Raw genomic sequence first — 60,948 nt, forward strand, 5'->3', positions numbered from 1 at the left:
TTTGTGGAACTAATAATAACAGCAAGTCTTTAAAATTACCCTCACTGCCTGACAACACTGCTTCCTTCCTGTCCCTATACAAATTGGCAAAAAAAGAGAACGATTAGTGGTTACTGGAACAGCTCTTTTGTGGACCTTGATAGTAACAGCTAATGATGATGATGATGATGATGATGATGAAAGACTAATCTGGCTGTCCCTGTAGCATACACCGTCCTTTCCCTTTCTCTAAACTAACAAAAGACACTCAGGCTGCTGCAAGAATCAGCAGCACAGCAAACCTATCAACACCTAACACCTATACCAGTCCTGAAAAGAACTTTTGTGTACCAAATAGCTAGTGGTTTATCTCTCCCTACTCCACACAGGAACCTGTCCCTATCGTAACAGAAGAAAGAATGTAAAATGGCCACCGGATCGGGTGTATTTATAGGTTAGGGGGAATGTACAAGTGTCCATGTGCTGTCATGTCTCAATTGGCTGTCCTGTATCACATGATAAACGTGTCACCAAAGGTTAAAGTTCTTGTATACATTAAACACGTAAGTCCGCCGCGGCGAACGACGGAAAAAGGCGTTCGAACGTGCGGACCGCGAATGTCGGAAATTCGCCGCGAAACGACCGCCGGGCGAAACGTTCGTCCATCACTAGTCAGGAGCACCAGGACCATGCAATCAGCACAGCATACTGGACCGGAACCCGAACCACGTGACTTCCGCATCTTAAATACCCTCTCTCAGAGGGCACAGCGGGAGGGCCACTGAGCTGACTCAGAAAAAGAGTAACTTAAGCGCCTGACCAGACCATAGTTCCCCGCCTACAGCGCCCCCCTGTGGCCAGGTTGAACATCTCATGGCCCAGTCAGACAGACACAGAAGTCAAATTTAGGCAAATAGACCCAAACCAAACTGTAGTTTGGGTAAAGTTTTAACTTGCTCTTCAGGAGCCCGCCGATACATTTACATTCCTTCTGACAGCAATATAGGTGATCAGAATTTTTTTTTTAAAAGGACAGTGTAAAATTTAAAAAAATTAAATAAAAAAAATTGTAAAGTGCCCCATCCCTCCATGCTCGCACACAGAAGCGAACACATACGTAAGTCGCGACCGCAAAAGTAAACAGTGTTCAAACCAGTGTTCAAACCACACATGTAAGACATCGATGCGAATGTTAGAGTGACAGCAATAATTCTAGCACAAGACCTTCTCTGTAACTCTAAACTGGTAACCTGTAGAAATGTTTTAAATGTCGCCAATGGAGATTTTTAAGTACCATAGTTTGTCACTATTCCACGAGTGTGCACAATTGTAAAGCATAACATGGGGGTGGCTGTGTAATATGCAGGGCAGCTGGGTAGAGGGGGCTGTGTGATGTGCAGGGGGGGCTGTGTAATATAAAGGGGTCCAGATTATTATCTTCATTTATAACCAGGTGAATGTGGCCCACTGGCCCTCCATGCATTTGCATACATTGAATCCAGCCCTTAAATGGAAAAAGGTTGCCGACCCTTGCTTTATACTGACTTCAAAATAAGAAATGCAGTAATTAGGAGGCTGAATGAAAGCTTTTTTGCAATATATAACACTTTTGGTATGAAATGGCCTAATAGACTTTTACAAAAGTATACAAAACAATATGAACAGCAGAGGAGGAAAGAGGGACAGAGTGATTTGGAACCAAAAAAAAAAAGGGACAGTCCTGTATGAGGGGCAATTGTTCTTAGAAATGTTTGGTCTATGACTGAGCGACCATCTGACTGAGAACAAACTTCTTGATCCCCTGCTCTCCTTAAACTCGCAAACAATCTACTAACCACTATAACTAGTGGACACTATCCTGTACTCCTACTCCTGGACCTCTCTGCTGCCTTTGACACAGCAGACCACCCCCTCCTCGAAAAAAACCTCTACTCCTTGGGTCTTCGCGGCTGTACTCTTCACTGGTTCTCATCCTACCTATTCCACCACACCTTCAGTGTCCCTTATGCCGCGTACACACGACCAGACTTTTATGAACGAACGGACTTGGCCACAAACGACCAGACTAAGTCCGTTTGAAAGTCCATTCGTTTTGAACGTGATGACATAAACGGGACTAAATAAGGAAGTTCAATAGCCAGTAACCAATAGCTGCCCTGGCGTCGTATTTGGTCCGTCAGACTAGCACACAGACGAACGGTTTTCCCGATTTTTAGTCCATCGGACTTGAGTCCGTCAGATAGATTAGCGACAAACGACTGACCAACCTCACACCATGCTGTCTCTTACGTAACAATGCCACTCTCAGCCGCTCCCAGCACAAAGATTTTTCAGCTTGCAGGACCACAATCTAGGTGGCAGCAGCCTAAAAGTTATTGTCACTAGCTTAATTACACAATTAACCCTTTAACTGCCACCACCCCCATTTTAAAAGACCGAGCTGGGGGAGACTCGTAATTTTAGCAATACCAATTATGATTTTAGAATAAGCGTCTGCAACACACACTGCTTCCACAGACAAGTCTGCTCAGAGGCCTTACTCTGCAACAGTAGCACTCTTCAAGAGGCAGGTTAGTTTATAGTTTACATTAAGAGCTTTAGAGACAAGGTTAACACTTTTCAACATAAGGGTTTATTATGAAAAGGTCAACGTTGATGCAAATAAAATATTTACAAAAAAAAGATGTTTCAAAGAGATGACAATATAGAGCCACAAAGAAATAAGGTAGAATAGGGAAGAAGAATACTTGCAATTAATTTTGAGGGTTGATCAGAGTTCGATCGATGAGCTGTGTAATCGGTTCTCAAACTTGGCAGATGGGCCTGCTTGGATGGTAAAAGGAGAACTGACCATTTTCTTGGTTTCTCCTCTTTTCAGTCAGATCAAAGGGGTGTTGACAGTGACCAGTGACCAATTGTCTGGTCATCCTGTTTAGGGGTTGGTTGCTGGGAGTTGTCTACACTCATAACCATGTCCCAGGTACACTTTGTGATACATATTAATATCTCTGCATCTATAGTGTTTACAGAGTGCAAATATCCATATTATTGTTCAGCGTGAGATTTCCTTCCAAACAGATATAAACATGCCATGTCTCCAATGTCTAGTTTACCTAGGAGGAATAAGGGGTACCAGTGGTTTCCCATATGACCTGACATAGGGGTGTCTGGACTTGAAATGTTACAAATTATCTGAAGAAACTAAATATGTCAATATTATGGCTGTGCTATTATTACTTGAAAGTTATGAAACATACTGAAATTTCATAGTTATTCCACTGTTTAAGCTTTATATGCCTAAGGTAATTACGACCGGTATCTGCTGGTTCTCTGAATTGAGAGGGTGACAGTTTTAGAATAGGCCTGGACATCCTGCCAGGGCAGCATTAGCTGTTTTTATAGACCTAGCCTGGTTCTGCCTTCTCTTTTGAGATAACAGCTCCTTTGAAGGATAAACCTAAGAATTCCTGAACATCTGGGAGGAGGGAGCGTGTTCAGATTTTTCTGTAATGTTAAACTGTTAGCCAAGCTGTCATGGCTGCCCTAAGGTTCTCAAACAACATGGCCACTAGCTGCAGCTTGTTGTGTGTCCAGTACGTGATATTGTTACACCTACCCCCTTAGGTGGTTGCATGGGAGGGACCTACAATTTCCCTTCTGATGCGACCGACTCCTGCGGGCTTCATTGAATAATGGACAGGGCACTTGAGGCAGAACAGCGGGGGGGAAGAAGAGGACTTTCTTACCTCTCAAGGCCCCCTTTATCCAGATAGCATTCCTGCAGGCCCGCCAAACACACAGGGAGAAGAGGAGGAGGACTGTGTCAGCATGGCTGTAGAGGATAACACTCAGCAGCAGTCTTCAAGGGATGGTTTTCAGTCCCCAGAAACCCAAGGAGTTTCTTATTGGAGTTTTTATAGCAATAACTTGCATATAAGCCTTTAAAATTAGCACTTTTGATTTTTCACATTCGTGTTCCATAGACTTTAACGATGTTTGCGTGTTTGAACACATTTTTTGCATGTTCTGTTGCGAGTTGTTGAGCCCATCCCTACTCTCCTGCAGGCAAAGGACCCTGATGCTCTTTGCTCAGCACCCTATATACCCCTCTCAGCCCCCTGCTGGTCTCTCTCCTGGTCAGGAATTGGCTGAGACTTATATAGGGTCAGTCCAGACTCTTCTCTCTCCACCCAGTATGTTCCAGTGCCTTCTGAAAAGACAGGGGAGACAGGCAAGCCTTCAGATGCAGAGCCTAGAAATTACTAAATTTACCAACTAAACCTATACTTATGCCGCGTACACACGATCGGAATTCTCGTCGGAAAAAGCTCTGATGGTTTTCCTGTTAGAATTCCGACGGAATTCCGCTCAAACTGTCTTGCCTACACATGGTCACACCAAATTCCAACAAGAACGCAGTTACGTACACCACATATGATGGGACTATAAAAGGGAAGTTCAGCACCACGTTCGGCATCCTTTGGGCTCCTTCTGCTGATGTTGTGTTTATCACATGTTAGTAGAAATTTGGTTAGAGAAGATGCATGCTTTGCAGACTTCAAATTGTTCCTGCTCTTCAGTTTGTGCTTGTTGGTGCGTATCTGCTTATCAGTGCGTTTAGTCAGTTTGCATTCGTTTGTCATTGTGTGCTATTTTATATAGTACTCTTTGATTGTCAGTGCTTATTGTCTGCTTGTTGCTGATTTGCAGTTCGTTCTTTCAGGCCTCATCAGTGCTTTCTGTTAGTCCGTTCTGACCAGCCGACCGTTTTGAAGCGATGTTACGTGTACGTACTCGTTGTAGAGTTCGTGCTGTTCGGGGGCTTGGTGTTGGGGTTCTTCCTGGGACACAAGCCCAGTCCATGAACAGGGCGAGGAGGAGTTCATGGACCAAGAATTGCTTGCTCCAGCATGACCAATTCTCTCATATGCCTTTGCTGCGTGAGATGAGGGAGAATAATCCTGATGATTTCAGGAATTATCTCAGGGTGACAGACCTCATTTTTCACCGTCTGTTGGCTTTGCTGACCCCTTATATCAGCAGGCAGGATACCTGCATGAGGCAAGCCATCACTCCGGAGCAGAGGCTAGTTGCCACGTTGCGGCACTTGGCGACAGGGAGAAGCCTGCAGGGCCTCAAGTTCTCCACCGGCATCTCCCTCCAGGCTCTGGGGATCATTATTCCAGAGACCTGTTCTGCCATCATCCAGGTCCTGCAGAAGGACTATATTAGGGTAAGTTTTCTCCTTTAACATCACATTCTATGTATTTAATGTTTGCTAATGTATTGTATTTCTTTCATCATTCCATAATTATCATAATTGTAATAAGCTGTGAATTTCCTCTTTGTCCTCATACATGTTGGATTTTTGAATGCTCCTTTTTGTCCTTCATGCATATTTGCCTTCACTAACCTCCTCAGCATGCTTTCCTGGGCCCATATACTCCTAGTCTAGTCAATTAAAAATGTATTTTGTCAGCTCCATTGTAGTGCTTTACCCTAAAGACTCCCTAAAATGTGTACAAATATTGTTGTGCTTAAATTCATGCAGAGTTCCAGAGGCTTTTTTTGAGGGGCCCAAAATCATTTGGAACCCTCCCTCCACCCAACCGCTAAGTCAGCTGATACCAATCCTCTATCTGCTGACTTTGCCAAACCCATACACACTATACCTACCTCTTTTGTGGTCATATTTATGGATAAATTCACCAAAGCATGTAGTGCACGGGCCTGCCTCAATACTTTCAAATGCTACTGTTTAAATTTTTCTTCTCCTATTATCTTGATAGGTAATTTCAGAATGTAAAAATGTGCTTCCATTTATTATTATTTTTTTATGCCACTTCTTATTACCTGTCCAGTGGGCTGCCAATAGTGTAATTAAGGAGGGCCCGGCCAAAGTAACACACATGACCTTGTTACTCCATTACTTAGGGGAGAGGGTTACCTGTCCAGAACATACCTCCCCCTTACAATATTTCCAAGTGGCCATCAGGGGGGCGAGGAATCTGATAAGTGGACCTTATATTTTAGCCTTTAAATACTCTTTAGAAGAAATATTATAAGGATGTTGGCCAACAATGTTTGTGTATAATTTGATTGCCATGTTTCTGTGCAAAATTACTAATTTGATTTTTCTTTCTTGACTCCACAGTTTCCTTCAATGCCATAGGAATAGCAGACTGTGGCCTCTCATTTTGCCGAGCGGTGGGATTTTCCTAACTGCGGAGGGGCAATCGATGGGAAGCACGTCCACATCGTCTCACCACCCCATTCGAGGTCATACTATTTTAACTATAAGGGGTTTCATAGTATCGTGTTGATGGCGGTGGTGTCGTCTGTATGTGGATGAGGGGAGGAATGGCTGGATGTCGGATGGAGGAGTATTTGCTTGGACCGAGTTCTACCGATGTCTCGAGAGTGGTGGCTTGCGATTGCCACCCCAGGAGGAGAATGTCGAAGGACTGACGTTTGTCTTTGTCGCAGATGAGGCATTTGGTCTGGGTAAATATGTCATGAGGCCATTCCCCCAGAGGACCCGCATCCCGGAGAAGAGGGTTTTTAATTTTCAGCTGGCCAGAGCCAGAAGAGTTGTTGAGAATGCATTTGGGATCCTGGCCAGCCGTTTCCGCCTGTTTCAAACGGCCATAAATATGGCGGAATACAAACTTTGTTTTTTTTTGTTGCAACTATTTTGTTGTAACCATTGTGTTATTTTGTTGCATCCTGCACAACTTTTTGAAAAGAAATAGCCCAAATTATATGGTCTCAGTTGGGATTGAGGCTGGACTTCAGAAGGACTGGGAGGCATGCCTGAGAGGACTGGGATGGAGCAGTCTGGGGTGGATGCAAAGCCAGTCGGGAAAACTGTGGTGACATGGGCAGGAGAAAGGGGCAGCTGCAGCCAGGAGGGCTGGCAGGGCCTGAAGAGGTGGTACTGGGAGTAGTAGTCACAGATAGGACAGCTAGCACCATAGACTTCTATTTTTGCTACACCAATCAGGCCCGCGGTCCCTGCCTGTAAAGGACATTCTGCTAAGATCCAGCTGAGTCTGGAATAGATCCAGAACCTGTGCTAGCTGGTCCTGGGAGTAACTGTCTTCAAGCAAGTTGTGCTGGAGGTAGAAGAAGAAAGAAAGTGTATACTGGATATATATAGTTCAAGTCCCTAAAGAGTTCTACTGATCCTATCCAAGTTCAATTCCCCTAATAAAAAAACCAAAAAAAAGTCAAACAAAGCTGCAAGGGCTGCTTCTTGTCTCTGAAGTGAGTGGAAATTTGTGTGCCTGGCTGTGCAGGGTGGGAGATGACCATATACGCCAGCAGCCCCTACGGGGCTACCGCTAAACTGATATCACATTGGAATACCAAATACAGAAGCATTATGATGCAGTGACTTTATTTATAAATGTGCAGACACAACAACTCCTTTAGTCAAATGTGGCCATTACAGATATTTTGATCTGGCTGCTGCACTTAAAGAGGAAGTAAACCCTCCTGCTAAAAATAAAATAAAGACACACCCTGCAAGATAAAGGTATAATGAGCATACTAGCTCATTATGAATTACTTACCCGAGAACGAATTCCCAGCAGCCATCCTCGTCTTCCCTTCAGGCTGCCAACATGTCGCCGGAGCTTGCTTCCAGGTATTACGGCCCCGGCGCAGTGAATGGCTGGAGCTGCAATGACATCACTCCCACGCATGTGTGCTGGAACGGCACAGTACAACTGAAGCAACGGCACATAGTGCCATTGCTTCAGTTGGCTTAAGTGCGCATGGGCTGCATGACGTTGGCACATGCAAATACAGGGATATCTCCTAAACCGTGCAGGTTTAGGAGATATTCAGTGCAGCTACAGGCACACCTTATTATAGGCCTGCCTGTAGTTTAAAGTGATTATAAAGGGTTTACAGCCACTTTAAGGTCTTGTTGACTTGTGCTGCTAGGGGGTAAAACTGAGCCATAGTTTAAACCCTTGGCCCCCTCCTCCCTGACTGCCAACCCTCACAGACTTACAGCTGCCCAATGCTATACACACAAATGTTAAACAGTATGTCTGACTTGGCAGGCATTACCATCGTCAAATATGACCAATGCGGCCATACTGCAACTGCCCATTAATTAACTGCCTGCAATGTTTGCAATTGGGGCACGGTGGGGCGGCATTTACAGGGTTAAATTAGGCAGTGAGAAGGTGACATGTTGCCTTCTTGCTGTCTGTCAAATGGCTCTGAAAAGCGGTCCACCCCAGATCGCATTTTAGAGGAGTGGTAAGGGCTGCCACACATGTGAACAAGCTTAATGGAGACTGAGACATGTACAATATAATGTGGGCAAAAAAAATACATTTTACAGTCATAATTGAGGGGTAACCGTGATAATAGTGGATAGAGAAATAAACATTATAACAGTGTCTGTGGAGGTAAGGAGGATAGTAACAAAAATCTAGTCACAAAGTAGGAAGACATGCAATATACGATATATGTTATAGACAAATGAATGCTCCATGTACTGTGGGGATTTTTTGTTTATTGAAATAAACTCATAAAGATTATTTACAACAGTCTGATCACATGCACGCACACATTATTCACGCCAGTTAATGTTATTTTTTCTTTTTTTTTTTCTTTCTGATACCGAGAAACAAACCACACCCAGATATAGATGAGATTATGATACAAAGAATTCAAGACGACAAATCCATGGTTAGTATTTATCACATGGATATCACATGTGCAGACATGTGCATTTATTTATAGTTGTGTGCTTGGGTAGACATTCAGCTACTTCATTCAGCATTAGCGTGCCATAATTATGCAATGAAGTAGTGTCTGATAATGTGCACGGCACGTGAATCCCTGACCTCATATAATTAAAAAATAATACTGAAAGACTGTTGATACATCTATTTGTAAAACTGGTCAAATTTCAATCCATGTATGGCCAGATTTAGCTCATCAGCAGTAAACTATGACTATGATTGTTTCTGGGTTATCCCATTAACCAATTCAGCCCCAGAAGATTTGGCTGCTCAATGACCAGAGCATTTTTTTTGCGATACGGCACTGCGTCGCTTTATATGACAATCGCGCGATCGTGCAACGCTGTACCCAAACAAAATTGGCGTCCTTTTTTCCCACAAATAGAGCTTTCTTTTGGTGGTATTTGACTATCTCTGTGGTTTTCATTTTTTGTGCTATAAACAAAAGAAGCAACAATTTTGAAAAAAACACAATATTTTGTACTTTTTGCTTTAATAAATATCTCCAATTTTTTTTTAAAAAAAAGCTAATTTTTTTCTCAATTTTTTTTGGTAATAAAAATCGCAAATAAGCTTATATTGATTAGTTTAGGCAAAAGTTATAGCTTCTACAAAATAGGGGATAGATTTATGACATTTTTATTATTATTTTTTTTTTACTAGTAATGATGGCAATGATGCGATTTTTATTGGGAATGCAACATTATAGCGGACACATCGGACACTTGTGACACGTTTTTGAGACGACTGACAATTATACAGTGATCAGTGCTATAAAAATGCGCTGATTACTGTATAAATGTCATTGGCAGGGAAGGGGTTAACACTAGGGGGCGATCATGGGGTTAACCGTGTTCCCTGTGTGTGCTCTAACTGTAGGGGAAGGGGACTGACTATAGGAGATGATAGATCATGATTCCTAGCTATTAGGAACTCACGATCTGTCTCTTATTACAGAACAGAACAGGGATTTGTGTGTTTACACACACACGTCCCTGTTCTGCCTCTCTTGCCTGCGATCGCTCATCGCGACCATTGGCCACGAGCATCGGCACCCCCCGCAGTGCAGTGGGCGCGCGCCTGCTATCCTGCTTAAAGGAGCCGAAATATAGCTACGACAGCTCGCAGGATCGTGCTGACCTGCCGCCGTATAATGACGGCAGCTGGTCGACAACCTGTTAAAAGTTATTTTTTTAAAGAAAATCTATTTAACCACTTCCTTCATATGACGTCCTCCCAAAACGTGCTTCACGCACGCCCTACAGGCCGCACTGCACGCTGCTGGTACCATGTGATCTGCTGTAATTGGACAATTGTAAACAATGAATGGCTTTGATTCATGCCATTCATTGTGTACAATTGTGTTACTAGCTGTGATCACATGGTACAGACAGCACCAATCACCCCTAATCACAAAAATAAACACTGAATGAATCAGTTTCATTCAGTAAAAATAGTTGATAATACCAGTGAAATTCACTGGTTTAAAGAGGTGAGTTTACTTCCTCTTTCATTCCCTGCAAAGGCAAAGCATAATGGACTACTATGCATCGCATAGTAGCCCATTATGTGTCACTTACCTGACACAGGAGCCAGCAAAGTCGCCGCTGTCCCCTGTAGTCCGCCGCATTCATCTTGTTGGTGGTGTCTCGCAGCTCCGCCGCTGTCATTCGTCGAAGCCGCGATGACGCCACTCCCGCGCATGCGCACGGGAGCCGACACGCGCGGCAGCTCCGTCGCTCAGAATGCCGCGCTCAGTGCGCCTGCGTGCCTGTTTTCGGGCAAATATCTCCTGAACCATATAGGTTTAAGAGATATTGCTTGGACCTACAGGTAAGCCTTAATCTAGGCTTACCTGTAGGTCAAAGTGGTTTGTAAGGGTTTACAACCACTTTAACCACTTTCAGACCGGACCAATTTGCTGGTCAAAGACCAGACCACTTTTTGCGATTCGGCACTGCGTCGTTTAAACTGACAATTGCGCTGTCGTGCGACGTGGCTCCCAAACAAAATTGACGTCCTTTTTTCCCCACAAATAGAGCTTTCTTTTGGTGGTATTTGATCACCCCTGCGGTTTTTATTTTTTGCGCTATTAACAAAAATAGAGCGATAATTTTGAAAAAAACGCATTATTTTTTACTTTTTGTTATAATAAATATCCCCCAAAAATATATAAAAAAACATTTTTTTCCCTCAGTTTAGGCCGATACGTATTCTTCTACATATTTTTGGTAAAAAAATCGCAATAAGCGATTATTGATTGGTTTGCGCAAAAGTTATAGCGTTTACAAAATAGGGATAGTTTTATAGCATTTTTATTAATAATTTTTTATTATTTATTTTTTTACTAGTAATGGCGGCGATCTGCGATTTTTATTGTGACTGCGACAATGTGGGGGACCCATCAGAAATTTTTGACACATTTTTGGGACCAATGTCATTTATACAGTAATCACTGCTATATAAATGCAGCGATTCCTGTGTAAATGACACTGGCAGTGAAAGGGTTAACCAGTGGGTGGCAGTGAAGGGGTTAAGTGTTCCTAGGGGTGTGTTACTAACTGTGGGGGGGTTGGGCTTTCATTTAGTGTACACTGATCTCTGCTCCAATCACATGGAGCAGAGATCAGCGTCACTAGTTGCTAGGCAGAATGGAAAAATTTTGTTTACACAGCATTTCCTCCATTCGGCCGCTCCGTGAGATGATCGCGGGGATGCCCGCGGCGATCGAGTCCGCGGGTCCCGCGACCGGACTCACGGGGGTCCCGACCAGCGCGGGAGCGTGCCGCCGGTGGCGCGCTCCCGATGGCAGGGCGGCATCGAATATTGGACCTACCTGTACGCCAATATGCCTGCTTGTGCCATTCTGTCGACGTACATCGTCGTGCGCTGGTCGGGAAGTGGTTAAGCAATCATAGTAGCAATCATAGTGTGGTAAAAGAAAATCCTTAACACTTCCCCAGAGTAGTACAATTTTAATTTGGTAACACTCTGTTGCTCTTGTAACAGTGCATTACATTTTTTTTTTTTTTTTTACATACTGTCACCAGTGTCTCTGTTAACCACCACACCACTTATATGTGTACTCCACTGGTAAGAGTAAAGAAAAAAAATTACAGCTTCAAATAACTCCCCATGCCTCTTACTAAATATGTTCCAAAAATAGTCATTTGGGGGATATTTCTACAGTTCTGGCATTTTTAGGCCTCAAGATATGATATAGGCCAGTGATGGCGAATCTATGGCACTTAGTGCCACAGCTGGCATGCAGAGCCCTCTCTATGGGCATGCAAGCTTACGGAGCCAACGCCGCCAGGATGGGGGGAATCTCCCAGCCAGACAGTCACTTGCACTGGTGGTGCAGGCAGAGGAGCCGGCTCCCTTCCTTGCATCAGTGCCAGTGGCGTCGGCAGGGGGGGTGCTGACAGGGGATATAGCCCTGAGTGGGCCTTCAAAAAGCCCCAGGTCTCGTATTGCTCATTCAGAATCATTAGCCCCAAGTCCCATGGCCTGAGGTTGGCCGGGAACTCTGAGCCAGTGGTGTAGCATGGGGGGTGGGCAGCCAGTCATCTTGCCCCAGGAGCGACATTTAGGGGGGTGTAAAATTATTCCTCTGCCATCCTGAGGGTCTGTACTGCAGCTTGTTGCCTCCCCTGGACCCCTACACCTCTGATGCGGCATTCGGGCATTGCTCTCTGTGGCACCCTATTTCAACTCCCCCTATCCCAGGACTACTTTGGTCCAGCCTGTCCCATTGGCACAGCGACCTGTGGAACAGCGGAGGGGGAGGGGTGGTGCTCGGAGCAGATCATAACCATGGGAGAGGTGCAGTGGCTGCTAGCTGACGTCCCGGCAGTGGAGATACCAAGGAGTGGCTGAATGGTGAGGCCATAGAGAGGTATGGAGGATAATGGGTCCTTCGATATACATTGTACTGTGTGTGGGGGGGTGGTTAGGTAGGTCAGTGTATGGGTCAGGTAGGTCAGAGTAGGGGTCAGGTAGGTCAGTGTATGGGTCAGGTAGGTCAGTGTATGATTCAGGTAGGTCAGGTAGGTCAGTGTAGGGGTCAGGTAGGTCAGTGTATGGGTCAGGTAGGTCAGTGTATGTGTCAGGCAGGTCAGTGTAGGGGTCAAGTAGGTCAGTGTAGGGGTCAGGTAGGTCAGTGTATGGGTAAGGTAGGTCAGTGTATGTGTCAGAGGGGGGCAGTGTATGTGTCAGGTAGGTCAGTGTATGGGTCAGGTAGGTCAGTGTAGGGGTCAGGTAGGTCAGTGTATGGGTCAGGTAGGTCAGTGTAGAGGTCGGTAGGTCAGTGTAGGGGTCAGGTAGGTCAGTGTCTGTCGCACACAGTGTATGTTGCTCGGGAACATTCTGAGCGTAACGCACTCCTGAACCCTGCATTTTGAGCAAATCTGGCAGAATCGTAAGTTTTTGGTCCCTAAGGCCCCTTTCACACGGACGACTGTTCTGCCGCTGTTAAAAGCTAAAAGATAGGCACTGATGAGGCTGCACTGATGGCCACTGATGAGGTGGCACTGATGGCTACTGATAAGCACCACTGATGGCCACTGATGCAGAGGCACTGATGAGGCTCCACTGATAAGGCAGTACTGATGGCCACTAAAAGATGGCATTGATGAGCACTGATATGCTGCACTGTTGGACACTGATATGCTGGGGGGAGTGTACGAGCGGTGTGACCAGAAGGAGCGTCCCGCCCTGCTGTCATTCTGCTATAGGCTGGGCGGAAACTGGTTAAAAAGGTGAACATATACTTTAAAATGACAACACTCTACTGTAATATATTTATAGAGGAGCAACATTGTCACCCTAGGCTGCTTGCTCTTGATTTAAAATGCCAACTCCTCTCTCGCCTTTGAATGGTGGACCAATAAGGGCCTACTATGTATAGCCGACCTTTGCGACAGTAAGGGTATGCTATCCGAACGCTCTATGATGGAAAAATATCAAATGCCGCCAGCGGAATGCTATAGATATACTCAAATACATCATTATGTTCAATCTCTAGCTCGTAAGAGTGACTTAGCAATATTGACCCCAATGGAATACTTATACAATCATTATGATAAACTCTCGGGCCATAAATCGGCTATATATACAATATTGATGAACCTATAGATGAAACTGAACTATATGCTCCAATGGCAAAAGGATCTTCAGGAAACCCTTGACCTGGAGAATTGGCATGCAATATCGGAGACGGCATCTCGATCACTCATCAATACCTTAATAACAGAGAGAACTATAAGGTGTTATTGCGATGGGATATGGCACCGGTCAAACTGGCCATCTTTGTTCATGGAGCTACCTCCAAGTTTTTTTAGAGGATCTGGTCAGGTTGGAACCACCTACCACATATGGTGGACGTGCCCTGAGGTTAGAAGATTCTGGATCAGGGTCTGCAATTTTATATATAATCTTACCCAGATGAATTTGACTAAATCAGCTAAACATGCACTGTTGGGGACAGGGTGGTGGAAGCCTCTGATTCCCAAAGGTGGCTACTTACTTTTATATTCATATCAGCAAAAATAACTATAGCCAGAAATTGGAGATCCGCTGCCCTGCCATTTGGTCAGCTTAAAGGCAAATTGTCATGGCTAATGCTGAACGAAAGGTTGACGGCACTAGTCCAGGATGAGATGAAGTTGTTTCATAAATTCTGGGATCCATGGCTTGATTAACTTACCAAGGATCAGTGGGATCACAGGACACTTGCTACATAGGTACTTACTCGTGCAATGGGTTTTTGGGCACGGGGCCACAGCTCCTCCATAACCCCCCTCCCCAATCCTCCCCTCTTAACCTTATTTCACCCCTCTATTTTTTCTGTCGTTCCCCTACAGTTCTCATGTTTTAGTGTTTATTACAATATTACAGTGTCAGTTGTTTAAAGGGCTCACATGTTTTGGACCATAGATAATTTGGCCCTCCGGGGGTCCGCCCATGCGGGGGGGGTTGCCCCCCCAATGGCTCTTCCCGGTGGGTGGGGCACCAGATGGGCCAGAAACATATAAAAACTAGTAGGCCCCTGTCATGGGCGACTTTTACATTGCCTTTGGCTATCTGGCGCACATCTTAAGGGCTCATTGGGCAATGTTGATAAGGCAGGTGTGCTCTATGTTATGCTAATTGATCAATGTATGACTCCCTAATGGTTTTGAATGCTGTACAAAAATATTCTGAGATTCATTTGTATTGTTTTGAAAATCTTTAATAAACATTATTGAAAGATAAAATGCCAACTCCTTGTCAAATTGATTTGGACTGTAGACATATCCCCCCCTCTTCTCATCTCCATTATATAGAAAAGAGGGGTTGTGTATTTCACAGAAGATAGCTTGGAAAACTTAAAACATTGAGATGTTAGTTCAATACAGAAAAAGCTACAAGGATACAGATTTTCACCCAGGATCAACAGATTTTCCCTGTACTTGCAGAAAATGTGCTTAGCCTGAAAAAAAAGGAAGAAAACTAATGGAGCCACCACACCTAGGGAGACCTGCCATATTTTTTTGTTCTTAGGTTTGGATATACATAGAATGAACAGGTTTCATGTAACCCAACCCTGAAGCAGTTTTCTTCTTTTTCCAACCAGTAGACTATGTCTCTCTGGGCCTAAAGCCTCGTACACACGATCAGATTTTCAGATGACCGAACCTAAGTTTTTTGTTGCATGCTAGTCTCATGTCGAAACTGAAGAGATTACTCACCATACGAAAATTCTCGTACGACAGAATTCAACTTCAGATGTGACGTCATGTATTGAATGCTACTACTACTACTGCGTAGTCTTGCTCTTACGATATTTTTTGGACGAAAGCCATACTAATTAACCCCCCTGGCGGTATTCCCGAGTCTGGCTCGGGGTGGAATTTTCATACCAAAAGCGGTATCCCCGAGCCAGACTCGGGACTGCATCGCTGGATCCAGGAGGAGGTTTACTTACCTTCTCCCTCGGATCCAGCGTTGTCTCCCCGCTGTACGAGTGAGCCGTGTCTCGCTCGATGCATCACATCGCCGATCTCCGTGCCCTGCGAGCGTTGCGACGCACGGGGATGGAGATCAGCGCCAAATTCAAAAAGTGAAACAGACAGTATACATACAGTATAATGTAATCTTACAGATTACATTGCTGTATGTAAATATTTCACATCCCCGTTGTCCCTAGTGGTCTGCCCAGTGTCCTGCATGCAGTTTTATGTAATAAAAACTGTTCTTTATGCCTGGAAACTGGAGATTGTCCATAGCAACCAAACTGTCATTTTACATCAAAAATGATTTCAGACCAGCTAGAAAACAGCGATAATAAATTGGAATCACTCGCAGAATTGAGCGATAGCGATTTGTGGGGAGATCCGTCATCAAATACTGAAAAGTAATGACAGTGACAATTCTGCAACTGAGCAAATTTCAGTGTTTTTGATTTGATTACATTATTGAATAATTTTTATTATTGTTATATTATTATTTGGTACAATTATTTATAATTATTTATTATATTATAATTTATGATTTCATTTTTCAAACTTTATTATACCCGGGATGTCTGCTAGACTCTGGTTTGGACAGATTTAAGTGAGTTATTCCTAAGAATTGCAGGACTACAATATAAAACGCCAAATTTTCATGCAAAATAATGGTACCGCTTTCAGCACCTAAAATCCGAAATAATCGTACCGCCAGGGAGGTTAAATGAAAAATCGGACGTTGAGTTCATGTACGACAAAAATATTATAGTCTGCACATCCAGCTTTTGTTGTAGGAAAAATTGGAATCGGCTGTGGAAAGCACCGTACTAACGATCTGAAAATCGGCAGATCGTTTATCGGATGAAATTTTACTTCCGATTTTTGTATTGTGTCGTATCTCTTAGATGACTGCACAATATACTCTCTACCACAAGGTTAACAGATTGATTGGATCAGGTGGAAGTCACAGGGAATTGGAGCTGAATTTATTATTTACTTGTATGATGGATTTTTTGTACTTTAATTATTGGTGGACATTTTCACATGTTTTTTTTAGATTTGATTGGCTATTGCACTTTATTGTTTTATTTCCAGATAGCTTTATTAATTTATGTATATTTCATGAAAATTTGATTTATACTATCATTTGCACATTTGATATTGGCACTTAAGCATTTTGGTATTTTATATAATAAGTGTATTTTATTATTTGTATTTATTATTATTGTTCACATGATAACAATTTAATTTGTGTCATTAGGAAGACTGTCCCCTACCAACACTGGTTGTCAGTGGTATAACATATTTGGCACCCAGGACAGATTTTTAACGCTCCCTAACCTCCATCCCACACTTTCCTCTATATTTAAATTATTTTCATTAATAAAAATGGCATTAAATGAATACAATTCATGCATAAAATTTCCTGTATAAAAAAAAAACATGAGGTTAAAAAAACAAAAAGTGTAATAGTGGCACACAAAGTGCAGTGCAGGAAAACATAGAGACAATAACTATTAGTGCGCTAAAAACTAGAATGATCAAAAACATTAAATTAAACACAATACTGTGTCTCCACTTCATATGGATTTACAGGGTATACCCTTTTCTCATATCCATGAAAAAAGTGCTCTCGTGCATAATTACGTGCAAAAACATACAAATATAAAGTGAAATTATGACCGCTTGTATACACTATCAACAAAAATCACTCCGAGGGCACACTTAATAAAAAATAATAACAAGTAAAATAATCACGTAAACTAGAAAAATTATAAAATAAAATCTAAAAAAAATCATAAAGAAATCACATATTGTATAGTGCATGGGCTTCATACAATCACTGATAAGGTGCTCTCGTATATAATTACCAAAATGATCCCAATAATAAAGTGCAAAAAATTGCAAGAAATTCACCTATTGTATGGTGTATGGGCTTTATACAATTAATGCTAAGGTGCTCTGGTGCATCAATGTGCTGAAATGTCTCAATTGGCTGTCCTGTACCCCATAAAGGATGTGTTATGGGTCAAAGTTCTAAACAATGTAAACAAATATGTCTGCCGCGAACAGCGCCAGGAGTCCGCCGGTTTGGTGAATCACGAACGAGCAAAGTTCGCCGCGAACCGGCCGCCGGGCGAACCGCAAGGCCATCTCTACACGTGATGTCAGTACCTTAAGTACCCTCTCCCAGAATGCACAGCAAGATGACACTCCCACTGGGCTGGTTCCGAGAAAGAATGGCACTCAATACGCCTAGCTAAACTGCGTTCTCACACTCGCCAGTGATGACAGTGCCACCTGTGGCCAAGCAGAACACAGTGCAATCCAGCTTGACTGGTACTGAAACCATAATTTGGTCTAATTGACCCTAAAACCCAACTGTGGTTTCAGGAACTTTAAATAGAAAAAAACACATAGCACATGCTCTTCAGGAGCTGGTGGCTACATAACTTTGCACACCTAGACTTTGCAATATTTGCCCACTCTTCTTTGCAGAACTGCTTCAGTTCAGTTAAAGTGAATGTAAACCTGAAATTTTTTTATTTTTATTTTTTCATGTCATACAGTAAAGTATAAGATTTCCTATCATTTGAGCCAAGTCTTGCCACAACGAGTTAATCCAGCTCTGAGCAATGCTCTTTTATTGTTCAGTGAGATAAATCTTGACAGAGAAAAACATCGTCAAATCCTCCCCCTTGCTGTGAGTGACAGGTGATTTACATATCTCATGCACTAGCTGAAGAGACATACATTATTTTTTAATTCCCTCCCACTCCTTTCTTCTGCTGCTCGCAAGGATTGGCTGTTCCACACCTCAGCATGATTTGGCATGCTGAAGTCATGTGGGGACTTTTCCGTTTGGCTGGATGTTAGTGATCATAGCAGAAGTTCAGTGTAAGAAATATACAGGAGAAAATGCATATTGATAAGGGGAGTGTAGAGGTGGGTGGGGATACTACTGACATCACGACTCCACCCACTGAGCCCTGGAAAACAGACCCACCCAAAAAATCTGCAGTTTTTCGGGTCTCATAGCAGACTGTGGGCAGACATTTGACAGATAAGTATACATGCATGCGGCATATCTATCCTTCTAGATAACCAATATTGCAGTAATTTAGAAAAGATGAGAGTGGGTTTACGTACACTTTAAATTTGATGGTGACCGTTTATGGACAGCAGATTCAAGTCATTCCACAGATTTTCAGTGGGGTTTAAATCTGGGCTCTGACTAAGCCATGTAAGGACATTCACCTATTTCTCCTTCAACCACTGTGTGGTCATTTTTGCTGTGTGCTTTGGGTCATTGTCGGAATGATGGAAGGTAAACCTTCTTCCCATTGACAATTTTCTGGCAGAGGGCAACAGATTTTCCTCACGAATTTCATGGTACTTTGCCCCATTCATTTTTCCTTCTATCCTGGGAAGTGCTGCAGTCCCCGTTGTAGAGAAACACCCCCATAACAGGATAGGATATTACCGCCTCCATGCTTTACTATGGGAATGGTGTTATTTGGATGCTGTTATATTTTTTCACTTGGAAGTTATAAGTTGCACTGAGTAAAAACAGCTGGATAAATCAAAAACTGTGTCTGTCTTTATTTCAGGCTGCAAAGAAACAAAATAGGATTAATTTAAAAGGTGTGATTCTTTTCTATACCCACTGTACATGGACTAAAAAAAGTCAATTGTATACACTACACAAACAGCAGTTAACAGTTAACCAATTGTGACAAGTGCAGACAAAAATTGGGCTAGTGTGAAAATATGTGGGCAGAAAACAGGTAGTTCTGGTAACATGCGGGCAACAAACATGTAGATGTGACAATAAACTGGCAGTAAATGGGCAATTGTCATAATACACTTTCAAAAACGGGAAAGACTGACAATATAAGGACATCAGGCAATTTTAGAAATACTGTTTATTGCCAAAAATTCCTCCTCCCTCTCCCTGAAGAAAAATATTCCATCTACACATATCTTTGAGGCACATTAAGGAGATATGTAAAGAACTCTGACTTGATGTCTTTCTCATAAGTCAGGATTTTTATTTTAAGCAGGTAGCCTACATTAAATATATGTCATGACTCATTAAAATCAAATAATTCACGTGAGCAGGAATAGGCATAGGGAGAAGGCATATGGAGAAGAAGAATCTAAGTCAGTAGCCCTTCCATATATATTTCATTGTGCTGACTCAGCTTAACTGCCGCATTAGAACCTACGTGTTCATTTTGAATTTGTGTCACTCACTGCCTTGGCTCTGTGAAAAACATCTTACATGTGTTACAGACTGTATGAGAACTGCCATGTCCCTCTTTATATCTGTGGACTGCAGTTGGGGTGGATTAATGCTTCCAATGTTGCATAGTAAAAATAGAGGCCAAGGTACTAGAACAGGGTGGAAGCCTGGTGTGTTGTTGCATTTCAACTGTAATGTATCACCCCATCTAGGCCTAACAGAGTATGTGCCTGGTAGCACCCTGTAAGTGGAGGTACCCAGGGAGGATCACAGCTTCCCTCTGTTATGCCACTGCAGACAACTAAAAAGATCATATGGTATCGGCAGTTACTTATATCTAGGAGATAAGAGAGGGGGCTCCACTGGTCCCAAATAACTGCTTCTGGTGAGTGACAATGTCCCCCTCAACTATGCAGGCACCATCAATTCTGCCCCTACCTAAAGCAGTAGTAAACTGGATTAAAAAAATTATTTTAAAATGGACTCCTGCAGGTTTATGCCATAATGTGCTAGTATGCACGGTGCACCACATATTCATGGCAGACTTACCTGTCAAATGATCCCTTCCGGCACTACTCTCTCACCTTTTTAGCAGGTCCTGGCTGCTTCCATCTTTGCTGGGTCTTCTTCTGGGTTTGTGCTCTCCAGCCTCTTGAATGACCGGGTCTCAATGATGTTACTTCCACATATGTGCGTGGAAGTCATTTCACCACAGCACACAGTGGGTGTCGTAAATTTTATCTGAGCTGCGCATGCATGGCTCAGATTACTGCTGATGGGCTGGTTGAAGCATTTATAATAGAAGAGACAACTGGGTTTTTTTACTGTTAAAAAAGCCCTGCTTTAAAGCAGAGCTCCACCCAAAAGGGAAAGCTTTTCTTGTCTGCCTCCCCCCATCCACTGCCACATTTGGCACCTTTGGGGGGGAGGGGCCACTTCTGGCTGAGTTCGTCATGCCCCCCTCCTCCTTCTCCACAGCTGGACTAATCACAAAGCTCAGGACGCTTTGCACATACACAGTAAGGAACTGGCTGTGAAGCCACAAGGCTTCACTGCTGGTTTCCCTTAGCCGAGATGGTGGCGGCAGCACCTGAGAGCTGATCGAAAAATCAGCTCGGGTGAGGACACCGCTGGATTCATGGACAGGTAAGTGCACCAATATTAAAAGTCAGCAGCTAGAGTATTTGTAGCTGCTGACTTTTATTTTTTTCTGAGGGAGCCTAGAGCTCCTCTTTAAGGAACTCCTGGCAATTTCTGGAAAAAACAGAGGATGTGGATATTATCTTATTGAATATTCATATATCATATTGGTGCTTTCTCGCCGTAGAGATGGTATTGGAAGCTATGGGAGGCTATTACTTGACGCAGGGAGGAGATGTAAATGGAAAATAGGAGAGGTCCAAGAACAGAACCTCGGGGACCCTGACAGAGAAAGGAAGAAGAAAGGATAATGTAGAATTTTAAGTAACGTTAAAGGTGTGGTTGGAAAAGTAGGATGGGAACCAGCAAAGAGTACAATCACGGAGACTAAACGCTTGAAGTTTTTTGAGGAGGAGAGAGTGGTACATCGATCGTCTCAAAGGCAGCAGTGAGGTCCAAAAGTAGGAGTACAGAATAGTGTTCCATTGAATTTAGCTGTTAGCAGATCGTTTGTGAGTTTAAAGTGGAAGTAAACCCATCGATTTAAACAGTTTCAAAAAATGGCATGCCAGGAATGCTAACTGCACATTGGCTGTGCTCTCAACCAAACTGTCAAACCAACCAATGGCTGGTGTCATAACGGATCACATGTGCAGCACTGTGGCAACTGAAGATTAAACAGAGGCAAAGATGGCAGCTTCTGTGGATGAAAAAGATAGGGGAGTTTACTTCCACTTTAAGAGAGCAGTTTCAATGGAGGGTTGACTGAAGGGGATCAAGAAGGTTATTCTCAGTGAAAAGGTTGCTCAGTTGATTATAGACTAGATGTTCAAGGAGTTTGTATAAAAAGGGGAGCAAAGAGATGGAGCATAGGTTGTTAAGATTGGTGGGGTCCAATGAGGGCTTTTTAAGTATGAGGGTGACTAATGCATGTTTTAGCATGTTTTAGCAAGTTGGGGAAGATGCCAGAAGATTAAAAAAAATAAATAAAATTGTTTAAAAAAAACAAACAAGGGTTTACAACCCCTTTAATAGCACCTGTGTTGCGTCCGTTCATTTCATTGGGCAGGGCGGTGCAGGAGCTGTGTGTACACCACGCCCGCACTGCCCCAAAGATGCAGGACTTTTTTGCTGTCCTGCAAGCGCACCGCCCAGTGTGAAAGTACTTGGGCTTTCACACTGGGGTGGCTTAAGAGGCGCTTGAGAGGCACTTTACAGGTGCTATTTTTAGTGATAAAACGCCTGAAAAGCACCCCAGTGTGGAAGGCGTCTTAGTGTGTTTTTTTCAATGTGTTCACCCACTTAGTAGCCGATCTCCCTCTTCGCTTGGTTCCCTTCGATCTTCCCAAACATTATTTCCTTTTCCAGTGATCACTCTCTCCTGGCAGCGGGGCTAACTAAAAGTTGGGTGAAATCTTATGCAACTCTGCATAGAAACCAATCAATTTCCATTTTTTTTTTTTTTGTCAAAGCCTAATTGAACAAGCTGAAGTTAGAAGCTGATTTGCTACCATGCACAGCTGCACACCAGATTTTGCACTGTCAACTTTTAGTAAATCAACCCCAGTGTGACCAAAATATGACAGTCATAACTTCATCATTTGGGCTTCTAGGTATATACCTGGTTCAATCTCTGCCAAAATCAATTGATTAGTTGTACGGGCTGTCCACAGCATGCAATGACTTATAGCTTTAGAGAAAAGGTCCCAAGACTAAAAAGCAAAATATAAATACTGGTATTTTTTAACAATTCCTTAGATTTGGGGCTGCATTAGTTTCGTTTTTTAAGTTTATTTTTTATTTTTCACCTGTCAATCCAGCCACGCCTTTGACAGACCAAGTTGTCCAGCAAATGTTGCAGATGAATGGTTTTGCTGTGTAACTGTTTAAAAAACGGAGTTACTTACCGGTAACATCCTTTTCCGGGAGTCTTTCAGGACAGCCACCTTAGAGAGACCCTGGCTCCTCCCCTCTTAGGAAACACCGCCTTCAATTTCACAATTTAAGTCTCATCCTCCCTCTGTCCCTCAGTTCTTCCAGAGTACCTCTGGCCAACTGGGGAGACACAAGAACACGTCAAACAAACAAACTTTTAATCTTACCTAACGGTCTCTTGTGATGAGTTCTCGAAGATCTCCAAAAACCTGGGTGGGAACCGGTGCTGTCCTGAAAGACTCCCGGAAAAGGATGTTAGTAACTGCTGGGAGCGTGGATGTCAACAAGCCCAAGGCCGACATGACCTTTCTCACTGAGATCTGACGGCTGCCCTGGAGAAACAACAGTGCTTTGTCTACCTTTTGGATTTTCTCTAAGGGAAGGAAGACCTTTTGTTCTGTTGAGTCCAACACATACCCCAGGAAAGTGACCCTTTGGGAAGGAATTAAGTTGGATTTCTCTAGGTTCAGAAGCCAACCCAGGCTCACTAACATGTCTTTTGCTACCTGTAGATCCTGAATCAACTGCGCCGGAGAAGGGGCAAAGGGGAGAAGATCGTCGAGATATGCGATCACTGAGATTCCCCTGAGATGCAGGAATGCCAGAACTTCTGCCATCACTTTGGTGAAGATACGGGGAAGGAGGATAGCCCAAAAGTAAGTGCTTTGAACTGAAGGTGTAGCACCCCTACTGAGGTTCTCACTGCCATCCTGAGGAAACGCTGGTGGCTCTCTGCGATGGGAATATGCAGGTATGCATCTTTTAAATCTATCGATGCCATGAAACAGTTTGGCGGAAGAAGTGCATTCAACGAGTAAACTGAATCCATCTGAAACCTTCTGTAGGTGACTGAGACATTCAGAGGCTTCAGGTTCAGAATGAGCCTGAACTTTCCCGAAGGCTTGTGAACCACAAAAATGTGAGAATAGAAGCCTTTGCCTGTCTCTCCTGCTGGGACCCGTACTACCACTTGCTGTTCCTCTAACTCCTGAAGAGAGGAAAGAAGGGCAGACGATTTTTCTGCACACTTTGGCAGCTCGATGACAAGGAGTCTCAGAGGGGGGAGCTCTGAAAACTCCAAACGGTAACCTCTTCTGATGATCCCCAACACAAACTGATTGGAGGTGATCATCTCCCACTGTGGGAGGAAGGCCCCCAACCTTCCTCCCACCGTGACCCTGTCATTGAGACTTTTTGGGCTGTTCAGGAGGGCGCTCCCCCACGCCCCTTGCCCTTGAGCCCCCAACTTTTCTTCTGCCGATCAGTTCTAGGGGCTTCAAATTTTTTCTGAGGACGAGTCTTTCTTTTTGACTGCTCCCCATATTTCCTCTTAACGGGAAAGGCCTTTTTCTTATCAGCCGTGCGATCTAGCACTGCTTCAAGACCTGGCCCAAACAGCAAGTCTCCTGTAAAAGGGATCCCACAGAGCTTTGCTTTGGATGCATTGTCCCCCTGCCATGTCTTCAGCCATAAGGCCCTCCTGGCTGAGTTGGTCAGAGCTGAGGACCTTGCAGACATTCACACAGATTCAGCCGAAGCATCCGCAATGTATGCTATCCCCTTAAACGGCATGGGAAAGGAGGATAGAATAGTCTCCTTTGCCGTCCCTGCTTCAATGTGCGCATTAATCTGGGTAAGCCAATACTCCATATTACGAGCCACCACCATGGCTGCCATGGCAGGCTTCAGATTTCCCTGTGATGAATCCCAGGCTTTCTTCAGAAGTGAATCCATCCTTTGATCCATGGGGGCTGAAAGTACCCCCATGTCCTCAAAGGCCAGATCAGTATGTCTGGACACCTGAGAAAAGGCAGCATCTAACCTGGGAGATTTATTCCAGACAAGAGCCTCCTCTTCCGCAAAAGGAAACCTTCGTTTTAATGCACCAGAAAAGAAAGGTTTTCTTTCGGGATCCTGCCATTCCTTCCTGATGGCATCGATCAAGACGTCATGAACCAGGAACACCTACTTTTTTTGTTCCCCCAGGCCCTTGTACATCTGATCGTGGAGTGACAATGCCTTCTTTTCCTGTTGTATGCCTAAAGTGGTATGAATAGCTCCCAAGAGCTCATCCACTTCTTCCAGGGAAAGTTTATACCATGAGGTTCTTTTGGAGTCCCCATCCAATCCCTCACCGTCAGATTCCCCTTGGGAGTCTGAGACGGCACTGTCAACTTCTTCCTCAACTTCCTCTCTGGAACCCCCTGGATTCTCCCCACCCACGGGTGTAACATCCACTGGGCTAGGTGGTACACTCTGCTGCGCTGGTGGAGGAGTGCTCTGGGGCTGAGGCCACTAGAAACTAGAGAAGAGCGTTTTGAAGGACTGGAAAGTACTAGAGAGTTCCTTCACAGAACCCTGTTCTGCTGCCTGCTCCCTGACCAACCCCTCAATACACTCCTTACAAAGTGCCTTGGACCAGGAATCCCCCATAGAGGCTCTACATGAAGGACACTTCTTCCTAGAACCATGAGGGGACTTGCTCGTGGCTTTCTGAAAAACAGAAATAAAAGAGAGGGCAGCATAAGATTAAAAAAGAAAAGAAACACCAGCACTACTTAGAGGACCACCGGGAGTGCCCCCCCTAGGATCAACCACCACCAGGATCCCAGACGCACTGCCCTTCCCCCCCGACCACCAAGGGGGAAAAAACACTAGTGGAGCTACTGGTTATAAAGTAAGGGAACACCTCCCCAGGGTTCCCCTTACCTTTGAGTGGCTGATGCTGTTATCCCCAGGAGCTCTTGAAGCCTCTGCTTCGGATATTCTCCTGTTGAGGAAGAGTGGTACGAACGTGCCTCCGACAGCTGTCTGTACAACTTAGAAAGAGAGACTGCACAAGCCGAACGCTTGGTCCCCTTTCATGAACCGCGTCCGGAACCGGAAGGCGCGGATCCAATGAAGATGTCCGCTCCCACCGGAACTGACGTCGCCTGTCATCCGGTCCGGGCCTCCAGCTCCAAGCCAACTGCAAACACAGGGGGACCTAGGACATCCTGTTGCAGCACCCCACTGGGCGAATGAATGGATGGACCTCCCCAAACTTCCTGCTTTCCCCAAGCGAAGTTTAGAGTGCGTGAAAGACGGTCAGTACGAAAGTCCAGCTCCCCAGCCGACCGGACTGCCGAAAGTAGTCCGATAGAGGATCGGACTGCCGTGTGGAGCCAGAGAGACCCCTGTCTCCTCCACCCCAGATAACGTAGCCTCAGTCTCGCCGACTGATTTAGCTAAGGTTCCTTAGCGGTGTCTCCCCACCAGAGGAAACATCATAACTGAGGGATGGAGGGAGAATGAGACTTAAATTGTGAAATTGAAGGCGGTCTTTCCTAAGAGGGGAGGAGCCAGGGTCTCTCTAAGTTGGCTGTCCTGAAAGATGGACTTGGGAAAAGTATTAGCTGGAGTTCAACTTTATGTTGTTAGTCAAGTCAAGCTAAATCTGCTAGTCAACCTAACACTACCCTCTGGCCAGGCTGAAAGATGCGGTGCAAAGACGGACCTCTTGCTCATCCTCTGGAGTGGAACCACCCTAGTATAGGAAGTGTGTTACTGGCTAGATCACTAGGTAAAAAGGACAGAAAGTTCAGAGCTTTGTCCTGAGCCCAAGTTTTAAGGAAGTAAACTTCACGTTTACCAAGGGAGTTTCAACTATTGACTAATTTAAGAACAATACATCAACTTCTTGACTTGTTAGAACGAGGTAATACAGTTAAATATGTATTTTAGCTTGGGCTTTTTATCTTGTCATACAATATCAACTAGTACATTTTAAATGTATTACATAGAGGCACCCACAAGTCACTGAAAAACTTTAGATTTTGTTGTCTGATCTTTAATGTACACTTGTCCAACGGTCCAACAACAACCACAATGTTAGACCCCATTATTTATGACTTAATTGTGCCATATAACATAGAAGGGTCTCCTTTGAGCGCTTTAGTGCTTATGCAATGGGGTGGGTTTAGTTCTCAATTTTAATATGACATAAAGCTGGCCATACACAATAGATTTTAAAATTAATTTTATTAAGAATATTCATACGAATATTTGTATGTAAATTCTGTGTACAGTTAATGACTTGGCAAATGTTGTTTGGAAGTATTTCAAAATTGAATTTGCTTTTAACATTTGTTTTTGGGATGAATATAATTTCCCACTCAAAAGCCACATACATTATTCCAAATTGGTTCGTTTGAGAAAACATTTTCATCCTGCTCCTTTGAATGTTCTTGTTGCTATGGTGCAAAATGAAACATCATTTGAACCCAATAATATTTAGAAAACCGTTGATTTGACTCCAATAATGATTACAAAAATCGAAGATTCTTAAAATGAAAAATTTCAAACAAAATTTTTCTAGCGTTGCAGGACCAAGAGTCTGTAGTTTCAGCTATAAACAAACTGCACTTATGGTGTAAAGGGGTCAATTCAGTAACGTTTACCGCATGCGATAACACGGTCACGTAACTAATTTGCATATATTATCGCATGCAGTAAAGTCCAATTCACATAAAAAAATAAAAATAACGAGTATGCAGCATTTACCGCAAAATGAATAATATGACAGGAAATATTATCAAATAAACTTGCGGTAAGTTCTTAAATCCAATTCACAAATGGTACGGGGAGTAAAAAAACAGAGAAAAAAATTTATCAATAGGGTTTTACTTGGAAGTATCACATGTGGTACTTGTCAGAAACAGCGTGGGATCCCAATAGCTGGTTGATAAGGAGTGGGCCAGGAAACCGGCCGCCACATCCTTAACAACGATTGACTCATCAGCTGTCAGCGTGTTCCCCGCTGAGAGCAGAATGTAAAAAAAACATGCCGGCAATTAAATGGAGTGGGTTCCCCCCAGAATCGAATCCATACAAGACCCTTATCTGAGCATGCACCCCGGCAAGTTGGGAAAGGAGAAGGAGGATGAGTGAGTGGCCCCCTTCTGAGCCATACCAGGCCACATGCCCTCAACATGGGGGATACTTTGGGGGACTCTGCCCCTCCCCAAACCACCTTGTCCCCATGTTGATGGGGACAATGGCCTCTTCCCCGCGACCCTGGCCTGTGGTTGTGGGGTCTGAGGGCAGGGGGCTTATTGGAATCGGAACTCCAGATATGGCCCCCCTCGTGTGAATGAGTATGCCTACCCATTCACCAAAAAAGTGTAAAAGTGAATAAAGACATTACAAACGTTTTTGACAATTTTTGTAAAAAAAACTGTCCTATGATGTAGATCCATCGTCAATCATGACGTTCGCCACCACCGCTGGACCCGAAAAAAAGGGAAATAAAAAGCTCCGCTCGCGGCGAACGCTCCCACAGTCTGCCTGCTGTGCCATTTGACAGTTTTTCAATAGGTAAGAGGCAGGACCACCCAGTGACTTCACTTTTTTACCGCATTTTATTTGCGGTTATTTAACAGGAGCCTGTGCATCTGATGAGCTCTGATGATCAGATGCAGTTTACCCGCTTGGGTTCTGCTCTGCATTTATTTATGAATGAAAGAAAGTTACTATTGCAGCATTCAATTATGAATTACTGTTATGTGTGAAATAAAAAAAACAAAAATCAGCTGTTTATTAACCCTTAATGAACTTTAATTAGCATTAATTAACTAATTCAGTCATTTAGTTCATTCTTACCTAAGTATTTTTTTTATTTTTTTTGCTGTTTTTTTTTTAAACCATGTGTTAAAAAAAAAGTAATTTGAGCTTGTTTGTGATTGTAGCTTCAAATTAAAAAAAAACAAAAAACAATTGTATCAAAATGTGTATGTAGTGCCTTTCATTCCTTTCTTTAGCTTTTTTTTCTTTTTTAATTCATGTAACCTGCATCTACAATTCTTTGCTGGCTGAAACATTGCATTGCCTTGCTCTCTTAAGCCATAGGTGGTACGGGGGAGCCATCCCTGCCAGGAGAACACACAATGATTATTGCTAGTCACTGCCAATAATTGCATGAAAAATCAGACAGGCTGGTTGTACCCAAGTTGATTGTTAAATCCACTTGGGTACAATGAGCCTGCCCATAGATGGTTTAAATCTCGGCCAGTTTAGTAGGGACCGGCCGAGATTCGAACTGTCTATGGCCAGCTTTAGTGGGGGAGCAATGGAGGAGCATAACACTTTGCTCATTCAGCCAGTAGGGCAGTAATACCATGGAAGCTGTGAGTGATCACTGGCAGCAATAGCAAGATCACTAGCGTAAGATGGTACTTACTGTAATCTGAAAATACATTCAGTATTGTCTATTAACAGGGCCGTCTTTAAGGCAGGGCAAAAGGGGCAGCTGCCCTGGGCCATGTCATTGTTGTGGGGCCCAAAGCAGCTGCCTCATACTTGCCAACTATCCCAGTTTACATTCCCTTGTTCCTTGAAGTTTTAGTCCTGTGCTGTGTCCCGATATCTCAGTGTGAAGTGCTGCTACTAATGCTGCCCAACTCTGCCCTATTGTTGTGTACAGGTGACTCACCTGCAGACCCTGTGTTTACATGTAAATAACCGGCATTCATATGTAAATAGCTGAGGCCAACTGCATTGATATGTGAATAAAGTTAGCATTCATATGTATACTATGCTCCCCTGCAGTGCGGAGAAGATATGCTGTAACCTATAGCAACCAGTGAGCAGTATTACTGTACAATAATCTCTAGCAGCCAATCAACAAGCAGAAATCATGTGCTGTAACCTCTAGCAACTAATCAGTGAGCCTTAAGGGGTGCTGTGACCTCTAGCAACCAGTCAGTAAGCGGTAATGATATGCTGTAACCTCTGGCAACCAATTGCAATTGCTGCCTGATCTGATACAGTAAACTGATTTTAAGTCTAGCTGCTATTTATTGTATGTCTCAGAGCAGGTGGAGAGCGAAATTGCATGGGGGGAGGGGTGCCCTAAGAAAATGTTTGCCCCGGGTCCAATCAATATTAAAGACAGCCCTGTCTATTAAAGTTAAGTGTGCTGAGAGAAAAAGTGACCAAATAGTTTCAATTTTTTTTCTGAGGCAATGATCTAGAACAAGTATACAGCAAGTGAAATGAGGGTGAAGTCATAGCTTCTGCTATGCATTCTTGTGCCCAGGTGACCAATGACTCAGAACACAAAGAACCAAATAAACTGGCAGCCAGTAGGTTGAGGCAGATAAGTGGGTGCCCCTTTTGGCCTCTGCCTCTGCCTACTGGCTGTCACTGATGACTCTACCTATGAAAATCCTAGAAGCTTAACTTCCTTGCTGATGTATTTGTTTCTTTGTGTCCTGAGTCATTGGTCACCTGGGCACAAGAATGCATAGCAGAAGTTATGACTTCACCCTCAGCTGCAGCAATCTCTAAGGCTGGCTATACACACATAGATTTTTTTTTTTGACTCAGTCTGCAGTCTGAACAAACAATTTTTAAGAGATTCCTACAGATGGATGAATCAGCCAGTGCAGCCATGGTATTCTTACAGCCAACTGTTGCAATATCTGGGCAAGTGGCTGCATCTAATTAAATGTAGCCCCTGTTTAGCTGAAAATTTTACACCCAGTGTCCGACATATGTTAATGAATTATGTCAGGCAGGAGGGTGCCTGTAGAGAGGTGCAGTCTACTTTCTCCACTATAGGGGATGCTCTTCCACAGCTGCGCTGTTATTGGAGATGAAGTCAAGAGAAACAAGGTTCCTCTATGGTTTCTTGGGTCACTGGGAAGCTATCCTATTGGATGCTGCTGCCCGATGTAACTCCAGCGACCATCTTGGGTCAGGGAAAGCCTATTTAAGGCTCCCAGTTTTTCGTACATTTGCAACTTAGTAAAGTAGGGAGAGGTACCGTGCCTGTTAAGGACAGCATTAGCATTAGGGAAAGGTTCCTGACAAGGAGGGAAAGCATAGGGCTGCAGCTCCTTTGGACATAATCCTGCTTGGGCATGAGACGGACAAGCTGCATTCTGTTTACTAAACAGACGCTGTCTGTCCTACTCTCTTCGCATTATTGGAAACCATGAGTGTACCTGGTTGGCACCCTTCCCACTGGGTTTGTTGTGAACTTTTACTGTATAATATCAATACAAGTTTTCCATTGCACCCGACTGATTAATTGCCGCCACATCACGCTGAACCCCACTTACACGCCTGACAGGGGCCACCCACAAATTTTGGCTGGGTAATTAGGGAACCAGACAAATGAAATACGTGTAAAGCCAGCTTAATACACACTTAATGCCAGTTCTGAATACTCACTTATAAGTCACAAGGGGGCCCATATGCAAAACCAGTTTTTGGGCCCCCCATTTCTATGCTGGTCAAGTAAAAAGACCTAATCACTCTGTATTAAATGATAGAAAGATTAAAGTGAAGCAGTGTCTAAGTCTACATAATAGGTGGAGGGGTTCCAACACCCATTTTACCCACATCTAAATAAATTACACCCTTAAGTCCCAGCAGCTGCACAGTGTGCACAAATATATATCTCTGCCTGTGCTATGAGCCTCTATTACAAACACCTTCCTCTCTGTGCCATGAAAGTCAGAATGCACCTCAATTTACCTTGGAAGGTCACATGCAGACACTCTATAGCAGGGGTCATCAACCCCCAGGGGGGCGCTACACTGTTAGAGATGAGTAGGCGACATGGCAAGGGACAATCCACATCTGGTGGCAAGTGACGTGGCAAGTGACAATCCGCATCTGGTGGCAGGCGATGTGGCAAGTGACAATCCGCATCGGGTGGCAGGTGACGCGGCAAGTGACACTCTGCATCTGGTGGCGCATTCTGCATTATGGTGAGTTGAACTATTTCATTCTATATTACAATGTAATAATAGAAATAATGCGCTTTAATCATCTTGACATCCTATAAACCATGGTGCCGTGACGGTTGAAGCTCTAACACCAGGGATTTCCCCGATAAATTGCCAGCGAAAAGCCACATACACCCCCCTTAGCCTTGGCACAATTTTCTTCCAAAACGCCAGTCCCCGGTGGCAAAAAGTTTGGGGATTGCCGCTCTATAGGACTAAGCTGATTGCTTAGTAATCCCAAATCTTTAAAATGCCACTAAGGCAATAAAATAACAAATATTCCCCTTATATTTATAACATAATATTATGTATTTATATTTAATATCTAAGAATATTAAGAATAATTATACATTTCATTAAGTAATAGTTGATATAGTCTGAATATCCTTATTTGTGATTTAGACCCATGTGTGTAAGCGTATTTGGAGTGATGCACATGTTCAGCTATGCAATATAATTATTTACCATATTACTAAAGTGAAAATGTTAATACAATGCCAGCGGCTTGAGTACTCATGACTCATTAACATATTCTAACACGCCTTTTCCTCTGGTTTCTGCTGTTGTAACCAATTTAGTAGCGGAAGTATATATACCTAATGCAACAGCTGATTCCATCTTACACACTCTCTTACCTTGCAAAAGTCAGCTGCGGATCAGGACCTGTCCAACGAGTTTCCCTTTGTTTTTAAGTCTGTTTACTTTTTGAATTGTCCAACCTCTTGTGCATGACATTGGATATATTAAGGCTGATAATATAATCAGAGCTGCAAGATCAACACAGTTTGGAAAGAAAGGTGAACCAACTAAGAATCCAAGGTAAGTTTGCTGTTATCCCTCAATTTTTATTTTTTTTGCTGAAAATGTTTTAAAAAGAATAGAGCTAAAGCTACTATTATAAACATTTATCTAGCCCATGATTTGCTACATGCTTCTTATCGCTTATTAGGACTTTCAAAGAAATGATTTACTGAGGTAATCTATGGTAGAGCTTTGGGCAACCAGTTAAAGTTTAGGATCCCCCAATAGCCCTTGATTTTTGTTTAGGGTCACAATTAATATTTTCTACTTACCCAATGAATTTTAATTACAGTAGTTAATTTTAATGGATTTGTGGTTAGGTAAAGATATCATTCTATGCTTGAACATCTGAATCTACAATGCATAATTATATACAAACTGCTTTACAGTTTCTTGAATACTGAACATGGGTTCTATTGTTTCTGAAAACACACAAGTATACATAGCCCCTGGGACTGAGGGTATAAAGGAGATTTTCATTAGTGCGATAACATTACTAAAATCTCCTGTGATTAATCACTAGTAATTGCTGCACGTGCATTTGAATGTAGTGGTGATTGATCTGAAAAATCGGAGCACTGTGCTGTCACTGTTACTTCATGCTAACTCCACTGTTTCTTAGTAAAGGATTGATCACAGACAATTTTAGTAGCATGAGACAGTAGCAAAAACTGCAAAAACTGCCCATGCGTGCCCAGAAATACTTATTGGGTCCCCCTCGGGGCACTGACCACTGAAGGACGCTAGATTTTTACGTGCCCTCCTAGCCTGGTGAATTGGCCTGTAGCTGCACCTAGCATTTACTGACCCACTGATGGCAACAAATAGTCACACTGCAATCCCATATTATTATTTTTAGCAATTTTCTTTTTTTTTTTTTGGCTCAGTTGTTTGGGGTACCCAAAAACAACAACAATTCCCTCTGCATAGTAGTATTTTGTAATATTTTTTACTTCTACTTCAGACTAATGCAAATTTGGTAGACCAGACTGGCAGCATCCCTTTGGTACAGTATCTTCAGCCTCCCCTACAGGCTAGTTGCAGACTTTAGGCTCAGACAGGAGTCTTCTTCAGCTTCTTTCCTCCAACAGCAGGCCTGAGGCCGCGTACACACGGGCGGACTGTTCGCCCAACTTTGTCCGTCCAACAGTTTCGGCAAACAGTCCGCTCAAAATTAGCATGGACGGACATGGCCACACACGACGAACGAACAGTTTGCTGAAACCGTGCGCGATGACGTGAACGGCACGTACGACGGGACGAAAAATACGACGTCCTATACACTGCATTATAGCTTTCGGCGTGAAAATCCTTTCTGAGCATGCGCGCAACTTTGTTTGACGAAGAAGCCTACACATGAGCGGACTGTTCGCTGAAACAAGGTTTCAGCGGACAGTTTTTCGGAAATTCCGAAAAACCTTGTCCGTCCAACTGTCCGCTGAAACTGTCCGCTGAAAGCCCACACACGAGCGGACTGTCCGCCCAAACACTGTTCAGCGGACAAAGTTGGGCGAACAGTCCGCCCGTGTGTACGCGGCCTCAGAAGTAAAAAGCTTTAGACTCACATCCTCCACAAACAGCAGGCTTGGGGGGCCAAGACTAGATCCTTCACGCACATATTCTCTCCAGGGATTTTGGATTGCTGGTCTTTTTCTTACATGCAAGTTAAGCACTACGTGTCTACAAATGTATTCTAATTATTGTTGATTATCACAGTACTTGCTCTCCTAGTTTAATGCTTAATAATGAGTCACCATGAAAAATGTTAGTTCATCGTTAATTACTTGGATAGAATGGCAGGGCAGAGCAGCTTACTCATAAACATTTAAAACAACACGCGCATTTAAATTTCAGTGAAAGTATTATTACATTTTCTGTCACCTGTACACACCACGTGTTACTTCTAGACATGTGCACACTGAAATATTTTGTTTCGTAATTTCGCTTTCGTCCGAAAAATACATTTATTTAGTTACTCCCGAAATTAATTTTTATTTATTTAGTTTTTCGTTAAAAATTGCATTCGTCCGAAAATCCAAATTAATTAAGGTCGAATCTGTCATTGAAGGCTTATGGTGCCTGTCGAATGCTCAAAGAAGATTCGACGGAGCAGCTAAACTGTATGACGCTGTATAGTTTAACTGCTCCGTCAAATCTTCTTAGAACTTTCGACAGACTCCATAAGCCAAAGATTCAACATTTGTATGTTTTTCCCTGCTTTGTCGAATCTTTGTCGTTCATGTTGAATGTATATAGTTCAAACAGAAAATGGACTGGTGATAGTGATCACTGATCAGACAGGTAACAAGATATGGTATATAGAATCTATATAGAATCTCAATCTATGATATAGAATCTATAATAATAAATCCCCCCCCCACAACACGGGCAGCCTCTGAGGCTGTCACAACACTAGTATCACTATCAAGTTCACAACACTAACACAATAGCAGCAGATTATTATGAAAAAGTTAAGTTGAACTGTAGCTTGCTTCACTATTGTTCTGCTGCTGTGCTCGTGCTTAATTGCTAAATAATTCATATTCTCTGACAAACGGACCAGCTAAGATTGACTGACTTCTGAAATGATTTAGGCCCATTTCACACGGGGCGGATCAGTAATGTATGTCCGTATTTCATCTGCAAACGGATGGATGAAATACGAACATACTGTCCGTATGTGTGAAAGGGGCCTTAGTGTGTGTGTCTCTCTCTGCTAGCAATCGTAAGTGGAAGTAAGTTGGCTGTACGTGTGTACTTAGTTCTAGCTATTTTACTGCTCCTTCTCTTTGGTTACAATCAGCCAATAACATTCATCAACATCATTACTTTTATTTTACTTCCCCCACCCAATTCCAGCAGCGATCTTTTCTCTCTATGTCAAATCTTTTCTCTCTATGCCGAATCTTTTCTCTCTATGTCGAATCTTTTCTCTCTATGTTGAATCTTTTCTCTCTATGTTGAATCTATGTCAAATCTTTTTCTCTCTATGTCGAATCTTTTTCTCTCTATGTCGAATCTTTTTTCTCTCTATGTCGAATCTTTTCTCTCTATGTCAAATCTTTTCTCTCTATGTAGAATAATCTTGGACTAATAGAGCTAAGATTAGGCACATTTGACCAAAGGTTCGATAGGCACAGATTGTTATTGTCAGGGTCATGTCGAATCTCCTATCTATAACAAACTGTTGTTCTTCCTTAAGCCCTGCAAAAAAGAACCAGAAGTGCTGGAAACTGCAGGGGAGGTGGGAGGACATACAGGGGAGACATGTCATTCCAATAGTAGGTTTAGTCCAGTGGCAGGCTGCTGCTGTACCCACAGCACAAAATCTAGGATGCTTCCTGGTACACAGTTAGCCTAGGACTGTCCTGTAAAATCCGTGGCAGTTGGCTATTATGCTCTCCTATGAGGTGGCAGAGGTTTTGACCTTATTCACATGAAGGTACAAACCGGTACATTGAGACAAAGGGCCATCTTCACCCATGCTGGATGCACTGGTGTTCCGTGAAGTCCCATGCAGGTACTCTTTTGAAATTTTTGCAAGATATGAGTCAAACTCATTGGTGTGCACAGCCTATTGCATTAGGGTGTCACCCCAAAGCTCAAACACATATGTGTGTATGTACATATGTATACAGTAAATACTGAGGTGTCAGCAGGGCAGAGACTGGTGTCAGTAGGGCCATGGACAGTCTCCATAGTTTTTTTTGTTTTGTTTTTAAATCATTTTTTAAACAATTTTTGTTTTAGGAGACCTGTTAGGAGGCTTTGATGAAATATCAAGGGTCCAAACAGGGGTAATCTGTGTCACGTGGGGTGATTAGGGTGTGCCCAGGAACACCTGGCATACCCTGAGTGCACGCCTATGGTCACACTACAAAAAATACCCGAGTACCAAATTGTAAATGTTTGGTTCTCCAAAAGAACAATTGTATACAAGATGATATCCTAAAGAAAAAATACCTGTGTGAGAAGCCTCCAGTAGAAACTACTTTTCTATTACCTTTGGGCAGATTACGGTTCTGGAGCAATAAAGTGATTCATCTATCAGTTGCTTGGGGTTACTGCACTTAAGAATGAGGTTAAATTAATGAAATTGTAAGGCTCTATCATTTACAGAAGGGGTTACACTATTTTTCTTGTGTGCATTGATGTACCCACATTTCTTAATAAAAGGTTTATGTCCAGTGACCACATATTTTGAGTTATTTTTGCAGTTTTTCTGGTCTATATTTTATGTGTTTAAATAGACACTTTTTGCTTAACTACTGTTGAGATAAGATATTTGTAACATAGGGACTGTATTGTGTGCAGTGAGTTGGCTGACTCATAGACTTGCATTTTAAAAGGCAGTAGTAAAGCAAACTGTGTAGCACTGGAAGTCACCTGGAGTTTGGGTATGTTATGCGCAAATAGCTATTCCCATGTGCATGAGTAATTACAAACTTAACATAGAAACAAAGAATTTAACACTCACTTACTGTAGTTACACCAAGATGTCTTTCTTTGTGCTACATTAAAAAAACATTCTGATTTTAGTACCCTTTCTTGTACAGGATGCTTGAGGCCGGAGTACTGCTGAAATCCAGACAAGCCAAGATTACGATAATTGTCATCAGCGTGACCATCTTCATTATTGTAGCAGCTGTTATTGCTGCCATTGTTATAACAACTGTCCTTGGTAAGACTGTATAAAATAACACAACCCTTTATATATAAGATTTATTTTTTCTAATACTGTTCAGTGCCATGAAAGCCAACTTTGAGCTTGTGTTGAACCATTCAAGTTAATTGACAGGTGCATTTGAGCTGCCATTGACCTTCTTATTATATAGAGTTGACCTCTTCTACACTGCATGAAACTGCTTCAAGTTGTTATTATGTGCATGAGGTGTATAGGTAGAGAAGTAGTTCTAGGGCAAACAAGTCTGCCAACATAGGTTTTTATTCTAGCTCACTGAGAATATTGATGAATAGAATATATGAGTACCCTTGATCACATTACCATGATGTCATGGGCAGCCCTGATGTTATCACAGCCCAATCCTCACCAAATCAATAAAGTATAACTGAAGGCAAAACTTTTTTTAGTTTTAGATAAAGTAGAGATGGATTAGAACACCTGTCCGTTTTTATTGCTGTGTGTGCCTCCATTAAGGATATTCATCCTCTCTATTTGTCCTGTTTACCATTATCATTGAAAGGGAAAGTAAAGAAAATCCCAAATTTTAGGTTGTCCCCAGAAAAATAATAGAGGAGAAATCTTCTGGCCTGGGGGTCCCCAAGGGATTCCCTTAATTTTCAGGGATTTAACTTCCTGTATTGCTATGGGACAGGAAGTGAAGGAAAATCTCTGCAATAGGACATAGATGGTGAAGAAAATCTGACAGGGCTTATAACCTTCCCTTACTATATCCAAAATCGAAAAAAAAAAAGTTTTGCCTATACGGTAGTTCTACTTCAAATCTGCTGCAATGTTAGCAAGAACAAATGGAGGATAGCCCCCTTCAAAACTGGGTGGTATTTAGCTGAAGATTTTGCGATATGGTTGGATGTGGACAGGAGGATATACCATGTTTTTGATTCACGTTTCTTCCTAAATGGATATCTTTGGGCCAGAAGCCATGGTAATGTAGCAAATAAAAATCTAAGACAAAAGTTTTGGTGTTAAAGTTTTGATCTTAAAGCATTTATTACCACAACATTTCTGAGAATCGGCAGTGCTCTGAGCACACAACCTCAGACCGCCATGGATGCATATGGATGCTGACCTTTTGCTGCATATATTTTTTTTACACGGTGGGAAAGAGGTTAAATAAATGTAGCTATAATGCCTACATTTGTGTAATCATATTCAATAATCCTGCAGGAAAGAGCAAGGAAAATGGTTTCTAATTTAGGCCAGCTTATTTTTATATGGGCAAGTCTCTCAAATTCATGATAGAGACAAAATTGTAATATTATATTAATAATTGTAGGTGATACTTAAATATCTAAATCATGTTTTTGTTTGTACAATTATTGCTATTTCTTTTTTCCAGGTAACCAAAATGCTGAGCCTGTTCCGCGCTACTATGAAGGATCGTTTAGAATGAGCTACACAATTTCTAATAGAGATGCCAATAGTGCTGAATTTAAAGCATTGTCAGTTCAGATTGAAAGGCTTGTAAGTATAGATTCATCTTTTATTCCTAAAAAACAATTATTGCTATTTGTTTTTTGTTTTTGTTTTGCTTTTTCATTTAAACTCTCTGAATATATATATATATATATATATATATATATATATATATATATATATATATATAGTGTAAGCAAGAACTTTAAATGTAACTACACTTTTTTACCAATATTGTAAGAGAGGGCTGTAAAATGTCATATAACATATGTTCCTTTATGGATGATATCAAGTACCCTGCTAGATGGATAGTATTCGTTTTTTTTTGCTATTACGCAAGTACAATATGTCAACAGTTATCTACAACTATTTTTAAATGATTGCATAGGCATACATATTCATTCATTGGGCCAACTAAAGACTAGGACAATGGAAATGGAGCAAAAATAGAAAACCTTTGTTTGTTGTAACTGAGAATGGTCAGCCCTCATCTCCTAGAGAATCCATTCACCACTTAATCTAGGAAAGAAGATTGTCACATCAGGGAATGCCATTAGCGTCAAATCAGGCATTTATGGCAACCCCTTAGGCACCTTTGCAACTTACTTTATGCACTGTCGATCTGTTATTGGCCTGTGTAGCTGCTATATAAGTCATTGACCTCTTAGTTTTGGTTTATAGTAAAATTGACACATTTCCTCTATATGTTCTGCTTATAGACGAAAGAAACATTTGAAGGTTCAGTCCTCAAAGGTCTATTCAGTATGGCCAAAGTGATCAGTTTGGGGTAAGTCATTATTACCATTTTTTGCTTTCAACAAGTATAGGTGATGACTTATTAGGTGATGCTTAGAGATGGGTAGCATGATCAGTTTTTATGATGTAATAAAGAAAGTTGCAGGCTTGGTGAACCAACAAAGTCATAACTCTGCTAAGATGTAGCCACAGTTGTTACAAGTATTGCATGAATGAGGCATGTTTATATTGGAAAAATTGTCAATATTTAGTGCCACAGCCAATATTCTTGCTATAACCGCAGTCTTACATCTGTGCATAAAAAAATTTTTTTTATGCATTTACCTATTATTATTACTGCTAGCAGAAAATGAATTTATCATAAAATATAAATTATTTAAAAAAATCAAAATGCTGTTTCAGATACAGTGGTCCAAGGATAATTTTTAAGGTAAAGAGTTACATGTTTTAAAAAAATAACCATAGACATGAGGTGAGTATCTTCTGATCCTGCTGAATCTAGCAATCATTTCATGTCTATGTTAAGAAAGTTCCAGAATACCATTTTACAAGGGATTCAATTAACTGGGCAATTGTTACTGGTTCAATTTAGATGAACCAATGTCATTGCTCCCTCTTCCTGCTTAGTCTCCTTTCCAAACATTTTAACTGCAATGCTTAATTTGCAAGGATAGATGTATTGTGTACAGATGACCATCTGCCAATGTAAATCATACTGTATTTTTTTTAGCTTTGAGTAGTGTTGTAGTGCTGAAGGTTTATCTTGCTTTTTGTATTCTGACTGGGGAGATCCACCTTTTCTTCTTCTTTTTTGGTGACCATTATCACTGGTCCAGAAAGTGATAACAAATCGAAAATTTTTACAGCTGTCAGCAGAACAGGATATAAGATCATATTTTTTCCATGGTAACACTTGTTCCAGTGACAATCGTCTAAGTGGGTGTTATTTTTCAGGGACAGGAATCAATAGGTAATCTTCCAGATGGGACACAAACAACAAAAATAACCTTCTTGGGCCATTTATGTCACTGTGCTGTGGAATACCTCTAAAGTGTTAGGTCTTCTCTAGAGAAACTACTTGGGTTATTGTTACACAGCTAATGCCCAGAGTGAAACTCAGGGAAGGTTCTACAGTAACAGATGGGTAGCTGGCAAGCCAAGTGCAGTACCGTATTGAAGGCAAAAGCATAGTCAGATAAGAAAATGGTAGAGAGCAGACAGAATGGTCTGAGATTGAATTCAATAAAGCAGAATAAATGCCAGGCAGGAAACCATATTAACTTATCCCTTAGTGATCTGGCACAGGGTGATAACTTTTAGGTCCCATTTTAGGTCCCATTTAGGTCCCATAGGTGATTAATAAGAGTCGGGTATGCAGGCTACAGAGTGGCAGTGTTGCTGTGCAAGAAAATGTCCCTAGAAGATGGAGAGCATATTACAGTAATACAAAATCCCCTACACAATCTGCGACCAAAGACCAATGGCAGTCAGATTTTTACATCTTTAAGTATTTCCTACTCTATCAAAAATGTTATAGTCATTTTGGATTTAAATACACTTTGGGATTGATTTACTAAAACCGGAGAGTGCAAAATTTGGTGCAGCTTTGCATAGAAAGCAATCAGCTTCTAGTTTTGTATTTGTCAAAGCTTAATTGAACAAGCTGAAGTTAGAAGCTGATTGGCTACCATGCACGGCTGCACCAGATTTTGCACATTCCAATTTTAGTAAATGAAATCTAGCATGTCTTTGGAGTGTGAGAGGAAAGTAGCTCACTCAGGAGTAGCCCACGTGGAGAAGAGGAGGAACAGACATCGCCAGCGGGGGACCCCAGAAGAGGAGGTAAGCCAGGCAAGTATAAACCGCTTTTTTAATTTATTTATTAATTTTAAAAAGTTTGACTTTAATATTACTTTAATATCATGAATAAAGTACTTTGAATATATACTGGAATATATAATTCATATAGAGATCATAACAAATCTCCTAATGGCTAGTGGTGGTTGATCACATTCAGATAGGTGTGTCCTGTATTGTTAAAGATGTTTCGCTGCTCATCCAAGTAGCTTCTCCAGTAACTGCTTCAAATTGCATAAATTACATTATTAGTTTATATCACTGAGTTACTAAAAAAATATATGACAGCATGATTTGAAATGCCTCTCAGTTTATAACACATATCTTTTTTTTTGCAGGTCCACTGGGAATGTTCAACCAAGATTAGTGATCTTATTCCAAGTCTTACCTACAGAAATGAAGAACTTTTCCTCCACTCCTATTCAAAATATATTTAGAGAAATTGCATCTAGGTCAAGTTTTAACATTGATAAGGACTCTGTGCAATTGACAGGCAAGTATATGACCAGCTTTCGCAAACTCACTTTTCCCTTTGTAAACGTTAGGTACATATACCTTCCAGTGTTAATTTTGTTGACAAAAATATAATGAAATGAACACTATTTTAGTCTACAAAAATATGACTAAATCTATAACAATTCAGATGAATAAAATAAGACCGAAACAAAAATGCCATTTTAGTCAAAAGTCTATGACTAAAACGAAATCAAAATTAGCATTGATACACCCCCCCCCCCCTCAACTTTAAAACTAGAGAAAGAGGAACACTTTGGGGTGGAGATTATATGCGGCATGAGCGCACGGCAGCAAAAAGGGGCGTGGTCAAATTAAAATTTTTACATGACTGCATTATGCAAAATGGGGCCCTAGGCAAACATCAAAGTATATCTGAACCCAAACTCTGTTTTCAGTATGTATACAGTTTCCGTAAAGCATATGTGTGCTCTTTTATTCTTTTTTCAGTGTACCTGTAGCAAAGTGTCTTACCTGTAGATTTTACCAGTAACCACTTTTCCTATTTCAGGCTGACAACGCTTAGCTTCTGCTTTGCAATTAGCAACAATGTTTTCAGACTGCCATGCTCATTCCTTTAGTTTGCCATTGGACTATCCTTTTTGGTGTATGCATGCCTCCTGCAGACCTGATAGGTAGCCCAATGGTCAACTGAAGAAATAGAAATGGCAGCTTAGCAACATTTTTATAAGCAGCTTTGTCACCCTGAAGCAGGAAGTGATGATACTGGTAAAACCTCTAGGTAGGACATTTTGCAACAGGTTCACAAAAATGGGTTGCTTAAGAAAACTGTATACAGTGAGACTTAATGCCAAAACATACTGAAAAACTGTTTTTGGATTTACATACACTTCAAAGTGAGAGCCCCATATGTTGACATTTTGTACTATGTGACTGGGATGATTCAACAGAAAAGGGGGCCGAAAGCGAATATAAAAATGAGGGCTATAATATGCATGGTCAGTTGTGAGAGAAGCTAAACATGGGCGTTCTTTTAACAGTTGTGGTTATATAGCGATAAACCTTTCAGACACTACCTGCCACCAGCATAACAACATTCATAAAGCAGCAGTATAATACCTCAATTCATCATCAGCATAACAAAGATATATCAACCAAAGACTTTAGTAGATGAAATGGAAGTAAAATGGTTTATAGAAAATGAGCTTCACACCATGTTCAGAATAATACCCGCCCTCAGAATACAATATTATTTGCCTTAGCAGAAGGGTTAGGTCCTTCAGGGCAGCTTTGGGGTGTGAAGTTTTACAGAGAGACAGAGCTTAAATTAAACTGCACTGTGCCCAATGTGGCATGCAAAAGCTGCAAGAGGCCACATTGCTCTAAATATATTGGTCGTGGCCTAAAGGATATGGTTAAATAAAGCCTGAGACTGCTGTATATACTGCACATTTTTCTACATACCTTGCATCCACAAATTTCTGCTTAATCATTGTGCCACAAGTGATAGTCGCACAGACACACATAAACCTCAAGACAAAGGTTTTCTTTCAAAAATGTAACTCTTATGCACTGTACACATGATCGGATTTTCCGACAACAAAACCGTGGATTTTTTTCCGAAGGATGTTGGCTCAAACTTGTCTTGCATACACACAGTCACACAAATGTTGGAAATTCCGAACGTCAAGAACATGGTGATGTACAACACATACGACGAGCTGAGAAAAAAGAAGTTCAATAGCCAATTCAATAGCCTTCTGCATGATTCAGAGCATGCGTGAACTTTTGTGACTTATGTACACACAATCGGACTTTCCATCAGTTTTACATAAAATCCCTTAAAAAAAAGTTCTGAATCTAGGTCCAGAGGCCCCAGTATTTGCTGCCTTTTCACAGAGCCAGACTTGAATGAACCTGTGTGCATGACCTAGGAGATATTTATTTTATTTATAGTAATTATTTATATATTTTTTTCTAGAAATCTCACTTGCTGAAGCCGGGAATCTCCTTTATGGCGGTAAGATCTTGACACCTGTTGTACTTTATAAACCTAAAGTGTACCATATACAAAATGAAACACCACTTACATTATGTAGAATTGGGGTTAGCCAGTGAAGCAAAGTGGCATTGTGCTCTTAGGCTAGGTTCATAGAGACGTGAAGTTTTTATTGCCCCCTGTGAAAGGCAACTCACCTTGAATTCACTTTTCAGAGGGTGGCAGAACCACTGTTTCCAGCCATTCAGGGGGAACTAGTCTCTGTTATTGCCATGGCAATGTTTCCAAAATTGGTGCAAATGCTTGCCTGAATTAGATGTAGGTAGTTCTAAAGGGAACTACTGACAGCAAAGGCATCATTACCACGTTAGTGAATTCCTCAGAATGTGTTTAGCCTGCCAGCAAAAACGAATACAGCTACCATATCTAAGGACTTGTTAACTGCAATATATTGCATTTTATGTTCCTGGGTGTAGGTATACTTAAATACATATGCCAACTCTTCGAAAAGGAAATAGGTGTCAATGATTTAAATTCTTCCAAACCTGCCACATACCACCTCCTTCTTCCACTGAGCATTTGGAACTTTCTAGTGGATTCATACTGGGCATGTGACATCTATTGACTGAGAACACTTTTCCAGGGATGTAATTTGCATTGAGTATTATCTTGATATTTGGGCATTCCAGAGATATGACTATTTGTTTCTAGGGAAAGGGATATGGTTTACTCCTTTTGCCTTGGGTGCCATCATTTATGAACATAGCAATTTAGGAACTATAATAACACAGTAACAAAAACAATATTAAAATACCGGTAATTGATATGTTACTGTGAATATAATAATTATTGCTCTTAAATTTTCCCTCTGCCCCTTACTTAATTACTCTCCATTCTATACTGTATGTAAGTTACAACATGTTCTACATACTGTACCATTTCAATGTCCTTGGATTTTTAATGGAATTATAACAAATGGTATCTGATTTAAAGAAGTCAGTTATGCCATTCAGGACATTTTAACAAATGGCTATTTTGTTTGTTTTGGTCCATCTCTTCATAACCAGACTAATTGTGCATCTAAATGTGCCTGCATAAAAGAAAGAAACTTGACCTGCAGTGCCCCCATGTGGACAGTTAATGTAGCACAATAATGAAAAAAAAAAAAAAAAAAAAACAATGAATCACACAATTTAGAAAATTACTGGATTGTATAATAATAATAATGGAAAAAAGTTTTGAAAACGTGTTTACATATATGTATATAGATTAAATAGAATGGCAGAATTTAAGGTCATACCAAAACATGCTGAATGTATTAATTTCTCTGCTAACCAAAGACATTAAATGTATTTCTTATGATCTTGGCCACATACTTGATCTCAGAAATTCCTAATTTGTCCCTCATTTTGGTCTTATTATATACTGTACCTGTATAAAAATGTGCTATCTATCTATCTATCTATCTATCTATCTATCTATCTATCTATCTATCTATCTATCTATCTATCTATCTATCCAAAAGTGTTTAATAGTGCTAAACGTTGCATCCAATTTTTAATTGTTGTATTTCAAAAGCCAGTATAAGAGAAGAGTAGTGGGTGTAACCGAGCATTTCTTGTGTATTAATTCTCCATGTAACAGAGTGTGGCAGGGTGTGTCCTTTGCCTACATAATTTTTGCTAGTTGATGTCCCTTTTTCCCCATCTCAAAAAGTCGGGAGGTATGCTTCCATAATTCAATAAAGACAAACAGGTGGTATATATGTAAAAAACACCACCACTGATGTTAAACTGGTATTTGAAATGATAGTATTAATATATCAATATGGGTGGAAGGATCATAGCTTCACGCAATGCTTCTAGGCTTTAAATGAGAATGTCAGCACTCAAAACATGCATAGAGGGTTGAGCCGAGGGGTGTGCAGGAGGGGCAGCTGCCCTGGTGCAGTGAAGCAAGGGGGCAAAGAATAGGAGCAGGGTTGTACACCCATTCTACAGCATATATTACCAGTGGAGGAGGGGAGTTGCAATTCTGGATCCTTGCCCTGGTTGCTGGACCACCCTGTGCCAGTACTGCATGCATATTTGGTGACGTTGTCATAAAACTTTCATGCTGGATGCATCTTCCAAAGGTAGTGTATGTGTCAATGTAACAGTTATGTTATAATCGTGCAGATGTTTTGTCATCTTAGCTTTAGCCTTTTGTTGATCTGCCCATTCTTTACTCCATTCTATTGCCGACATACCCTTGGTACCAGCTTAAAAACAGCAATAGCTTTATATATGTATTTTTAATTTTCTAAAGTTAATTCAGTAAGGTAAAAAAAGCATTAAGAGGAGGAGAAACACCACAAAGTTCCAAAAAGAGGAGAAATAAATCCAGGAGCTATAGCAATCTCACCACTGAAATCCCAATTGGATAAGAGAAGCAATCTGGTTACTCAGCCCATTAGACATCCCCTTGAAATGTCTTTGAGTGCTGTGAAACTTTCAGCTGACATTTTAAGCCAATTTGTGGAATATAGTTAAACACATTTTAAAATACTTCTGTTATTTGCATTCTGAACAGATTGCGGTGTTGGAGGTCCTGAAACAAGTAGGATAATAGGAGGGAGTCCGGCACCTTCAGGATCATGGCCCTGGCAGGCCAGTCTGCGTTTGAATGGGATACACAAGTGTGGAGCCTCTCTCATCAGCAACACCTGGCTAATTTCTGCTGCTCACTGTTTTGAATTGTAAGTGATCGTCTGTGTAACAAAACTGAAGCTTTTCTTCTCATTTGTGCTAACAGCAACCTCATGCCGCTCAACTTTCTGAAATGGCAGAGGGGGACATTTTTTAAATAAAAGTATTTAGGCAAGGGACACACTCTCTATTACCCCACAGTTACACAAAAAATGAAGAATGAATTTACAAAAATAACGGGTTAAACTTACACATAATAACCAAAAATAAATTATTTCCTAGTCTAATACAGTATAACATTTTTGTAGTTAAATAGTGCATTTTTTTTTTTTTTAGGAAAGTCTGTACCTCAGACATGGGTGTGCGCAGCCAACAGCATTAGGGTGTGCACCCCAAAGCTGAAGCACACACGTGTGTGTATTATATATATGAGTGTATATATATTTTTTTTCTCAGAGAATGGGTGCAGGAACTCAACCAAGCCCTCCATTTCTCCATTTTTCCCTGAGCGGAAGTGGGAGAGCATGACGCATCAAATGGCAGGTGTGGCCAAATTGCACAAACACTGGGAGGGTCTTAAAGGGAAATTTAATTACCAGGAGTGTACTACATACAGAATGAAGAGTTCAGGAGTACTCTTCCTCATAGAATGCCGAGTTCAGGATCAGGCTTTGTACAGAGTGCAGGGTTCTGGAGTGCATTACATACAGAGTGCAGGGTTTAGGCGTTTGCTACGTACAGAGGGAAGAGTTCAGTGGTGCACTACATACAGAGTGTAGAGTTCAGGGGTATGTTACATACAAGGTGCAGAGTTCAGGAGTGTACTACATACAGGGTGCAGGGTTCAGGGGTGCACAGTGTACAGAGTGCAGGGTTCAGGAGGTGCACAGTGTACAGAGTGCAGGGTTTAGGTGTGTGCTGTGTACAGAGTGCTATGTACAGTGTGCAACCCCAACCCCCCTCTCGCTTCCTTTCTCTCTCCTACCTGGCCTGACTTAAGTACCTAAATTAGCTGTTTTAAGGCAACATCTGACTGTGTGTACGCTCCATCGGAAAAACATTCGGTTTTCATCAGGTAAAAGTTTGCTCTGCAAACAGACAAACTTTTCGGAAACAAAAGTCTGATGGAGCAAAGTCCAATCGTGTGTACAGAAAACCATCGGACTTAAGTCCAAAGTACAAACAAGCATGCTCAGAATGTAAAAGATCAGACAATACAGAAGTTGACCAAAGGGTGATGGTAAATAGCAGAAAAACCACGTGATTTGGTTAAAGTTGGCTGAAAAAGCCCTGCCATGTGTATGCAATACAAGTTCATGGCCAACGCCTTTGGACAGAAAACCACAGAAATGTTTGTTTGAAGTCCAATCTTGTATACGAGGCTTTAAATTCCATAAGCATGAAGCCAGAGATTCCTCAGTTATATTTTATTTAAATATTTACCATCACATTGTTTTTACTTTATTTGGCTAATTGGTACGTATATTTCTACAGAGTAAACATATATTTAATGTTGGTATTTAAAAATTTCAAATATGAGGGTATATTTGCTTAATATGTACATTTCATCTTGTGGTTTTGAAGGTCCATGTCTTGTTTCTCTGCAGAAGCAAGGATGTAAATTCGTGGACAGTAGTGTTGGGTGCTTCGTTATCAAGCCCTGGAAATGGGCTAAAGCTCCGGAGGATCATAGTGCATGAATCTTTTAGCCGTCCAGAGATTGGAAATGACATTGCACTTCTTGAGCTGTCCGCTCCTGTCATTCTTCAACAAAACATCCGCACTGTATGTCTACCAAAGGCATCTGACAACTTTCCTGATAATTCATCCTGCTATGTCACCGGGTGGGGAGCACTTGAATATGGTGGTTAGTATGATATCATGTATATCAGCATATTGTAGTCTATATAACTGATTGTTTTCTTCTTGTATTATGCTTGATTATTTAACCACTTAACAGCTGGCCCATAGCCAAATGATGGCTACAGGGCGGTTGCTTAACTCTGGGAGGACGTACTGTGATGTCCTCCCAGAATTCTGCTCTCGTGCGCCCCCTGGAGCACGCATTCAAGAGCATCTGTGACCACCGGGTCCTGTAGACCCGGCGCATCACGGATCACGGTAAATGGCTGCTCATCATGGCCATTTACCACGTGATCGCTCCGTCAAATGACGGAGCGATCACTTGTAAACAAACCGGCGTCATGTTATGATGCCGGTTCCTCCCTTCTCTCTGTACAGATCAGTACAGAGAGGGGAGAGATCAGTGTCAGCAGCGCTGTGGGCTAGATCTGTAGTGCCCATATCGCTGCTCACTGACAATTAGCCCTGCAATGCCCAGCCATACTCTCCAATGCCCAGCCATACTCGGTGATACTCTGCCATGCTCAGCGATACCCTGCAATACCCAGTCATACTCAGTGATACCCTGCAATACATGGTGATATCCAGCCATGCTCGGCCATGCTTGGCTGTACTTGGCCTCTGTATGTGGCCAGGCTGTGGAAGTCTCGCCGTACTCAGGAGGAGTAGGAGATCGCCGTACTCAGGAGGAGTAGGAGAATCTATTTTGGGGTGTCATTTTTGCTATGTACATGCTATGTGTTAGAAATATTGTATAAATGCACAACTTTGTGTTAAAAAAAAAAAATGCATTTTAACCACTTCCCACCCACCGGCCGTCATATGACATCCTTGACTTTGTGCGAGGATATCTGAAAGACGCCTGTAGCTACAGGCATCATTCAGATATCAGCTTTTTTCAACCTACACCATAAGAATGATCATAGCGGCTTTTCCGCTGCTTGATCGTTCTTACAGGAGGCGAGAGGGGAAGTCTACCGACTCACCAATACGTTCAAAGCCAGAATCTTTTTATTTTTATTTTTTTTCAGGCTTATATTTACATCACTGCTGTGTATTTAGCAGTTTGCCCGGAGTTCAGCTTTAAGTACAATATATCATACAATACAAATGCACTAGGTTTTGGTGAACAGAAAAATGTTGGCTCATTACTTCCAAATGAAACATGTTGTTTTGAGTAGAATATATGAAATTAGTAGAAAATAAAGGCTTAGCTTTACAGTGAAACATACACAGGCACATTTAAATAAACCCATCACACACCTGGCAATTAAAAGTGAGGACATAGTGAAAAAATGTGTTAGCAGTGGTGCCCTTTAGTGAAAACCACATGTCAAAACAGTAGCTTAATAGCTAAGAGCAGCTGAAGTTACCGCAACTTGAAATCTAAAAATGTCTTGTAAATGCCGAGCTTGGCCTGGCTCAGGGCTGTCTTTAATTTTGATTGGGCCCTGGGCAAACATTTTCTTGCCCCCCCCTAGCCCCCCCCCCCGCCATTCTGAGACGTACAAAAAATAGCAGGAAGACTCAAAATCAATTTAATGCAGCAGATCACGCAGTGATTTCAATTGTTTGCCAGAGGTTACAGCCTATATTTACTGCTCAGTGGCTGGTAGCTAGGAGGTTACAACACCTAATTTCTGCTTGCCAATTGGTTGCTAGAGGTTAATGCACATCATTACCACTTACTGATTGTCTGCTAAAGATTAAAGCAGATCACTACTGTTCGCTGATTGGTTGCTACAGGTTAATGCACATCATTACCTCTCACTGAGCAGTGGAGCAATCCTAAATAATTGAGCAAGTAAAGGGGCACAGTAATACACATACTACAGGAGAGTGTCAGAGAGTGCAGACATACTGCAGGAGAGTGTCAGAGAGTGCAGACATACTGCAGGAGATGACTAGAGACTGCCGACATACTGCAGGAGATGACCAGAGACTGCCGACATACTGCAGGAGATGACTAGAGACTGCCGACATACTGCAGGAGATGACCAGAGACTGCCGACATACAGCAGGAGATGACCAGAGACTGCCGACATACTGGAGGAGATGACCAGAGACTGCCGACATACTGCAGGAGATGACCAGGGACTGCCGACATACTGCAGGAGATGACCAGGGACTGCCGACATACTGCAGGAGGTGACCAGAGACTGCCGACATACTGCAGGAGATGACCAGAGACTGCCGACATACTGCAGGAGATGACCAGAGACTGCCGACATACTGCAGGAGATGATCAGAGACTGCCGACATACTGCAGGAGATGACCAGAGACTGCCGACATACTGCAGGAGATGACCAGAGACTGCCGACATACTGCAGGAGATGACCAGAGATTGCCGACATACTGCAGGAGATGACCAGAGACTTCCGACATACTGCAGGAGATGACCAGAGACTGCCGACATACTGCAGGAGATGACCAGAGACTGCCGACATACTGCAGGATATGACCAGAGACTGCCGACATACTGCAGGAGATGACCAGAGACTGCCGACATACTGCAGGAGATGACCAGAGACTGCCGACATACTGCAGGAGACAACCAGAGACTGCGGACATACTGCAGGAAACAATCAGAGACTGTGGACATACTGCAGGAGACAATCAGAGACTGCAGACATTATACAGGAGATGGTCAGAGAACTTTCAGCAATGCACAGCTTTACAGTTGAATAACACAGCTCAGAGTTTAAGCAGTCAGGCATTTTATGGGTGTAAGGACATACCTGGCCAGCCAAACTCACTACATACATTTAGAGGTGCGTGGACGGGGCTTCCATTCTCTGTTCTCACTACAACAGTCAGGAGCTCCACTGATGCTTTGTAGGGGGCCCCCCGTTACCTGTGAATTGGGGCCCCGATGAAGGTTTTGCAGAGTGCACAGAGGACACGGGAGGCTGTATTCCCATGTTAGCCACCTGAGAGGGGACGGGGCCGGGAGCTCCACTGATGCTCTGACCCTGCCCCCGTGCAGCCTTTATGCTCGGAAAAGAGAGGCTGTAGTGAGAACCAGTGATTGGAGAGGGAGCGTCAGTAGATCTCCCAGCCCCACCCCCTCTCAGATGGCTATCATGGGAATACAGCCTCCCGTGTCCTCTGTGCGCTCTGCAAAATCTTCATTGGGGCACCAATTCACAGGTAGTAGCGCTGGCCCCCCTACAAACATTGGGTCCAGGGCAGGTGCCCCGTTTGCCCTGCGCTAAAGACGGCCCTGGCCTGGCTTGTTCCAATATCTAAAAAAAACTTGTTGGCCTTGCCCTTTCCTGTCACCAAATGTCCCTATTGGTCCTTCTGTTTCATGTGCAATCACACTGACCAATGAGAAGGCTTGGTGACAGAAAGGGGCAAGGCCAAATATACTTTTATGGATTTCTGGGTTTTTTAATGGAGTTTTTAATGGATTGTCCAGGTTTTTTATGACTTGTCCTGCTTTTTAATGGATTGTCCAGGTGGTAACATTGCTATATAAAATACAGCAACTCATAGGTAGTAGCCTAAGCTTACTTAGTCACCATTCTTGTATAGATGGGATGTCAACTGTGAGATGCTGGCTTTCTAGCAAGACCTGGATCGGTCAATCAGAAAATAAAGTTGTCCATTCATATTCATTCCAGAGAAACATACTGTATTCAGTAAATCTGTTCCTGCACTGGGCCAATACTATACAGACACACACCACTTATTAAAGTAAAGAGCTCTGCAAAAGCTTGTGTTTCATAAATGAATGTTTACTAAAAGTAAAAGTCTGTGCAAATTAGGGGAGTGTAGTGCAGGGTGGCGACTGGCTATAGTGCCGTCTTGAGTGGGACTTGGGCTTGGTATTTGTACCCTACCCTGGAAGGCCAATGTTTGCACTTTTTTGACAACAATGCAACCTTTTCTCATTCTCAGCATCAGGGAAATAATATGTCGTTTTTTGCATACACTTGTGTCCTGTGACTAAAACAAGTGGTACTATGCATTTGTCCTTATGTACACAGCAATCGCTTAAATCGTACTGCATAGTAGATTTATAACACATTTTTACATTTACAGGTCCTGTATCACCGATTCTACGACAACTTGAAGTGAAGATAATCAGTTCAGATATGTGTGCTAGTCCTCAGATGTATGGAAGTTTAATAAAGCCATCAATGCTATGTGCTGGATATACGGATGGGGGAAAAGATGCTTGCCAGGTGAGTTGAGACAACATTTATGTCTTCAATGTGTTAAATCTAATTTGTGTTGCAATTTCTAATTAATTTGTGCAAAAAGTGTGGTATTTTACTGTGACAGCATTGATATCCTTTTTTGGTTATCTTAACGTGTTACTAAACCCAGGACCTGCATTCACTATATCTGATCTCCCACCGTACACAGAACATGGAAATGCAATTATTTTAGTAAATATAAACTGCTAAATACCTTTTCTCATCAGCAGTATATAACAGTCTCCTGACTACTATCAGTGTCCGGCCAAGCACTGGTTAAAGCTTGTAGGAGGAGTTTTCATTTTACTATGACTGTCCTATGAGGCTGCATGACTCCTGACCCTCTGTCTGGACAGTGCTGATTGGCCCTGTGTTGATCACATGCACTCCCCCCCCCCCCAAAAAAAAAGCATGTGCCGAGTGCCTACAAGGCTCTCTACTATCAGCAGATGGATTGGGAACAGTAAAAGAAGGGGAGAATCAGAGAAGACATCATCAAACATCCTTTTTTCACAATGCGCAGGATTAACCCCTTAGGTTCCACAGTGAGTATAACAAGCATGCTTTCCTGCATATACAGACAGATTTTACAGTTATGGGTTTAGTAACACTAATTCTTAAAGATATAAGAATTGTATAAAACCAAAACAAGGCATCTAAAGCATCCTAAAAGCTTGCACCTTTAATACTTAAAGTGATATTAAAGTCTCAGATTTTTTAATTAGAATATAAATATGTTATATTTACCTGCACCACACAAGAATATTGTAAAGAGAAGTCCTTTACCTCTTTTTTGAAGATGCTGTGTCAGCTCCTCTTCTCTGGGAGCTCCCGCAGCAAGCCCCGCCCCCCTACTCCCATGCCCTCCTCACAGCATTTGACTGACAGCAGCAGGACCCAATGGCTCCTGCTGCTCAAAGAAACTCCTGTTAGAAAAGGAAGAGAGGGGAAAATAACTGCAGCCAGGCACAGCATCGGATTGATAGAGTATTTTTACTGGCAGCCAGTAAAAAATAGGCACCTTTTTCCTGCCAGTAAATGCCAGTGACAGAAAAAGGTTGCGAGTAAAAGTATGTCTGTGATGCTCGGCTCGGAATTGCACATGCATAGATCCAGTCTAGAGCAGGCTGAGACTATTCAAGTGCCTGCTACAGTGTGTTTGGGTGGCACCGGCAGGGGAACGGGTCTGGCAGGAAATGGTGCCTGAGCCTGATGTCATGAGGCAAGGGAGCTGAGTAGAGCGGCCGGAGCCTTGTGTGTGAGTCTGCGGGTCAGGAGCAAGGCAAGCCAGGAGCAGGACTGTCAGTGCTGTGTGGACTGAAAGGACCACCTGATGTGGAGATAGGGTTGCCACCCGGACATTTCGCCTGAAACCCAGACACATTATTCAGACCAGACTGTGGCTTCCCAGCAGGGTTGCAGGCTGCAGTTATGTAAGCCGAGAGTGTCTGTTACACTCTCCTTTCATGCTGCTCAAAGCCAGCACTAACAATCCCCCCTCCCCCACACAGACGGGAGAGGAGAGAGGGCTTGATCTGCTCCTTTTCCTCCCGCCCCTATCCCTCTGTGTCTGCCCACACTCCAATCCCTGGAGCTGTGCCTCGGAAAAGGAAAGTGAGGGCCGGAAATCTGAAGTCCAGCAGCTTCAGCTTTATCTGGATGAAAGGTGCTGACTGCTAAAGGGTGAGTGAGCTCCTCTCTCCTGCCTCTGAGTGAGTACAATAAGGTAAAGCACCCCTTACATCAGAGTTCCCCTTTACACCAGAGGCCACAGTGTTCCGCCTTACATCAGAGTCCTCTCTGTACATCAGAGTTCTCAGTGTTCCCCCTTAGATCACGGTTCAGAGAGCATCCCTTATGTTAGAGTCTCTAAAGTTCTCCCTTACATCAAAGTCTGCAGATTCCCGCTTTACAGCGTAAGGGAACTCTGATGTCAAGGGGGAACTCTGTGGACTCTGATGTAAAGAGGGACTCTTGTGCTTAACTTCATTTAAGAAATGTTATTTAATTGCAAAATATATGCATAGTTTATATTTAAAAAAAATTTGCTGTGTGGCGCTAAAGTGTTCGGGTTTGACTTGAAGAAAAGGTGGCAACCCTATGTGGAGAGAGACTGTCCCTGTGACTCAGGAGGGGACGTGTTGTGTCGGTGAGGTGTCATCATCTGATGCACACTGTTGTCCGTGTCACTGTAAGAGTCAATTTCATGTGTGTGTGCCACCTATTCTAATTTCTTACCCTCCTGAGTTCTGTCCTTGAGCTACTTACTATATCAAAAATAATATAAGTAATAAGTTTGTTTTGCCTTAAGACACACCCTAAATCACATTGTTAATTGCATATTGTACTTTTTTGTAGCATAAATACTGAACTTTGCACTTAAAACTGTAATTTTGCCGGGTGGGCGCTTCCTCCTGAGTGGATGTTCAGGAACGTCCTTCAGAAGGAGAGGGTTTCACATGCGTGTGCCCACTCAGGAACACAATCACGATGTGCTTGTGTCACCCGGACACGGTGCATCTCAGATCGGCAGGAGGGCCCTCTTGATCACAGGATGGCTGTGTCTAATCACAGCCATCATGTGACGTAAATAGAGAGCCGGTTGCTAGGCGATCAGTTCTCTTCTCCTCACACAGATGTTGTCAATGAGGATAGAGAGTGCGGATCACTGCAGCCGGCCGGTGATCAGTGAGTATGAGCTGTTTTTTACAGCCTTTTACACAATGAGCACCAGTCCAGTGTTCCCACATGTCCCCAAACAGTGTCACCACACAATGTCCCCACAATAGTGTCCCCACAATAGTGTCCCCACACAGTAAAAACATCTGTCCCCCACATATGTCCCAGTGATCATCTGCACACATATGTCTGTGATCATCTGTGCACAACTGTACATGATCATGATCACAAAACAATTATACACTTAACAAGATTTTTTTTTACCAAAGACATGTAGAAGAATACATTTTGGCATACATTTTTGACAAAATATGATTTTACTGAATTTCTTTTGAAAGCTGAAAATTGGCCTGGGAAGGAAAGGGGTGAAAGTGCCTGGTATTGATGTGGTTAAAACTTCATTAAGTCAGCAAAGAAAGGGTATTACTTAACTTTCAAACTTTGTGCACTAATTCATTTATGTACAATGTAAAAAATTTTTTTTTTAACATGCACTTAGATATATTTTCTTAAGCTGTTCTTACTTAAATATTAGTCATTGTAAACTTAGTTTGTGAAAAAGCATGTGTAAAGGAAGAAAAAAAGTTCCCATGGGGAAACCCCTCACAGAGACTTCCTGCTACCCTTATGTAACAAGATGAGGACGGACCAATATCACAAACCAGTGGGAATAGACACCACCCGAAAAACAAAAACAAAACAAAAACAAATTATATATATATATATATATATATATATTTAAATGATGAAAAATCATTGAATAGATTAATAATTGATAGCATAAATAAATGAATGATGAACAAATAGGCAATGTATATAGTAGCCGAATACTTATTAATAAGTCACTACTCTGACTAGTGATGCAACAAGTGGACCAGGAGGGGGCTCTCCATCTGTAGTTCAAACAAACTAGATAGAAACCAGTTCAAAGAATGTATAAAAACATATTTTTTTTTAATGCACTGACAAGAGGAACTCAGACTAGGCAGAATGGGGTAATCAGGGCACAATCCGGAGGGTGGACAACATTGTGTGGGACATCCAGTCTATATCACAGGCAAAGAGGTAGAAACAGGTGCTAAGGGTCACTATGAGAGGTTCGGGACTCGTCCGTGACTAGGAAGTCTGGCAACGATGGCTAGAACCTCCCGTTGCCTGACATCACTCCTGATTCTGCCTTGCTCATCCCATTCTGCCTGGTCTGAGATACTTTTGTGAGTGCATTTTTATTAGCTCAATAAATACATACGGTTTTATACATATATACATATAACACTATAGAGTGTTTGCGCAGGTTTCTATTATTTTTGTGTATTACCTTCATTATTACTAGAATTACTAGAATTAGAAGCATTTTTCTTTGTAGCTATAATATATAACCAAGTCAAAACTACTGTACATTTGAAACACACCAGAGTAGAAGCTGTATGATATTATTAGTTAGCAAATACTTGACATATTAAACTAACGTATTGCTCTTGTCTCACTCTAGGGTGATTCTGGTGGTCCTTTGGTCTCTATGCAAAATACAAAAAAGTGGTTCCTTATTGGAATTGTTAGTACTGGTGATGAGTGTGGATTACCTAATAAGCCTGGCATCTACACCAGAGTTACATATCTGCGCAACTGGATTACCCAGCAGTCTGGATTATAATGCCCAGGAGAAGAATAAATGTGGTGTGGAGGAACTTGAATGGCCTGGACAAAACACTGACCTTGGAAGACTGCTAGTGGAGACACACAGTCAAGTAGACATCATGTTGCCCAAAGATGTATTAAAATTTGGTCAGGTTCAGCAGGGACTGGCCAAAATTCGATCCACCCTGTCGGAAAATTTCCTCTTGATCAGCACTGCAGGTTATGTGCTTAATGTCACGTTAAACAAAAGCTAAAAGTTACAAGTTGAGATGTCAAAGAACTGGCACGCTTTAGCAAATTACTACTTTAACTTCAGTTCAAAGTAAATATAATTCATATACAGTAAAACCTTGGATTGCAAGCATAATTCATTACAGAAACATGCTTGTAATCCAAAGCACTTGTATATCAAATCAAATTTCCCCATTAGAAATAATGGAAACTCAAATGATTCGTTCCACAACCATTTATTCATAGGTCCTTCAGTTTATAGTCCATATAAAAAGATTATAGCAATGTGACCAGGTTGTGTAAACGGAAAATGTCCATCCACAAATAGAAGCCTCCGCAAAGGGGATTAGAAGCAAAATCCATCAGGAGCTAAGAAGAGGGGCGCCTCTAATTGTAGCAATATGTTGCTAAATGTTGTACCCTGATTAAATGTAACCATATTGTTACACTTATCTTTTATACTCAGTTGTGACATGATGCTACTTGTATTTTAAGACAGCGCTGGTATATCAAGTCAAAATTTATTAAAAAATTTAGCTTGTTTTGCAAACACTCAAAACAACAAGTTACCCTCAAACCAAGGTTTTACTATATAAGACTTATAAGGCTTATAATAAGTTTTGTTGACTTATTTTAAAGGTTATTATTGCATGGAGAAAATATATTTATAATAATGGCATTTAAAACTTTGTGAGTCAAAGAAATAATCTGCTCATTCATTGCAATGTTTTATATTTTCCTGTTATACAGGATTGTGCATAAGTCATTATTTTATGTAAATGTGACATGTATTTATTATTTTTTAGACTTATGTGCAATAGTCATGTACGCAAGTACAGAAAAGAATTGCTGCTTATAATTGCATAAAATTATATTGTATTTAATATACTTTTTTGCTATATTTAATAAATTTATTATTTTTGTAATCATATTCTGATTTAATAAAACTGAAATAAATACCACTCCCTGTTTTTCTTGTAATAACAGTTGCACTACAGTAATGCAACTACAAAATAAGGTGTATTTTTGTACGTTGGTAAAGGGCTTTAAGAGTAAGTTCACTTTAGAAAAAAAAAAATGTGCCTATATTTTCCGGGGAAAAAAATCTGCAGTTATTTTTTTCATAGGAGCAAAACATTGCATCTGCAATCAGTGGATTGCGAGTGCAATGCCAGATTTCTCCAGCCTCTTTCTCCAGCTCTCTGCCCCTACTGTCGTAGGGCTTTCTGTTGGAGAACTGGAGGAAGAGTCAATGGACCATGAATGTAGTAATTACCACATTCATGTTCCATTGAGGACTACAAGTACATCTGCCCCAGTGGAAGTTGGGACTTGTAGTTCATTCAATAACCGATATGTAGGGTGTAACATGGTACAAAAGGTGGAGTAAGCCTTTAACCGATTGCCGCCTGCCCACGGTCAAATGACGGAGGGGCGGTGTGGCTCATTCTTCGGCGCACATTGCGGCAATCATGCTGTGTTGCTAGGACATGGCATAACCCTGATCTCTGTAAAGAGCCACGGCTCTTTAACCATGTGATCGGCTGTGTCCAATCACAGCTGGTCACATGTAAACACAGATAGAGGTGGCTCAAGGCCTTAGGCAAAACTTACACATGAGGCCCCAATCACACCCATAATGGGGAAAAAATTCAAGCAATAAAAATGGCTGCAAAAAGATGCATAGATCTAGCCCACAGGTCATCAGCACCACTTCCAGGGCACCCTCCTCACCCATCAGACATATGCAGCCAATAAAACATCTGGGATCCAGCAATGTGGCAACCCCTCTAAGAATTTTCCATATCTTGGGAGAATGGGCAAAGTAGAGTGAGGGGTCCCAGCACAGCGCAGGGGGAGAGAGAGGGGGGAGAGAGAGAGGAGGGGAAGGAGAGAGGAGGGGAGAGAGAGATAAAGGGGAGGGAGAGGGAGAGAGAGAGGAGGGGAGGGAGAGAGAGAGGGGAGAGAGAGGGGGAGGAGAGAGAGAGGGAGGAGAGAGAGAGGGAGGAGGAGAGATTGTGAGAGAGAGGGAGGGGAGAGAGAATGAGAGAAAGAGGGGAAGAGAGAGGTAAGGGGAGAGAGAGGGGGGGAGGGAGAGAGAGGGGAGAGAGAGCGAGAGGGAAAGGGGGGGCGAGAGGGGAAGCAAGAGATTGTGAGCAATAGGGGGAGAGCGAGAGGGGGAGGGAGAGAGAGAGAGGGGGAGGGAGAGAGAAAAAGAGGGGGAGAGCGAGAGGGGGAGAGAGGGGGAGGGAGAGAGAGAGGTGGAGGGAGAGAGAAAAAGAGGGGGGGAAAGAGAGGGGAGGGAAAGGGAGAGAGAGAGAGAGGGGGAGGGAGAGAGAGAGTGGGAGTGAGAGGAGAAGGGGGAGCAAGAGGGTGAGCAAGAGATCAAGAGAGGGAGGGGGAGGAGACAAGTGGGAGAGAGAGAAGGGGAAGGAGAGAGGGGGGAGGAGAGAGAGAGAGGGGGAGGAAGAAAGAGAGAGGGGGAAGGAGGGAGCGGGGGGAGAGAGAGGGGGAGGGAGATAGAGAAGGGGGAGAGAGGAGGAGGGGGAGAGAGAGGGGGAGAGAGGGGAGGGAAAGAGAGAGAGAGGGGAGGGAGAACGAGAGGGGGAGCAAGAGATTGTGAGTGAGAGGGGGAGGGAGAGTGGGTGAGAGGGAGAGAGAGAGGGGGAAAGAGCAGGGGAGTAAGAGGGGTAGAGAAAGTTTGTGCAAAAGGGGGAGAGAAAGAGGCTGAGTGAGGGGGAGACAGAAGGATATGGAGAGGGGGAGAGAGAGAAAGAGAGAGGGGTGAGAGGAAGGGGGAGAGAGGGAGTTGGGGGTAAGACAGAGAGAGGGGGAGGTGAGAGAGAGGGGGGTGAGGGAAAGGGAGCGAGAGAGATCTCTAGTCCTGTCCAGGCTGTCCCTGTCTGCAGCCTCTCCTGTGCCCCATGTCCCAGTCTTTGAGAGCACTGGGGGGGCAAAGGGCAGGGAGGTGCTGGAGTGTGCTGGGGGGGCGGAGAGTGCTGGGGGGTGGGGGCTGGAGGCCGGAGAGAGCTCAGCTGGATAGTTTCAACAATCCCCCTCCCACTGCTGAACCAAATAGGAGGCAGGTATGGAGAGGTCGGAGAGCGGTGCAGGTTGAAGGAGCAGCTGAGCTGCGGGTCTCACATGGACATGCCGCAAGAAATCATAGTAATATAGTAGGTGAGGTTGAAAAAAAGACACAAGTCAGTCAAGTCCAACCTGTATGTGTGATTATATGTCAGTAATGCATTGTATATCCCTGTATGTTGCGATCGCTCGGGTGCTTATCTAATTGTTTTTTGAAGGTATCGATGCCCCCCGCTTAAACCACCACCTGTTGAAAGGAATTCCACATCCTTGCCACTCTTATGCCGCATACATACAATCGCACATTCCGACAACAAAATCCATCTTTTTTCCCGACAGATGTTGGCTCAAACTTTTTCTGCATACACACGGTCACACAAATGTCGAAAATTCCAATCGCCAAGAACGCAGTGATGTACAACACCTACGACGAGCCGAGAAAAATTAAGTTCAATAGCCAGCAGGGCACATGACAGGGCAGATTACATGGGGCAGAGCGCATTACATGGGGCAGGACACATTACATGGGGCAGGGAACGTTACATGGGGCAGAGCACATTACATGGGGCAGAGCGCATTACATGGGGCAGAGCGCATTACATGGGGCAGGGCGCATTACATGGGGCAGGGCACATTACATGAGGTGGGGGACATGACAGGGGACATTACATGGGGCACACTGTTGGACACATTGTGGGGGGAGGAACACAGCTGGGCACAGTAC

General features: G+C 42.4%; 1 protein-coding gene across 1 annotated transcript; it reads left to right on the plus strand.

Annotated features, from left to right (window-relative positions):
- The first annotated feature begins 32,439 nt into the window (after positions 1-32,439).
- LOC143974792 (transmembrane protease serine 11D-like) lies at positions 32,440-57,986 on the plus strand. The gene is made up of 10 exons (XM_077476529.1): positions 32,440-32,647; positions 37,186-37,310; positions 38,671-38,795; positions 39,467-39,534; positions 41,699-41,853; positions 43,816-43,854; positions 46,405-46,570; positions 48,128-48,387; positions 52,432-52,574; positions 56,761-57,986. Exons 2-10 carry the CDS (start codon positions 37,187-37,189, stop codon positions 56,920-56,922), a joined length of 1,242 nt encoding a protein of 413 aa, XP_077332655.1. The 5' UTR covers positions 32,440-32,647; position 37,186; the 3' UTR covers positions 56,923-57,986.
- The last annotated feature ends 2,962 nt before the right edge of the window (positions 57,987-60,948 follow it).

This window comes from Lithobates pipiens, unplaced genomic scaffold, assembly GCF_037356315.1.
Source record: "Lithobates pipiens isolate NorthernLeopardFrog02 unplaced genomic scaffold, aLitPip1_a1.2 Scaffold_13, whole genome shotgun sequence".
Taxonomy (NCBI): Eukaryota; Metazoa; Chordata; class Amphibia; order Anura; family Ranidae; genus Lithobates; species Lithobates pipiens.

Coding starts and splice junctions, on each gene's coding strand:
- LOC143974792 (XM_077476529.1), top strand. CDS start 37,187: ATGCTTGAGGCCGGAGTACTGCTGAAATCCAGACAAGCCAAGATTACG. Junction 38,796..39,466: donor CAGTTCAGATTGAAAGGCTT/GTAAGTATAGAT, acceptor TTCTGCTTATAG/ACGAAAGAAACATTTGAAGG. Junction 39,535..41,698: donor GCCAAAGTGATCAGTTTGGG/GTAAGTCATTAT, acceptor TTTTTTTTGCAG/GTCCACTGGGAATGTTCAAC.